Genomic DNA, 63363 nt, shown 5'->3' with positions numbered 1-63363 from the left:
CACGGAAAGAAAAGTCACAAAAACACGTCTAAAAAAAAAACCTGATGCTATCAGATGGTGTGGGTATACTTGGAAAAAGTGTTGAGTTTACCGTCTGGAATTCTCCTCAGATTATTAACGCGGCGTCAGAGAGACGTCACATGAAGAGATCTGAATGAAAATCAGGGTCTGTACGAGGAATCAGCACTCACGTACAACTTCACCTTTTTTTTTTTCTTTACAAAACCTGAACACACTTGAAGTTCACTTGGAGAAATAAGTACAATCATGCATCATGTTTTTTTTAATGATTCCTCTACATTCAAAATGAAGGTTTCATGTCCAAACAAGAGAAATTAGAGATTTCTGACGTCCGCCAAAAGTTGACCTGGACTCAGATCACCTCCAGAGTCGCTGGTTAAACTGCTCGTGACTCAGAGACGTGCTACATGCTACATGCTACATGTTAAAGAGTTTCAGGACTCACACACCAGCGACGCTACAAGCTAAACATGATTAAAGTATAACTGATCATTAACGGGCCGCTCGATCTCTCGGTCGACCGTACGCAGAGCGCAGAGCGCAGATAGACGCTGCGCACTGCGCTATGCGTACCGTCGACAGTAAGGCTGTTGGAGGCGAGCGTAGCGTCGACACGGAGGCGACGTGGAGGAAATTTACAGAAAGGCGAAGCCATTGCGTATCGTCTGCAAACGGGAGCAGAAATTAGTCTTCATGGAATTTACCGTATTTTCCAGACTATCGAGTGTATCTGAATATAAGCCGCACGCACAGAATTTACAAAGCAATTAAAAAAAAAAAAAAAACATATATAGGCTGCACTTGACTAAAAGCCGCAGGCGTCCAGGTTGTAGCGGCAGGAATTTCACTGCGGGAACAAGATGATTGCTCATAGTTTCATCAATTCCTGCAATTTTATCTCTGTTGATAAAGTATTTTATCAGTTATTTGCTGATTTGTGGCTTTACGTGATGCAGCTGAACTCACGGCCATCAGCTGCTGGAGCTCCGGACCACCAGCTGCCTAATTGTGGGAGGAGTCAAAGGGAGGGCCTACCTTGATTGGGATTGGCTAAACCCCCGATGACACTATATAGGGTTTGATTTCTGATTGGCTGGTTGGAGCAACACACTTTTTAAAACCTGAAACAAGCCAGGGAGAGAGAGGACAGACTGTCTTCACTTCTGGGACGTCATTCCAGGTGTGGGGACGATTAGTACTGTTCAAAACTTTTAGGAAGGGAATTTTGCATTAATATGACACCTTTTAAATATTTCATCGGCCGTATAAACCCTCCCGTTTACATACGCCGCTTTGTGCCCACTGGTTGTTTAGTTAACTGGATTCATCGAAATGTCGGCGCGCTACACTGCCCCCTGGTGTATGTTCACAACCCCGCCTACATTTTAACCATGTAAAAGATTTAGGTCTGGGTGCGACGTACCGTACCATACCGCAGCGTACCGTACCATACCGTGGCGTACCGTACTATACCGTGGCGTACTGTACCATACCGTGGCGTACCGTACTATACCGTGGCGTACTGTACCATACCGTGGCGTACTGTACCATACCGTGGCGTACCGTACTATACCGTGGCGTACTGTACCATACCGTGGCGTACCGTACTATACCACACCATACCGTGGCGTACTGTACCATACCGTGGCGTACCGTACTATACTTTGCAGTGGAAACAAGGCTTAAGTAACTAGTAGCTTAGAGATTCACTAGATCTCACTAACCAGCACATTACCAGACACTTGAGTATATACCAAAACTACAGGCAGAATACTTCTATTATACTTTATTATATTATTTATTTTATAAATATTTCTAAAAGCTACTTTCTTTAATAATCCTATATTACATTCAGATTTGATCAGTATCACATTATCATCTGTGACCTGAAAATACCAAAATACCAAAAATGTCCAAAGTTGTATTTACATTTTTTTTTTAACTCATCTTGGTAACTCCATTTTTCTGAGCACGGCTGCACCAACATATTTTTTTCAGATGTGTCAAACTTCTCTAACCTTTTCTTTACCCACTCACACACATGACAGCAGATCAAAAGGCAATAGAGTACAAACGAATTGAAAAAAAAAAAGCCTGGTTACTGTAAACAGACGACGGAGAGCGAGAGGAAGGTTCAAGGCTTTGAACTTATTTCATGAATGAATCCGTGGGCGGACGCAGAGCTAAGTTTAGAGGGCTTTCCCCTGCACATCGATGGGAAACCAAGACGAGAAAGAGGACAAACAGAACACGATTACTCAAACAGTCGCGCGGCTCTCACATCTAAAAGTTAGTTTTCAACCGCGTCAATACGGCTGTGTCTCCTCTTTTTGTTAGTCCCTTCATCCACCCTCTCTCTCGCTCTCTCCATCAGGGAGCTCTGCCGTTCACTATAACGGCTCAGACCAGGGCGTCTCCGCCCGCCACACGCCCTGCGGAGCTTCCTCTCCTCCCAAACAGACGATGAGCTGCAGCTCCAGAGATGAATAACTGAGCCGGCCGGTTTAACCAACCCGCACACCGGCCAACTGACTTCACACCTGCACAAGCTAAAGTCTGTCAGTTACTCAGATTTTCGATGACAGATTACAGTCACCTCTTTTTAAAAGGAAAAGTAGCAGTTATTCTAAAATAAATGTGAGTAATTACTGTGGAAAGCCACTCGTGTTCAAGTATGTAATGATGTAATAGTGTAGCTGAACAATTCAATTAGTGGGAGGAAGATGCTCTATCATCTGGATGCTATAGGAAGATGCTCTATTATCTGAATGTCAGAGGGGGAAGATGCCCTATAATCTGGATGCTATAGGAAGATTCTCTATAACCTGGACGTTGGAGGCAAAAGATGCTCTATAATCTGGATATAATCTGAAGTTACATCGGTCTGTTTTTGAAACTGCTCCTGCGTTCACATTAGTAATGCAGTCACGGAGTGATTATAAAAGGCAGTGGTGTACCAGGGGCACGTTTTCAGGTGTTTAGTTCAGAGTTCACATTTGGTACAAAGTGGTTTGTTAGCTTGTAGCGTCACTGGTGTGTGAGCCCTAAAAAAATCTTTAGCATGTAGCATGTAGCGTCACTGGTGTGTGAGCCCTAAAAAAATCTTTAGCATGTAGCATGTAGCGTCACTGGTGTGTGAGCCCTAAAAAATCTTTAGCATGTAGCACGGCTCAGAGTAGCAGTTAAGCTAATGAATTCTGCAGATTAAGTTGCTGTGTTGTTGGAGCGATCTTTCTCCTCCTCTTGATGTTTTGGTTGAACGTATTTTAAAGTGTCTTACTTTTGTCGTTCTCATGAATATTAAAGAATCTCCAAACCGCCGACATCGCTGTTCTCTCGTCTGCCTGCGGCGCGTCATGTAGTCCCGGCTGAGTCGCGTCAGGAGGTTTTCACTTGTACTCCGTGCAGTATCGGATCGGATACCCACTAGTAGAGAGAGGCACATTTTTCAGTCTGAGAACAAAAGCTACTGCTCTCTGAAGTAAACACCTGGACTTATAACGCTTACAGCTCAGCGTACCTTAGTGGATCTGCAGTTGTTTTTTTTTTGTTTTTTTTTTAACAAAATATTAAGTTGAGACAAAAACCAAAGCAAAAACACAACATCTTAATTCCAACTTTCATTTTATAGAGTACATATGGGACAATGCAAAGCATGAAAAACAACTTTTCATTTTCAGTCGTTTCTTTTTAAGATATTGTGACACTCATTTCATTCTGAGCAAACGCTCTACATCAAGTTAGGTTAATAGACCACGGTAGATTCCCTAAACAAACAGTTTGGCTATTTGCACGTCAACTATTATCTACATGAGTGGCTGAATATATAAGTAGCATAGCCAACTCAGCTGGGACTGTCCTGCAAAGTAACAATGAAATCATCTCGTGAGCGCATGCGTGAGCGATGTGAGAAGTGAGATTAGATGGACGGAGTTCATCTCTTGACGGGCTGGTAGGAGGACGGCTGGAAGCAGGCCAGCTGGAGCTGCATGCTGCTCTTAAACTTGTTCAGCAGCTCCTCCAGCAACCTGGAAGGAGACGCAACAAACGCTTTATGTCACAGTGACGCTGAGCAAGCCAGTGAAGACTTTGCCGTTTCCTAGTTTTCAGTATCATTCGGTCATGTGACCAGGCCCGTATCTTACTTACGACAACGATTTCAAGTGAAAACGCAAAACTTCCGTACTGTTTTCCGGCGTCCGTTCACACGACAACGGTGCTCGGAGACCCTGAAAACAACCTTTTTTTTTTGAAAAGGGCTCCCAAGGTGGAACCTTTTGAAAACACGCCGACTCTGTCGCCATGGAAACGGGCAAAATTTTACTCTTTCTGTAAAGGCTCGGGTTTCGTCCCGAGTAGAATAATTTTCTCCAGATTGTCATGACTCCATATTCTCCTGGGACACGGTACTTTTATTTTGACAGTCACAGAAATAACAATCCAACTTGGTTGTCTGTCCATACGAGTGTTCCCGCTAATGTTTATAGTGTATTGTTCTCAGTACGTATGTGTGTGTGTGTGCATGGGTGTGTGTGTGTGTCGCTTCATTTGCAAAAACAACCAAGAGCGTGAACTCGCCGTGAAAACGGACGTCGTTTTCAGTGTAAACGTGAAACTTTTCTGAAACGAAAACGCAAAAACGTTTTCACTTGAATGGTTGTCGTGACAACGGGCTCTTCAACATGTCTGTTAAACATTCATAGTGTGGGTGGAAAAAGCAGATCCCTTTTTAATTGATGAATTAATTTAGTTTCTTTGTCAGTTCTGTTGTGTTTTCTTGTCTTGTTCTGATTTGTGAGTTGGGTTTTGTTGTCGTTGTTGTTTTTTGGTCTCTGTCTTGTATCTTGTTTCTCATCCAGGACCCTCTGGGCTTTTTTCATTTAACTTCTCTCATTTCTGCCCTCACTGACTATTATTCTGTTCTATATTTTTTTAAGTCCATTGGGTGCTCTTGTCCTTATGCTTGTCTGTTTGGTTACAGTGAAAAATAGATCTAAATAAAACATGCGTGACAATTATGACAATGTTATAACCAGTAGTGTAAGTACAGTGGAGGGAGTATCATGGGTGTTTCTGGGCTGCTTTCCTGCAGAAGCTGATCTGTGAGGAAGAAACGTCCGAAACTCCTGGTGAAGAGCTGCAGGAGGATCAACTGGTTGTTTCTTTTTTCACCCGCACAGCGAAGGTTTATGAGACTTGTTCAATAAAAGACTGTTTGTGTTTGAACTTGTAACTTCAGGTGAAGAAGATGAACTCAGACAGGATATATATATATATATATATATATATACTTCCACTGGAGCAGCTCATCACTGCACTCACTTCTTGTCGGCTCCGCTGTGCAGCTGAGGCAGGGCGTCCACAGCCAGCTTGAAGCTGGCACTGCGGGCGAAACACTTGGTTAAGACAGTTAATGAAACACGGCGGAGGGCCCAGTTCAGGACGGGCCTTTGAGGGTGAGAACAGGCACACACACACACTCCCAACACACCACAACGCACACACACTGCCAACACACCCACACACACACACACACACGACAGAACCAGATTACTTTCATTTCCTTCCCATGAGCCACCGACCAACATAAATAGAGACTGCAGTAGGGATGTGCCACTGCTAAGATTTACGCCCGGCCATAAATCAGCGGGCACACACACGCGTGTGGGTTCCTGTCTCTGTGACCACGTGTGTGTGTGTGTGTGTGTGTGTGTGTGTGTGTGTGTGTGTGTGTGTGTGTGTGTGTGTGTGTGTGTGTGTGTGTGTGTGTGTGTGTGTGTGTGTGTGTGTGTGTGTGTGTGTGTGTGTGTGTGCGTGTGTGTGCGTGTGCGTGTGTGTTGAACTCACTTGCTGTCAGAGTTGAGGTAGGTGGATATGGCATCCCTCAGAGCGCAGAGTTCGAGGCGAGCCTGGGTGTGACGCAGGATGAGTCGGGGTGGGGTGAGGTGAGGTTGAGGTTGAGGTTGACCGGTTCAAAAAGGAGAATAAATGTTACAGATGAAATGAGCGATGGCCGCCAACTGACAGCCGTTAGTGTTAAGAAGAGAAATATGAGATAAAAGAAACAAAAGGTGGATCCCCTCATTCGAGGGTCCACTTTTGAGTCAGGCTAGTGTTATGAGTGTGAGTGTGAGTGTGTGTGTGTGTGGTGTGTGTGTGTGTGTGTGTGTGTGTGTGTGTGTGTGTGTGTGTGTGTGTGTGTGTGTGTGTGTGTGTGTACAAGTGAATGTTGCAAGGCGCCAGTATCTGCTGACACACTCGCATTCAGTTGACTGGACTGACTTGTTGGGACAAAAAAAAAAAAAAAAAAAAGTTCCCCGGTGACAGTAGATCCCCAGCAAGTGGAGACGTTAGTGAAAACAGTCAAGCTCACAAATATTCAGACGCTGACACAGTTTGTTCACGTTCAGACGGACGACGAGCCGAAGCACAAAAAGTTGTTGCGGACGGAGGAGTGAAATGTTGTGCAGTGGCCAAGTCGGAGGTGGAGGCCTGCGGATCAGCACCGGGAGTCAAACCTCAGCGTCCAGAATTAAAGGTTCCATATTATACAGTTTTTCAATGATTTTACATCACTGTGTTCAGAGCATATTTTCCCAAATTAATCTAATCCCGTCTGAAAGTCCCTCTACTGAGAACAGGCTGTTTCTGTGTCTGTGTCCACTCTGAGATCAGCGTTGCCAGATTGGCCAAGTTTCCACCTTCTTGAGGAGCCTGTTTGTGTTTCCTGTTTTTCCCCTTTGTTTATTCAGTGCAGTTGTGTGTTTGTGACGTGTTGTTAATAACACATGAGTTTCTACAGAGGTTGAGATTTGGGCTGTTTTTTTTAATTTTTGTGCTGAAAACAGTGAATCAGATCTGGCAACGCGCTAATGCGACAATGCGCTAATGTCAGCGATGGATTTATCGCCGTGGCTCGTAGAAACGCTGTCGATCAACCAGTTTGAAGCAGAACGTGAGGCTCCTGAAGACGGCGAACCAAAAATATTATTTGTCTGAATATGTTACTTCATTTGGTAACGCTAATGCTAGCTAATGCTAACTGTAACTATTACAGTTTTTCATATTATACTGAATTCATCTGGTATATCAGTAATATTTGGAAGGTTTTATCTACCGGTGGGAGGGTCAAAGTTAGTATCCACTAGCAGAGGGAGTGGCTATTTCCCTGCATGATGTCGTGAAGGGAAAATCTCTGATTCTCCTATATGAGATCAAATTAAAAAAAAAAAGTAGAGCAACTGAGGAAGATGACACAAGATACTAACATCTTACTGTTAGAAAACCATTAGAAAGTCAATTTAGCTTAACATGGGACCTTTAATGATGCAAATGACTACAAAACTTGTGATTATATTAAACCTCCTTTAAAACATTGTGTTTATGTTTAACGGTATTTGAGATCCGGTTAATATCATCAGGTTCAGTGTTACAGTGTGTGTGTGTGTGTGTGTGTGTGTGTGTGTACCTGCAGAGCACCGTTCTTGCTGAAGGACGAAACACATTGCATGAGACGACACATCTCGTCTGCAACCGACTCAACAATTTTAGACAAAACCCGCGGAACCAGATCCTTGGAGACGGTGAAAACCTGAGAGGGAAAGAATAAGAAAAGAGGAAAAAGAGAGAAAGACAGTTAATTGAGAGCTTGAGGAAAAAAGTAGAAAGGTAAACAGGAACTGCCATCGTGTACGTTTCATGTACTATTCGTATGTGTATCTTTAGGGAGTTTTCTGCAGTCACACCTTGGAATGTGTGTTAAAATCTGTGTATTGAAGTTTGCTCTGTCTAACACAATTTGAATGTGTGTATTATATTCTGGTATATTATATTCCAGCTGACTGAGACGAGCATTTTGCTCTTCTGTTGTGACGGCCTGGGATTTTACTACCTCAGTCCAGACTTGCAGGGTCAGGTCTGAGTGCCAGACTCTATCTAGTTCCTGTGATGTCATGTTAGTAGTTACACAGCTCTACCACCGGTCTACTTAGTGTTATGAAGGTGTCTCTACATAGTGTTTGGTCAGAAATCCTTTCGTTCCTGCAGTACCTTTCAGATTGTAGAAAGCTCATCCTGTCATTGTCTTAATGTGGTTGTAGATTTTCAGGTCCGCATTACACCCAGAGTTGACGCCTTGAATGACGTGGAGTCAGAATGAGCGCTGACCTTTAACCTTTCATCTATGGCGCCAAAACAAATGACTGTACCTCTGTTTTTGTTTTTTCTGGGTTGAGTTTTTAAAAGTTCTGAAACATCCTCTCATTCATTTCTTCGCGTATCAGCAGATACAAATTACTGCAGTCTTTCACACAGTGTTTTTACTGTAAAGCACTTTGTGTAACAACTGTTCTTAAAAGTGCTATATAGAGTTATTGTTGTTATTATTATTATTATAGAACTGAGGGCCGTCTTCATATTTACAGTAAGAGATGTTGTTGGCTCAGGCTTCGGTGTTACACAGCAGTTTAAACAGACCCAAACAAACACCAAAACATATTGACACACTGAGATGCAGAACGAGTCAATTCCACATGTGTGAGTTCGTACCTCAGCATGAACCGTGATGATGTTGACGAGAGCCTCTTTCAGGTAGTTCCTGACACCTGTGGGGAAGAGACCAGGGCACAGCGTGAACAATACGAGGAGGAACTGAGTCCCAAAAAAGAAAAGAGAAAAGATTTCACAACAAAAGCTTTGTGGCTGGAATGTACTTACAAGCTTGACAAGTTAACATGATTAGTTAATTGAAAAAAGATATAATAATACTGTTTTTTGATTATTTAGCCTCAATGTTAATCTATGCAAAAGGCTTTAAGAGTGTCGTTAAAATGTGCCATAAAGAAATCTGTTTATTTAACTGGTGACTCTAAATATAAGAAAGGGAGTCTCTGCTGGCCAGCGGATTCAGAACAAGAGTCTTATTGCCTCATAGACGATTCAAACCAACTCGATGTCAGCTGGTTGTTTGGAAACTGTAAAGCTTCAAAGAATCACAACGTTTTGTGGTAAATCTGCAGGTTTATTGTCTCTCTGAGCAAAGTTGCTTCATATTTGGGTCTCAAAATACTCAGAACTCTCGTCACATAGCGAGCACTGATGCCGGTAACGCATCAATCGGTAACGCGTTACTCTCATATGACCACTTTCTTTCAGTAGCGAGTAATGTGTTACTATTTCCAAACTAGTAATCAGATTAAAGTTACTTCTCCAAGTCACCGTGCATTACTATTGCAGCGTTACTATTGTAGCGGTACTATTGTAGCGGTACTATTGCAGCGTTACTATTGTAGCGGTACTATTGTAGCATTACTATTGCAGCGTTACTATTGCAGCGTTACTATTGTAGTGTTACTATTGCAGTGTTACTATTGTAGCATTACTATTGTAGCGTTACTATTGTAGCATTACTATTGCAGTGTTACTATTGTAGTGTTACTATTTTAGCGGTACTATTGTAGTGTTACTATTGTAGCGGTACTATTGTAGCATTACTATTGCAGCGTTACTATTGCAGTGTTACTATTGTAGCGTTACTATTGTAGCGTTACTATTGTAGCATTACTATTGCAGCGTTACTATTGTAGTGTTACTATTGCAGTGTTACTATTGTAGCATTACTATTGTAGCGTTACTATTGTAGCATTACTATTGCAGTGTTACTATTGTAGTGTTACTATTTTAGCGGTACTATTGTAGTGTTACTATTGTAGCGGTACTATTGTAGCATTACTATTGCAGTGTTACTATTGCAGTGTTACTATTTTAGCGGTACTATTGTAGCGGTACTATTGTAGCGTTACTATTGTAGCGTTACTATTGTAGCGTTACTACCGTAGCGTTACTACCGTAGCGTTACTACCGTAGCGTTACTACCGTAGCATTACTACCGTAGCGTTACTACCGTAGCGTTACTACCGTAGCGTTACCATTGCAATAGTAACGCTACATGATGTTACTGCATGTGATGCCACTTCAGCAGAGGAGACGGAAGGTGAAGAGGAGTCTTGTGACAAATCGAGCGACCAGTACATGACTGAGAGGACGCAGAGAACACGATGCTAAATGTTTCTTCTTTCCTTTGCGCCGGGCCGCTTCGCTGCGAGTCGCAGCCATTTTTAAAAACAAGCGCCTCGGCTCTTCTGTTGTTGACAGAAGCCTGAACCAGAAGCAACAAAAAGAAAGTAGTGAAACCAGATTGCCGGTGCCTCGCGGCAAACCCGCGAGTCGCACACCAAGAGTGCAACCAAGTGAAAGTATCAGATCCTAGCAGTGTGGTTTGGAGTCCAAAGTGTTCCTCTTTCACAATCAAACCAAAACGGTCGCTCAAGCAGCTGGATCAGGGACCAAACTTCTAAACAAGACGAGCGTTTGTTTCCGTGCTGCCCATGTGAAAAGGTGCAGCTCGTACAGTCTGACACGTTGCTTCACATCCGGCGCTACGGCAAACCACACATTCACATTCAGGTTTTCACCTGGGTTTGGAGAGACATGGCGGCGCAGGCAGACATGGCCGCACGCCCACCGCTCAACGCAAAAGGCCACGAGAGGCTCGGGGTGGGGGGGGGGGGGCGACAGTAAGACAGGTGTTTACAGTAAGCCCTCAAAGAGCCGTGCTTTACACATGACGCATGTGACCACACAGCAGAGCAGATCAGAGGCGAGGCGCAGAGTTCCCATGCTGCAGGACCGCCGGAGGCCGAGTCATGATATTTAACCAGGACTCGTCGGTGGCTGCTGGTGGTGATTCCCCCGACACACATAAAACCCCGTTTCATCAACACCAGCGGTGCCACAGTTACCTTGAAAAAGTAAACCCATTACTGATTACTAGTTACTCCTTTAAAAAGTAACTTAGTTACTTTGCTGATTACTTGCTTTTAAAAGTCACTAAGTTGGATTACAAGTAATTTTTTGAGTTACTTTCAGAACACCCCCCCCCCCCCCCGTCTCAACATAAAAATGACAACCAGTTTTTCTAAAAACTCAGTTCTGGCCTCCTGCTGATACATATTTGACCTTTGACCTTCTTTCTTCGTTGTATTTTTATCTGACTCGCACTTTTATTATCATATTTTTACTATTACTGGTATTTATTTACCTGGTGATGTAGTTCTACTCTGTTGTTGCTCTATTTATCTATTTGCACTGCCTGCTCTATGCGACCTTTTAATTGTCCCACGGGGACAAATAACGTCTTTCATCGATTGATTGATTGAAAAAAAGGGGTGGGGCTTCCTGCCAATATATCTTTTTACTCAAGAAAATTATGTGTGTGTGTGTGTGTGTGTGTGTGTGTGTGTGTGTGTGTGTGTGTGTGTGTGTGTGTGTGTGTGTGTGTGTGTGTCCGTTTGAAGGAGAACAAAGGAGCGTCCCGGCTTTACAGACAAGAAACTCGTCCTGCTGGACGCTACAATAGCAACGCTACAATAGCAACGCTACAATAGCAACGCTACAATAGCAACGCTACAATAGTAACGCTACAATAGTAACGCTACAATAGCAACGCTACAATAGCAACGCTTCAATAGCAACGCTACAATAGCAACGCTACAATAGCAACGCTACAATAGTAACGCTACAATAGCAACGCTACAATAGCAACGCTACAATAGTAACGCTACAATAGTAACGCTACAATAGTAACGCTACAATAGCAACGCTACAATAGCAACGCTTCAATAGCAACGCTACAATAGCAACGCTACAATAGTAACGCTACAATAGCAACGCTACAATAGCAACGCTACAATAGCAACGCTACAATAGCAAAGCTACAATAGCAACGCTACAATAGCAACGCTACAATAGCAACGCTACAATAGCAACGCTACAATAGCAACGCTACAATAGCATCGCTACAATAGCACCGCTACAATAGCACCGCTACAATAGTAACGCTACAATAGTAACGCTACAATAGCAACGCTACAATAGCAACGCTACAATAGTAATGCTACAATAGTAACGCTACAATAGCACCGCTACAATAGCAACGCTACAATAGTAATGCTACAATAGCAACGCTACAATAGCAACGCTACAATAGTAACGCTACAATAGTAACGCTACAATAGTAACGCTACAATAGCAACGCTACAATAGTAACGCTACAATAGCACCGCTACAATAGCAACGCTACAATAGTAATGCTACAATAGCAACGCTACAATAGCAACGCTACAATAGTAACGCTACAATAGTAACGCTACAATAGTAACGCACAGTGACTTGGAGAAGTAACTTTTATGCGATTACTGGTTTGGAAATAGTAACACGTTAGATTCCGTGTTACTGTAAAAAGTGGTCATAAGAGCGTTACTAATATCACTGCTCAAGACAAGGTAGCAGGGAACAGAGGAGACTGGACAGAGACAGAGAGAGACAGAGACAGAGACAGAGAGAGACAGAGACAGAGACAGAGACAGAGACAGAGACAGAGGATAAAAAACTAAAAACTAAAAACTAGAAGATATTGGACGTGCAACCCGTGGCTCTTTAGACCCTCCAAGAAGCTTTGACTAAATCTGAAGTAAATACACTTTGATTGTTTTTCTCCTGGTTAGAACGGGCTGAAAGAAGAAAATAAATGAAGAAAAACCAAACGGGAAAATGTTAAAACAGCAAAAAAGTTCAAATAAAAGCCATTTGAAAAGGTAAGAAGACACAAAACGTGAAGATTTACTCAAATAGGAAAGACCGGATTAGAACAGGACTGAATCAAAAAGAAAAAAACAAACTAACAGACAGAATGAATTGTCCTACAAATGGACGGACGGTGGAATAAAATGGGCTGGAGCAGAATCGAATGGTAGATTATACCAGAGGTGAGAGGACGGGGTAGAAAGGGATAGAAGACAACTGAACTGAATAGAATATGATGAAATAAGAAGAATTCAACAGAGTAACATGCAGACAGGATAGAATGAGATCTAATTGAAAGGCTAGAGTACACTGGGACAAGATAGAAAATACATAATAGATGAAAATAGAATAAAACAGGACAGTATGAAGTGGGACTGAGCAGAGCAGGACTGCTGGATTACCACGTTCTGGAAGAGAATTGTAAAAGACGCAGTTGTTTCCGGGTTGGCGAATGAAAACGAGGAGCAGCAGGTGTTTTAGCGTGTGAAGCTCTGTGCCGGCGCTACCTGAAGGCGTCTGGCAGTCCCTCCAGTCAAAGTATCCGGCGTAGATGCCGGGCTCCAGGGAGCCTGCGATGGGGTCCGCCCGTCTCTCGATGTAAGCCTCGAAGAGTTTCCGATCGAGCTCCCGGATGGCGTCCACGCTCACCTGGCGTGGCGAGGACGACAGACGTCACGGCAAAGAAAAAAAGAATAACATATACCGTATATATATATATATATATATATAGATATATAATTGTTTTTGTTTGTTTGAAGGAGCGCCCAGTGTATATTTGTGGAGCTAATATCGTCACTATTAAATCTTTTTAAAAAAGTGATATCGGTGTATTCTCACATTTAAATCTTTTCTCAGAATGGAGTCTGAGGGACCGAGTCGCAACCGTCAAATAAATATAACGTGTGATTTTGAACAGAGATTCTTGACGTTGTTCTGTGGGGTCGGATTAATTCACTTCTTACTCAATATTCTACCAAAATAATTAATTAACGTTTGTAAATCTATTGACAATAACAACTCTGATCCAACACTGAGGGAAATCTCCCTTTTTTAGTTTTGGGGTAAAACATGAGCTTCAGCAGGGGGAATCAGTGAACAGGTTTGCTGTGACCGACAGAAATCTGTCAAGCATTAATGAATTATCATATTAACGAGGAGGAGACCGAGGAGATAACGGTCGCTGCTTCTCAAGTGGAAGGGTGCAACACTGATGTCCAATCTTAACCTCATCTTTTCATTAACTTGTGATGAAACTGAGACGACGGTTTCTGAGCCGTTCACAGTTTTGTCAGCGATGAGATTAGATTAGATTGTCACCTTTCATAACCATTTCAACAATTAGAGCCTGAGATGTGCACAAACTGGTTCTAATAAACTAAAGTGTTTATGAGACATCGGAGGTAGAATGAGTGAAAAAAAACCCTCTGTGATCTGTTTTTACAGGAAAAGTAACCGAGCACTTCTTTGCTTTGTGATTCAGCCATTAGTCATCATCGCGAATATATGTGTGTCTGCGACTCTGTGTGTGTGTGTGACTGTGTGTGTGTGTGACTGTGTGTGTGTGTGTGAAGAAGAGAAAGGGGTTGAAATGGGGAAACTGAGTTTGAAAGACGATGACCTTTGATTTTCTTTAATACGAGTCATAACTCTACTCAGAAGACAGACACACACACACACGCACACACACACGCGCGCGCACACACACACACGCGCGCGCACACACACACGCACACACACACACACACACGCACACACACACACACGCACACGCACACGCACACGCACGCGCACTGACCCGGGTGATCTTCTCCGTCCCGGTGAAGCTGTGCTTCTCCAGGTGGTCGGCCAGGTTCAGGAAGGTGTGTCTCTCCAGGTACTGGCAGTTGCTGAGGATGATCAGCAGTCGCTGCTCCTACAAAATCAGGAGTTACACAATCACGCTTTAGTACGCGCGAGTACTCTCACTGACATGGTATAATCCCAGAGTTACTGCTAACCGATTAGTACCGGAATTTCTGGACTATTGAGCACCTGTATATTAGCCGCAGCCACCAAATTTAAAAAGAAAAAAGAAAAAGAAAGGTCTGGGTTACTTGATGCACCTGAACGCATCACCCATATACTGGCGGCATGAAGCTAGAAAACCATAAATTCGCCGCGTCATTGTTTAAGCCGCCGGGTTCAAAGCGTGTGAAAAAAAGTAGCAAACTTACTGTACTTCAAAATAAACAGTAACTTGGGAGACTGTCTTGTTCTTCCTCCGATCGGTCTTATTGTCGCGTAAATTCGCGTTTCCGCCGTTTACAATAAGACAGAGTTGTAGCGTTTTCGAATAGTACCACGTTGGGAGGCGTTTCTAAGAATAGCTAACAGTGGAGAGAGCCAGCAGCTCTGCACTGGATTGAAATCCACCACTGAAACAAATCAGTAGCCACTCTTCTAATAGTTTTAAGTTACAAGGTTGTTCTTGTCAGAAGTAATGCAGCTGACTTTGTAACGCCAATACTTGGTATTAACTTGTATGGCTGGTTTATTCAGTCGCTCTGTGGGAGCACCAAACAAAAACCAGCCATAGAGGCTTTGGCATAGACTCCCACCTGGTCTGTACAGGCTGTGGCCCCCTGGTGGCCTATACAGGTATTGCAGGTGAGCCACGAGAGCTCAATTAAAATGAGCATATTAGAAGTTTCTTTAAGTTAGTTTCCTGTTGGAAGATGTGCCTCCCAGTGACCTGAAACTAACCCTTGGAAAAGAGTGGAAGCACACTTCAAAAAACAAAACTGGAATAAATATACTTTTGTTTGTTTTGAGCGATCAGATTCTTCAAATATCAGCATCTCAGCTGTGATGAACAATGACGCGTGTTCATGCACTTCATTGCCCATTTGTTCATACTGAATTATTCTGAAACAAATCTTTCAGGGAAATTGATCTGAAGAAGTAAAATCGGTTTTAGAGGAATTTGAACTCTTGGTATTTTCATGTCATGAAGCAACAAAGCTACACTTCACTCTGAGCAGGTCAGTCGAGTCTATTTACCCCCCTGCTAAACCAACCCAAAGTGGGGAAACCCCCTCCTGCACCCTGCTCCATTTCCCTTTACAAGAAGCACCCTGCACCCCGCTCTTCCTCCTCCTCCTCCTCCTCCCTCGTGCTTCAGGCTCCTTCACTAACATCTCAAAAGAAGTTACAGGAAACAAGGACGTCGGTGCTTCTTGTCCACAGCCCGTAAACAGCCCGATAACATTTAGTGGTTGAGATGAGTGACAGTGTGTTTGTCTGGCTGTGGGATTTCAAGTGTAAAAACCTCAAACAGTTTATAGGAAATATATTTATATATATATGTATGTTGTTGTTTTTTTTAAGTGTACGTACAGACGTGGGACTGAAGCCGTCTTGAACACCGGTGAAGTGATCGGGAGAGGACAGGTCCACTGAGATGTTGCTGCAAAAAACAGGTGACATCTTAACACGTTTTCAGAGTCACAAACGATAGATGAAGAAAAAGAAGACCGACATGGAGGTACTCACTGGGAGGTTTCTTTGTCTCCATCGGACTTTGTGCTCAGCTGCTCCAGACAGGTTATAAACACCTGGGTAGAACACATCGACACCAAACACACAAGTCATGGATTTCTAAAGGAGACTCACAGTCAGACAGCTGGGGCAAATAAAAAAGTCAGGGGTAGTTTCTGATGGACTGACCGATTTGAGCAGTAAAATAACCAGAGAGACAGTCCAACGACTCGATATTGACGCTTTGACTTTTACTGAGTTTGCATGATTTCCCTGGATATGAATGGCTTTTCTCCAAACTTGGTTTTACCTGCTTTTGATATCTACTACAGAGTAATCGTCTCTTCCACTGAGAACGTCGGCAGTTTCTTTCTTTTTTTCTTTTTACAGGGTTTGTCACAGGAGATGATCAGGAGTCAAACTGGATTGGTTTTTATTCCAGAAGCAGATCAGAACCTGAAATCTCCAGATGAAGACTTGACGCTACCGACGCACCGATACCATTTTTTTCAAAGTACGAGTACTGACCTTCAGCTAGCTGCCGATACCGAGTACCCATACAGCCTTATTTATATGACATTAAGTAAACAAGACATGTGAATGTTATGTGATGTTGTGAATGACTTTTGTCTGAAAAGCAAATTTTTAAAAAAAAACGTGTTATTTTGTAAGATCTCACCTTCATGATGCCCACACTGAGCTCTGTAGCCTGGTCCTGCACCTGGTCCAACTGTAACACCTGAACAAGTGGAAGAAGCACCATTAAAGGTGCAACATCAATATAACGTGAGAGAACAGTCATCTCGTCACAAAACCTTTTTTGTTCCTGGTATATCTAAAAACAAATCATCAAGTTTGTCAACCTGCACCAGGCAGTTTAGTCTTGTAGCGTCACATGATGGTGAATCGAGTCGCTCAAAGAAGCAACGGGAGGAAGAGTTAAAGGGGACATATCATGCTAAATCCACTTTTTTAGCCCTTAAATGCATTTTGTTGTATATTTAGAGTGTTTAGAAGTACAGAAAAGTTCAAAGTAGTCTCTTCAGGTGCTCCGTTGATATCTTTATATTCTGTTTTGGTCATATTTTGCGATCCGTTTCAATTTTTCTATTCTCTATTACGTTTTTTGAACAATGACGTCACAGTATTCCCGGCGGAACTGCCAAATTAGGACATCGACACTCAGAGCAATCCGCCATTTTTGTTTCTCGCTGCGATTTTGTAGTCCAACCTAAGGGTGCCGAAGTTACGAGAGGATAAGTCGAAATGTTCGGTTGTTGGATGTAGTAACCCACAAGCTTCGTTACACCGTCTCCCAGCATCAGAACCTTTTCCAAGTGCCTGGTTGAGTTTTATTTTTCACAGAAATGTACCCACATCTGTGGGTAAGGTCATTTTTGTGTGCGCGAATCACTTTAAGGACGACTGCTTCAACAACCTCCGCCAGTATAAAGAAGGATTTGCCGAAAGACTTGGTCTGATTGAGCGGTCAGTTCCTTCTATCTATGGAGACGACGAACAGAGCACTTCGGTAAGCTGTATATAACGCTAAAAAGTGTGATGATAAGACGTCCCTGTCATTGTTTTGTTAGCATTAGCAGTTGCACCGTCTTCATATGTTAGCGCTGTGTGCTCGTTTTAGATTATAATGTAACTTCTGTGTTAAATAGTCGTTGTAATACAGGCAGTATTGTAGTAGTGGGCATGGATGGAGAAGTTAGTGTAAATATAGTAACACACCATTGCGTTACATCCATATGAAGACGTTGTTCTGCAGGTGCATCATCGTCATTTTCATCTCGCTCCGCCGGGTCCGACTCTGGCTCCAACATGTATGGCTGGATGGACAAATCTTCCGTTGTTGACATTTTGTAAATAATGTGTGAATATAAAGTTTCTGCGCCGCTAGATAATTGTATCTGTTCTATCAAACTACAAAGATGGCCGAACAGGGTGACGTTGAACCGAGTGTCACCTCTGCAACCTGGAGAGGAGGCGGGGTATGAAGAGACCGCCCCAAAACGAGTTGCTCTCAGAAGCACATCAGAAAAGGGGTAGAAAAGGGGCCTGTGGAGCTCTAATAATGAGGAATTCAGACCCAAGCATTGCAGTTCCGCTTTATATAGACCACAACTGTATGATTTATATGTAAAAAGGAAGGATTTAAAAGCGTGATATGTCTCCTTTAAGGCAACAAGTCAAGGTCTTGCAGTGATCAGCAGGTACTGTTATACACCAGGTCCAATCAGGCAAAAAGAGACTGGTCCTCAAGTAACTCAACACTGCCACCTAATGTACAGCAGAGGCATGACCTGAATGTGACATAGTGCCTCTTTAAAGAATTTGTTTTATTCTAACAACTGTTTTTCACTGATCATCATCGGCACACGTCTGTAACTCCAGTCACTCGCAGGTTGTCCTCTTACATTGATTTCTCCTGATTTGATTTCCAGGGGTTCTTTGAGTGACTGCAGCATCTGGACCAGGCGCTGTTCGAACTGAGACGGCTGCAGAAACAGGACCGGTATTAATCACACTCACAGATATAGTCACCTGACAACTCCACCACTAAGAACTCCATAGACGTGTTTATATGTAAACATGTGCATATACATGCATGTTGTAAATAACAGATATATATATAGGTCTATCAGTATATAATACTGACAGAGCTATATCTATATGCTGAGTGTATATCTATGGGAAAAGTATGGTGTATATATCTAATGTGCATATTGGTTTCTACATTGGGAGCAGGTTAGCCCGTGAATAACGTACGGAGAAGAGGGGTTGGAAATGAGTTTATCCTTTCACACGCTCGTCTGGATGAGTGAACAATGTTGTGTTTCTTTTGTTTTGTTTTGACTCCAGCTATTGGTGCGAGTGTGGCTCAAACGTCTTCTCGTGCTCGATTACAGACGGCGAGCCGCTTCATGCGACGCTGAGCTCACCAGACTGGTGATTCCCTCGTTGTCGACGACCCAGTCCTCCTTCTCAGCGAGCCGCTTCACGTCTGAGGGGAGCAAAAAACACAAATATCGACTAAAAGGGGAGAAAACGTCAATCTGCTTGACTGCTAAATCTTCAATTCTTCATCAACGCCAAGAGAAAATATAAACCGGTTTAAACATGTCAGATGGAAAACCACATACTACACAGGTCACCGGTTGGCGTATGTGTGAACTGGAGAGCGGAGGAGAGGAGGAGCAGTGGAGGTTTAAGTGAAAACCAGTCGCTCTTCTCAAAGCTTACCACAAGTGAAACCGAGTACGTCTGCTTTTAGTCTCGTAATACTTTCTCCATCACAACCCTGGAGGCTGTACGAGTGAAAGGTGGCAGTTGAAGGCGATGACCGCCAAAGGCAGAGACATCTTTATGCTGTCTGCAAAGTTTCATTGTAGATTCAAGTAACGTGAAAGAGGTGTAAGGGTTGTTGGATGTCACTTTCACACTCTTGTATTGACGGTTTTCAGGCTTTTTAAGAAATTCTGTGGCTCACCATCTCCAACAGCTGATTGGCAAATAATTTACAAACAACATACCAAAGGAAAAATATATAAAATCCAATTGGAAAGCCTTCATAGAAATAGACTACATACGTTTAGAAAATACCCATATATGTTTCTTGCAAAGAAACTATTAACCCAAACAGCATGAACGGTTCAGTGATGATCTGTCATCATCCAAGGAGCGACCCGTCGCAATTTGGAAGCGAACAGATCCTGGGGAAGTAAGATATTCACTCCACTGTCGACACGCCGGAGCTCGGCCGTGCGCCGCCAGTCGAGGTCGACGCTGCCGTCTGCTGGCACACTGCGAACTCCCGCCCCCCTTCTCCACTCTCAGCCAATCACAGGCCAGCTCACTCTAACAGTGTGTTCAAGTACCACAAAAGAAAAGGAATCAACAGAAAAACCTTAACACTGCAACAACATGAAGCAATTCAAACGACCATGACGAATGATGAAACGATTGGTGTGGTGGATCAAACAACCTCGTAATCCACTGGTTTCCATGGTGACAAACCTGGCGCTGGCAAAGGTATGCGCTCTACCGAGTGCCTGTTCTACTTCTCAGTGTTTTAAATGTTGCCTTGTAAATGCAAAATCTTTCTGAAACGAAAACGCAAAAAAAGACCTCAATGTGTTTTCACCTGAAACGTTGTCGAGTAGACGGGGCCTCGAAGGGTGATGAAACGATATTGACAGAAATAATGGATTTCCTTGTGTTTTCTGCGAGAGTCGGACACACCGCTCTCACCTTCTGCGGTGTGGTGCAGCGTCACCATGAGGCAGTGGACTCTCAGGTCCAGCAGCAGGTCCTGGATCACCTGCAGCATGTCGTTTGGGATCTCCAGAGCAGACAGAGCATCGTGGCAACCTCTGTGTGGGAGAAGACGAGACGGAAACTGAAGATGCGGCTGAATTCCCCGGCAGCCGATCACGGTGAGGCGGATATTCAGAGGCCGTGTGCGGACCTGACGGTGTGAATGATTTGCGTCAGCCAGGCTCCCGTCAGCTCCGTCTTGCCCTCCCAGCCAGCGTACAGACTCAGCTCGCCCTGGGGCAGCGTGGTGGGCAGGAGGGCACCGCGGATGAGCTTCACGAGCCGATTGGTCAGCTCCTCGATCATTTTCTGTAAAACACACGACACCGTGAGCAGACGGGGAGCACTCACCTTCACGGCAAAGTGTTGGTGAGATTCGTGGCATACTTTGAAGTCGTTCTGCCTCTGCCTGGCGTTCTTCTTGGATTTTTCCACCTGCCCAGACTTCTCTCCGGTCTGCAGGGAAGGATGAAGACAAAATAAATCAAGTCGCACGACACAGAGAACGAGGAGTCGCGCCTCGCCTGGGTAGAAGACATGTAACATGGATTTTAGTTATTTCAATTAAAATCTTAAAAAGAAACAAGTGCAATCAGAGATTTCTGACCTCCGCCAAGCATCGACATGGAAACAGGAAAAATTTTATTAAATTAAATTTTATGGGTTCTTCCTTTGATGAAAATGCAAATTTGTACCAATTTCTATGAAGATTCGCTCATTAGCTTTTGAGATTTCTTGTACAAAGACAAATAAACAAATGATTTTATATATTTAGAAACATAAATAAATTAGGATTTTCCAGGACGGAAATGAAGCTCAAGCATCCAATGATCGAGAACCATTTTGGTTCTACATTTTTTTCATCACAGAAAACATTTTACCATAACCTCGGTCCCAATACTATCAAAACATTCATCAATTACTGCTCGCAGGTCATGGAGGAATGAACTCATTTTAATATTTAAAAAATATCAATGCGTCCAAGGTGAGTAGATTTAAATACATACAATTGATCTTTTTCTTAAAATGTATTTATTTTTTAAAATTTTATGGGCTGCAATAATTCTCACAAGCCCTTGTGTTGGGTGTACCCTGGTTCTTCACCTCGCTAAAGAGACTCCCGTTCACGTAGGAGATCCACAGCTTCCAGAAGTTGGGCAGCTGACCGATCACCACGTCTGAAAGCTTCTCCACAAACTGCACCTGCTGTGGCGTCTCAAAGCGCCAAGCTGCAAACACAGAAACACACAATCACGTCGACGTTTTCAGTTGAAACGCGACCGGGGAAGGGAGAGCCGAGCCAGAAAACTTCCTGTTACTTCCCGGAAGTTTTGTTACCATCGTGCCTGATGGAAAGAGTTTCCCCAAAACAAACAAAAAGATTTGGCACAATCAAAGGCACATACGCAGCCCCCCCCCCCCCCGTCAGCATCTAGTGTGTGTGTGGGTGAGTTAGTGAAGAGCTGTGGTGCTCACTGCTGGGTCGAGGTGTTCGCAGGCTGCCTCCTCTCTTCAGAGACGCCGTGTGACCAAGCCTGGCGAGGGCGGAGGGCCGGGTATCCCCCTCCAGGTCCAGAGCGCCCACACCAACTGCAAGACGGAATGAAAGTCAGGGAACGTGGGGGGGTGGGGTGGGGGGGTTAGGGAGGATAAATCAACACATACTTCTAGATATCAAATAATCAAATAAGTAATTTTCATATTTCCACATTCCTCAATAATCTCAGCAGGCTTTCACACCAAACAGTCCCCCCTCGGCCCTCGCAGACTTTCTTTATTTATGTTCCGACCCGTCTCTGCCTCCTCGGCCCGCAGCGGAGAGAATGTCCCGTTGTTTTTCGGGGCTGGAGGAACAGAGCGGTGGGCTTTCAGAGGGGCCAGGGGGCGAAGCGGCTCTACGTCAACCGCCGGCGGGACAGCGCAGCGCCACCAGATGGCAACAGAGAGCCATGGAGCAGGAGGCTTAGCAACAGAGTTCGTGCAAGGCTGCATGACGCCAACATGAAGTGAGTGTCTGCACCAAGGGAGAGGGACGGCCACATTTCCAAAACTTGTGTGTGTGTCTGTGTGATTCACGGGCTGAACGCAGAGTTTAAATGAGTGTTGAGAAATCCCCAAAACAGAGAACAACATGCCCGTCCAGTCCAGAAGATGTAAGGAAATTCTCAACCGAGTCAGGCGGTATGTAAACAGACGAAGTTTCTCAGATCAGGGGTTCGCGTGCACACGCACGCACACACAGAACAGCGCAGAGCGTGTGTGTGTGTATCTGTGTTTTCCTGTCTTTTTACAGGGATGAGAGCTGCTGTTGATCCAGGTGTTGACCGAACCCCCCCCCCCCACCGTGCGACTGAGACGTTTTAGGTGCAAAAGCTGGAGCGTGTGCGGCGGTTTTGTGTGCTCAAACTACTGCCTGTGCAAATACGTCGACTCTTTGTGAAGATTTCAAATGCAGAAGCCTGCCTGCGTGTGTGTGTGTGTGTATGTGTGTGTGTGCGCAAGACACAGACAATGTGTGTCACATAAGCACACTTCCTTATTAAGACTGAGGCTCCACTGCAGGTTGGATGAGTTCCTGTTCCCTGAGAGGTCATTGACCTTGACCACCCACACCCACACCCACACCCACACCCACCCACAATCACAATCACACACACACACACACAGGATTCCACCATGTCACAGAATTTTTATGTCCCTGTCAAAATAAATTGCACTTCTCTTCAAACAGGATTTTCAAATTGCAGCATTTTATATTATATTTCTCAATTTTGACACATTTTAGGGTTTTTCTATAAGAAGTGAAGTAAAACTTCATTATGAAACATTCAGGGCAGCACAGAACTATTAGGAATCTTTAGTCTTTATCTTGTAATTTATCTTTTCTTCCTTTGTCGCCTTTTGTACATGTGCTATTGTTACTTTTACTGAATTTCAGCTTTGTATTTACTGTTTTTTTTAATGGCATTTATCAAAGAAAGAAAGAAAGAAAGAAAGAAAGAAAGAAAGAAAAAGAAAAAACTGAATATAGACAGAATATGTCTAGATCTCCTTTATAGTGGATTAATACAATAATTGACAATAATAAATGGAGTATTTAATGATAATAATAATTACTGCTCTCCTCCTGTGGTGATTATTGACAGAACCTAAAATCTTAACTACTTGTTTTAAAGTCAAATGGACACACAAATCTCTTGTTTTTCTGTTGAAAATATAAAACCTGCTAATTATATTGACATTGGCAGAAGAAGTGCTGCAGTTTAACAGTATCGGGCAGCGTTGGACTGAAACAGCCGGGCATGATAGGAGTGTTTAGACAGACGGAAGCAACTTGCTCCGCTATGCTTTCCTCAACACAACTCCCAGCCTTTTGGGTTTTTGTTCCGACAAAGACGGATGATTCGATTTCATGTCGAAGGCAATTTATGGGGACAATTAACAGAATCACAAGTACACTGGAACGGCCTCTGGCCTCATATTCCCAAGTAGGAAGAAGGGAAAAAAAAAGACACAAAATAAAAGACCTTGGTAACTGTAGATGTGGCTGATCGATCACACACAAATAATCCCTGCCGCGTGTGACGCTGACAAGAGCTGAAAAGACGCCGGAGGAGCACATCGGGCTGGAGAGCGTGGTACGAGGAGAAGCAGGAGGAGGTCGCCGGCTGAGAGGTACCAGCAAGGGGGGGTCACGGCGTGAGGGTGGGGGAGGGAGGACGATGTGGGTGAGGGTGGGGGAGGGAGGGGAGAGAAAGCACTGGGCAGGGGGGGGGGGGGGGGGGGGGGGTTGTGATGATGGCTGGTTTAGTGCTGTCGGGGGGGGTGTTTCAGGACATTTCATACTCGGGGAAGAGAGGAGAAGAGAGGGGAGAGTGAATACCAACCAGGTGTGTGTGTGTGTTGCATGTATTTAGTATTGTGTGTGTTGCATTTTTTTAACATGGTGTGTGTTGCATGTATTTAGTATGGTGTGTGTTGCATGTATTTAACATGGTGTGTGTTGCATGTATTTAACATGGTGTGTGTTGCATGTATTTAACATGGAGTGTGTTGCATGTATTCAGTATGGTGTGTGTTGCATGTACTTAACCTGGTGTGTGTGTGGGTGCGTCTGTGCGTGCGTGAGGGGAAGAGGTGTGACAGGACAAGTGACAGGAGACAGCTGTGTTGCAGAATCGGAGCAGAAATGAAAAACAGGAAGATGGGGTGAATGTGTGTTGGTGAACATGACGGCGGTCCTCACTGGGAGACTGACAGCTCGTCTCGTCTGTTTACACACTCAGAGTGCAGCCTGTGGAGTTTTTCCACCAGTAGCTCAGCTAATGACCGTCCATTTGTTTGTATCGTGTTCTTCCAGCACTCGAACAGAAAACCTCCCAAAACACGACCGGGGATTTGATTGTGTGCGTATGTTGTTGTGCATCTGTGTGTTGTGTGTGCTGAGAGCACATTGTGTGTGTGTGTGTGTGTGTGTGTGTGTGTGTGTGTGTCTCTGTAAACAGGACTGGGCTACGGGGTGTATCTTCTGCGGTGGCTCCAGTCAGATTTGCAGGTCAGAAAATGACCTCTGGCTCTACGAGACATTCTCCCAAAAATAAACAACTATTAACCTTCACAATAAATGAGCTGAAGTTGATCTATTAAGTCCAGAAACAATTACGGATCCTCCAAGTTAGCAAGTGCACTGAAAGATTTGGAAGCATATATCAGGAGAATGAATACCCCCCCCCCCCCCCCCCCCCCCCTCAACATAACTTCAGATCAAACATCAACTGCTCTCAATGAATACCATCCAACAGGAGTTCATGAAAAAGCTCCAGTTCATTTTGAAATTTCTTATCTTCTTATAAAACACACCAGCTTGGTTCTCCAGGCTTGAGATGAATGTTGTGTTTTAATGTCACATTGAGGAAGTTACACACAGTAACCGATTACCGTACTTTACAGGCTATTGAGCAGCCAAACCCTCCCATATTTAAAAAAAAAAAGAAGAAAGGCCGGAGTTACGTGATGCGCCTCAACGCATCACCCGTGTATTGGTGGCATGAAGCTCGTTAACCCGTAAAAAATATATATATCAATTAGGCACAATGTTGAAAATGTGTGAAAAAAGTAGCGGCTTATAGTCCAGAAGTTACAGTACTATAAATCCCTCAAACACTGATGTTCCCATCAGCTTGTTACTCAGTCTTGAATTAAAAACAAAACAACAAAATAAACCAAAACTTATGGATCTGTTGTTGCTGTTTGTTAGATTTATCTATGGTTGTCATGGTTACAATTTCACCAAACTCCTGTTTCCTCATCAATCCTGAAACAGCTTCACAGTGGATGTGTGTGTCCCTCGTGTGATTCGCATCATTAAAATGTGACTTCCTGTGTTCTGCAGTTATACGGAATCGTACAGACACATTAGAAGTGCATTTCTGTACTTGTGTTTTTTTTGCAAACCAGCGGACTCTTGACGTTTTGATGTAATTTCTCATTTCAGAATTTTGTGTTTTTTTCCTTTGACACATTTCGCCTGCAATGTGTGAAGTGAGAAGGAGGCCATCCCACCCCTGACATGATAATCAGGATGGGATTTAACTGTGGGGAGGCGGGGAACACGCGGACCCCTCATTTCCATCCAGGCCCGCCCCCGGAAACCGCTGTTACCCTTCGCATTAGACATGTTTATGTTCCAGCTGCACTACGTGAAGCAGCCACCCACTCACCATGCATTTGTGTGGTATGAGCGCGAGCGCGAGCTTGTGATGTATGCACGTGTGCGTTTCAGCCCACGCCGGCGAATTCGAGGGTCTTCCTGAGTGGACGGTTTCACATGCACATTTTTCGGCCGGCTGATTTAACAGAGGAAAAGCTTAATTGGGGTTAATTGTTCCAATCCATCTGCGAAGCCGTGTGCGAGTGAGAAAGAGAGTTTCTGTGCCGCCGTAACATGTCGAGCCTTGAAACTAAAAGCCGCCTCGCTTTCATCTTATTCATACATTCGCGTAAAAATAAACACGTGGGCCCGGGGGGGGGTGGGGGGGGGGGGGGGGGGGGGGCGAGGGCAGTGATGGAGGGGAGGAATGTAGGCACCGGGGCCGTGTGACGAGGAGGCAGCTGGCTTTTTCCTCGGCTACCTTCAAAGCTCACATGACATCCACTAACCCGCCTGATTGTGGAAAACGTGAAACGTGGGGGGGGCGAGTCAGCTGGAATGATTGTGCTCAAGCTATTCACCTCTCTGGCCGCTGATGAACTCGTCCCGGCAGCTCTGCATCAGCTGCAGGATCCACTTGTGCTGAGCGTAGATGCACAGCCACGCCGGGTCGCCCGCAGCGTGAAGGTCCGACAGGTACCTGGGCAGGTGAAGAACACAGACAGAAATCGTGCAACACGGAGTCAGTTTGAGCCGAACATTTGCAAACATTCAACATTTGCAAAAGCAAAAAACTTCCGAATAAAAGCAATAGATGGTTTCACAGGCCTGCTTTAGATTCTATAGAGTCTAAGAGGCCTCTCACATTGGATATTCCGGGACTCGGTTCACTGGGGAGGGAGGGGAGCAGAGAATTTCCACACCTTCATTTGGTTCGGTGGCGTTCACATTCACTTTAGAGACCGGATCAAACCGATTGGAAAAAGTAATTGACACCAGCTGCTGGTTTGGGGGCGCTGTCGCCTGAAACAAACACTGACCAGAGAGGAAGTAAAGCAGAAACCCGGCTCATTGATTGGTCCCGACTGAAAGCAGAAGTCCCGCCGCTTTAGCCCGTGGTGGCTAGGCTAGTTAGCTCGTGGCTAAAGGGTAGCCACAAACAACCGTGATATAGTCTTCACACCAGATATCAATGAGAGTCTTCCTCACTATTTCTTCCTCACGACTCCACGTCTGGCCGCCAGATATTTTCCAACTTTTTCTTTCTGCTTCTGCTGATTCGTGCAGTGAGCTTTGTTTGTTTGCTATCCAGGATGCATTGCGCTCTACGTCACGTCCTCTCACCCCGCCCACGAGAAAGATCGTTGGTAAACGAACGCAGACGGAGGTTTTCAAGGCGACCAGAGATCTTGCTGGCTCCGGTTCAGAGCTGGTGGTCGTGGTCAAGTCACCCAAATGAAGTGGTTTTTCTTCCGTCCGGATCAAACAGGGGAATGTGAACACGTCCTAATTCTCTCTTTTAAAGGGGTTGCCACGGTAGGTCATAGACTTGCTGAGTTTTTAAACGCACTCAAGGTCCCGTCTAAATGTGATCGTTGGCGCCCTCTACAGAGACGCCCCGACGCCGGTTTGGAACCGCTGATCTAAAGATTCATATAAATAAAGAAAAACCTGTTCTTGTTGAAATGTGTGATCTCCCATTGGAATGCATGGCCACTGTAGCTGAATGACAAAAACAGGCCAGATGTTATCTCAAATATTATTTTGTGATGTGCTGGATTTATATGTATTTAATCATATGTCTTGTAAAATAAGATCTGTACATGTAGAACACAATTTGAATGACTTGTTGGTTTTATTTGGTGGAGTAGACTTGGTACTTCTCTGCCATGACAGAGAGGTAATAGAGTTTATTTTCCCTTGGTGTAGACTAGCAGGCTCAAGCTTATTAGCCCTTTTGGGCTGCATTGTGTCGCCTTTATAACACTGCAATGGAGGGTAGTGATTATCAGCGCAACATTAATGGAGCTGAAAAGGACCTGGGTTACAAAAGTGAGCCTGCGAGTCGAAACTGAGGACAAAAATACCCCAAAACTGTGAATGCAGAGACAAAATGAAATTGTGACTGCAGGTTTCACCAGTAAAATAATAGTGTTTGTTGCATTTAGTGGCTATATTATACATTTTGCAAGTATTTTACATGCACTCTGCATTATTATGTCCGTGTACGAATTTGGGATCTATTCTGAAATGTAATCACTTCATGAAACTAACAAAGCGGAGATGATTGGTGATTTAAAACTCGTGAGGATATCCTGTTCAGATCCTTAGTGAACAGCTAGTATGTACATAAATAATCTGCTGAAATATAAACAAATTCTTCTTTTTGGGTCACATCAAGAGATGTAAATATTCAGATAAAGTCACAGCAAAATAAAAGGAATGAAAGAAAATAAATGCGTCCAAGAAAATAAGGTGGCAAAATGTCAGACGTATTAGTTGCATCTGTTGCATGCAAGTCGTTCGTAAACATCTAAACCCCCGCAAACAATTAAGGCTAATCCACCCGTAATCCATCTCCCAGGAGTTTATGTCAGCAGCGTTTGAGACGTCAGATGATTCAACCCCCCCGGACCTCCTCGGCTGTCATCCTGAGATGCAGCCTCTCGTTTGTTTCTCATTAGGTGGCATCTTTGAAAAGTTGAAACAAGACCTGCATGAACAAAACACACACACACACACACACACACACACACACAATTGCCCACGAGCCACGTGAAGTGTAAACAGGAGCAGAGTGGGCGTTCGGGGTTGAGCCTAATGCGCCGGGATGAAAGACATTGCCGTGTGGTGGAGAGCTGGTCTCTGTGATCCTGACAGGTTGGGCTGAACAATAATAAATCGGCAGAGACCACAAGCAGGAATAGACGGATGGATGGGTGGGGGGGGGGGAGAGGACAGAGAGAGAGAGAGAGAGAGAGAGAGCGCAGCAGAAAGAAAGAAAGAAAGGTTCTGGTAAACGATGACACAGGCAGACATTAAAGTGACCAAAGGGGAATTTGGTTAAAGCAACAATAATTCGACGAGTTAGAACCCGACTAGTCGGGAAATTCAATTAGCATGAGTTTTCTAAAATACGAATTCAAGTAACTAACAGAAACACTCGTCTCCTAACTATTCGGCTGTCGTATGAAACACTGCAACCAAAAGATCACGTCTGGATCCAGACCAACGTGTTTCTACACAGTTACCAAAAAACACAGACGGGGTAGACGTGTACAGAGCGTTACACCGAGGATAGAGAACCACCAAGCAGGAACCAGGACAGTCCAACCGCCCCAGCGTGGCCTCCACTGAAGAAGGGTCTTGAACAAATGTCCAGTCGTGTCCGTTGTTGAGCTTCACTGCTCAGATTTGAACTTTTGTTTGTTACTGTAAGAATGATTTGCCCACTAATGGTGCCCAACTAGTCGACTAATGAGTTTCACTAGTCGTACAAAACCGAGATAAAATAAAGACTTGAGACAAACCGCGGCATCGTAACAAGACGAGCACACGTACAGAAATCTATACGGGAATATAAGGACACCTGATGTATCGTTTCTGGTCGTGAAGCGTTGACGGCGTCTGCAGCAGTTTCTCCAACAGGAGGCTCCTCAGAGCTCCAATCCTGGTCTCCACCTCCTCGTATACTGGAACACGTAGAGGGGGAAAAAAAGTGTTTTTATCCAAAGCTGTACATAATCCTCTTATGAGAAAGACAATATGGATCTAAATCTAAACAAAAGTAAAGCACTGTGAGGCTCACGTTACACGTCTAGTGAATCTAGCCTGTGATTGAATAAGTTGGACCGTAGAAGTCCTGGAGGACATTGTAGTGACACAAACCACGATTTCCCTGCTTTCTGGAAGTTTTCAAATTGTGTAAATATCAAAAACCATCGAGGAGTTATGGTTATGAGAAGCAGGCGAGCCGAATCCTGTCAACGGCGATTGAAGAGTAAATTAAGTTTTATAAAAAAAAAATAATAAGAAAAAAAAAAGAAAAGTGTTTACCTTTCTTGAAAACAGCGACTTCAGTGTTCCCAAAGAGAGATTTAGCTTTTTCGTAGTCGTTGATCACCACATCATAATCTCCCTGCAAAGAAAAGTCAATGGTGACACACAAACTGTGTATTTAAGCCTCTGCGGGTCGACCTTCTCATCATCAGTCGTCTCCACGATGGCTCAAAATAAACACGCAGTACAAACCCTCTCAAACAAGCTGAAGTCCTAATGTGAAAACGAATAACTGCAGATCACAGCGTGTGACAGGACGGCAGTCCAGACTGAGACACCAGGACGTGGTGGCTGCTTGTGCACTTTTTAACCTTTGCTCTAAAAAACAACACCGACCCAATGCAAAGCACCAAAATCTACACGGCAGTAGTTTGGTGGCTTTAAAGTGTAAAACCAAGAGTCTGGAGGAGAAGACCGGTGTCGTTCAATAAACTGCTGTTGCTGGTTTATTTACTTCAGACTGCACTGCGTTAGTATGAGAAGCAGTACTGAGAGCAGAGCGGAGAGATCACTTTTCTTTTGTTTCATTTCAGACAAGCTCAAACCAAAGATATTTCACCACACAAAGGGTGAATCCTGTAAATACAGCAGAAGAAGATCATTAGGTTGCACGTCCAAGGAGGAGTGGGAGGAAGTATTACTTATTAAAACTCCATAAATAATGGAAATGTGAAGTAGCATTGGCATTAAGGCCATCCAAGTTAATATGTTTAATTTCTCAACTAGTACTCCCTTGGATAAAATAAATATATATATATATATTTTTTATATATTTATTTAGTTTATTTTTCATAGACCATGTACAAAAACATTAATCTTAAAGAAAAGATGCTTTGTACGAGATTTTAGCCGGAGCTAGTTTCCATCTGCAGTCCCCGGGAGGCAAACAACATAATAATACATATTTACAAATATAATATACAGTAAAAATGTATAACATGAGCAGTAACCATTCATATGCATCACCTGCTTTCATAAAAATTCCTACAGATATTGTAAATCTTATGGAACACATTATATAGAAAACATAAGAGTCTCACCCTATCGTATATAATAATAATAATAATAATAATAATAATAATAATAATAATAATAACTTTTTTAATATAGCACTTTTAAGAACACTCGTTGCTCGAAGGGCTTTACCGTAAAAACACACAAACAAAAATGTTAATTATTTGCATTTGGGAGAACCATGCATGTCTCCAGTCAAACTGCAAGTCTGAAAATAGAAATATAAACCCAAAGATTAGAAGAAAAAAAAGACAGTTGCAGCTCATCCAGGCGTTGCCAACACAAAGAGGGAGGAGCTTATTTCACCTGAGCTTCAATCTCTGCACCGGCAGCCTGAGAGTCAAAGGACTGACGTCACAATGTGACTTCTGGTGGTTTAAGCTTTGGATGGTTTCTGGCCTGAACACATCTCAGATTAACTCTTAGAACACGAACCATCCAGACCTGAAGGCCTCAGGAGGGGGCTCAGTGTTTCAGTCGGAAGAAACAAGGTGAAGCAGCTTTTAGTTCCTACACTCCTCCTACTGACACTGACAATTTAGTATGTGCTCAGGCTTTTCCTATTTACAATAGATTATTTATTATCATTAACAAAAAGCTAAATATGCTCCTAAATTTCTAAAAAAGTGAAAAAACTAAGAAATAACTTTTACTTTATTTCTTTATTTCTCCTTTTCATGCTGTTTTTAATTTCCTTTCCTTTGTCCCGCACTGTGTGATTGGTGCTATATGAAGCATTAGAAAGTTGGTGTGGAAGAAAAGGCAACGCCATCTTTGGCGCTCGTCGTTATTTTGTCGCGGCGTTCGCACGAGGTACCTTCTGGATGTTGCGTTCGATGTTGAGTGGCAAGTTGAAGAGGAACTTGAAGCGTTGCAGGACATTGAGTGCATTGCGTGTGGAGTCAGCTTTGTCTTTCCTCCCCAGGACCTCCTGGAAGAGAGTATCTGCGGTATCGCTCGCTCCTACGAGAGAGAGAGCGAGAGAGAGAGAGAGAGAGAGAGAGAGAGAGAGAGAGAGAGAGAGAGAGAGAGAGAGAGCGCAAAGGAGAAAATGAGAAACCGGGATACTATGTAAATAAATGTCGATACCACATTTCCCTCTTATTGTCGGTCTCTGGTTTTCTTCCTGCTCTACGTGTTATTTGACACAGAGAGGAGCTGCTAAGGAGAAAGTGACGGCTATCTCTCGGACCGGCTGCCCTCGCTGTAGTCTTTGCGCGACTCGCCGGCTTCGTGGGTGGCCTTGGATGTGCCGTCGAGTAGAAGAAAAAGAAAAAGAAAAAGAAAAAAAAAAAAAAACTTGAGCTCCTCTAATCAAAACAAAACCCCACCCCCAAAACAAAATCCCACAAGGAAAAACAGAGATCACGAGACCGAACAGAGGAATACTTCACATTTTTCACTCACCGATTGGAGTTATCGTGACGTTTCACCAGGCATTTATGCGATTGGCTGACGGGGGATTTGTGTTTGATGCATTGGTTTTTTTGGGGGGGGGGGTGAAAAGCGGCCGGGGCCCACTGGGCCATGGGCCCTCCACTCTGGGTTAGTAGGGATGAAAGCTATGTCCGGCTCAGAGGTTTATTTACTCTAGACTGCGGGAAAAGAACCGGCTTATTGACCCTAAATTAAAGCAGTCTTATTATCATGTATGACATGAAAGCACTTCTTAAAGAAGCAAAAAATACATTTCCTCACGTTGTATCTTGCATCTGTGGAATAATTATACTGTTTTATTCCCTGGTCTGTGTAAAATTAAACAACGCATAAGCCTTGGCTTCAGCCTATACCCATTTCAGCTACACACATTGTAGGATAACAAACAAAAAAAAGAAGTGAACTTCAAAGCACTGTAAACTGAATGTACAACACTCAACTTTTGCACTGAAACTGTAACTGAAATAAACCATTCATTCATTTTCACATTGAAATTCCCTTTCTTCAATCACTTATTTTTAGCCGCACTGTTTGGAGGCTCTCCTGCTTTGGCCTGCTGTAAGGCTTCCTGATATGACGTTTCAGTTGCTTCTGCAGCTTCATTCATGAAGACTGTATAAGCTCGGATAAATAATCAGCAAAAAGCTTTATTTGCACTCGTTCAATGACAAACAAAAGTGCATTCAGTCCAAATCCTAGCGAACCATGTCTTCAATTCTCTGGAGCTTCCAGGGAGGCACACCCCGCTGGTTTGGGGAATAGATAATAAAGTAGGAAACATAATTTCTCCTGTAGATAAGAAGGCAGAAATCTTACTGTTGAGGATGTTTTCGAGGCGCTGGGTCATGGATCCCTCCACTTTCTCTGTGCCGTCAGACTCCAGCCTCTGGTGGATCGCTGGAACAAAAAGTCAACATTATTTAACGCGGCCCCGAATAAAACGCTGTCAAAAACCTCAAAATCGATCCAGAAGAAATGAAACGAAAAGTGGAAAGTACACGCTAACAATGATTTTTTTTTCAGGTTCTCCACACTCGCAGAGAAACCCAATTCCCAAAGACTGGAACATTTTCAATTTCAGGAACCGAAGATAAAACAATAAACAGGCCCTATCCGAGTGGTAGATTGAAGATAACCTCAATGCTTCTCCACCCACAGATGCTGCTATTGAACTAAACACCCCCCCCCACCCCCCCGTTCCCACGCAACAAGGGTCTGGCCTTGTCCCAGTGGCGACTGTACCGGATCAATTCACCTCAACAAAGCCATTAAATTGCACAGCTTGGTGGTCCCGGGGCACATGGAGCCCTTTGACCTGCAGATAATGCAAATCTGAAATGTTTCAATTGTCTGAAAAATAACATCAGGGAGAGCAGAGCTGGAGGTCTCCATGCCAAAAATGACTGGGGTGGGGGGGTGGGGGGTGGGGGGTGGGGGGGGGGGGGGGGGGGGGGTTGGGTATCCATCACTTAACATGGAGAGCCTGACGCGGGATAGGGAGTTTGAAAAAGAAAGAGCGAGGGGAGGAAAACAGACGGCGAGAAAGAGGGAGAGAGTGGTGGGACTGGCCCAGTGAATAAATAAATGGTGTGCAGTAGTGGGCAGCTGGGCGCTGAGAGCTGCAGTGTGGGTTTATTGACAGAGTCAGAGAGAGGCGGAGTGGCTCCAGGAGAACCTCTCCTGCATACTCGCGAAGCCGCTCAGATGTGCAACAAGCAGGCGTCTAGAAAAATTACATTTCGGTAGAAAAAGACAGATACGGTGATGAAAACTGATTGACCCTTTAACGCTCCACCAAAGAGGAAATCAATGGGAAAATGATTTCCCAAAACACACCCGAAGTTTTTTAATGAAACTTTGACTCTCTAAACTAGATCCAGACTCCTTGAGCCAGTTTGAACATCTTACATCGAAATACAAATGTGGACCCTAACATGTGGCCTGGCCTTTCAAACCACACCGGGACTCTTTAAAAGACTGGATCGTAATCTTTAAAAACCCCCTGGACCACAGATATTCCTCACATAGACCCACACTCTTTCACCAAGACTGGACTTCTGCAAGTTGGCTTTTACCTGGATTCATAAAACTACACCTAGAATCTTTAAGAGAGTCAACCGCTTACCAACGGACTTAAAATCTTTAGATGACGCCTGGATTTTATTTTATTTTTTTGGACCTGTCTTTGAAAACTTAATCCAGACATGAAGTTCTAAACTTCTAAAAAAAAAAAAACAGCCACATCGAGACTCAGACTCGTTCACTGAGACTAAACCTCTGAAAGTAGGATTTTTACTTGAAAAAATACACCTCGATACAAAAAACCAACACATCTAATATTTAAAAGTCTGTCAGACTCTTTCAAATGGACTTTAAACGACGCTTGAATTTTTTAAAATACTCTTTAAAACAGTATTCTCCAAATAGCAGACACGGATCATTTAAACACTTATGAGGGGCTGGAAGCTACTGTCCTGTTTACATGTTGTTGTTTTTGCCATTTTGCTTATCTTTTATAAAAAAATGTTTTTATTATTATTATTATTGTTGTAGAACCCTGTTGCAAACGAGATGTTACATCTCAAGGGGTTATCCTGAAATTAAATATATAAATAAATAAATACTATATCATTATTAAATAAACTGCAAAAACATTATCACCAGAAACTGGTACAAACCTGAACCTCCAAGACCCAAACAATGAATGGACGTTGTCAAAAGTCTCTACACTGGAAAAAATTACTTTCTCTATAAGAAATAGAACTGATTTTATTTTATTTTTTTAAATATGAGAAGTGGATTCAGTTTTCTTGAAAGGAAGAGGATCCTGCCTCCTTCAGACTGCACAATTGTTGACTTCCTACTTAAATTCAATTTAATTTAATATGAATACACGTGTATCCCTACTATCTTCTGTTTGTTCTGTTCTTTTTGTATCGTTTTGTTTTTGTTGTATATCAAGTAAAAATATTAAACATAAAATAAAGTTATTAAAAAAAAAAAAAAAAAACTAGACTTGGCACTGGTCCCGTCATACTGTATGTCTTTGTAGTGACCACACTGAAACTGCACTTGGTTTAATCCAAGCCCAGCCTCTTTATTAAATATGTTTTTATTCTTTGCACTAGGATCTGGCCCAGTAGAACTAACCAGAATATTTGAGGCAGACATGGACTCTTTACCATGACGTCTTATGATTTAAAATCAACCTGAATTTTCTGAACTAAAAGTCAATTCTGCACAGTTTGTGACGTAAAAACCAAATTTATTCTACAAAATGGATAATGTCTTTGTCTCCACTTCCCTGCCTTACTCTACCAGGAAGTACCAGCAGAGGTTGACAGCAGAAGTAGTGGGAGACTAAATTAAGTTGGGGGGGGGGGGGTTGTTCTGTAAATAAATATGTGGGTCCATTCTGACAGACAGAAGCCTCAAGGCAGCGGCCGAGGTATTCCTAAAAAACACACTGTTCAAACACGCCTAATCAGCGGGGGACGTCACCGGTGACTCGCTCTTGACCAGCAGAAAAACACGCGGTCAGACGCAGGTTAGGCCAGAAACGGCACCGACCCGGGAGCTATAGGGGGGGGGCGAAGGAAGACGCGTGCGCCCGGAGGCCTGCTTCATGTCTCCACACTCCCCCGCAGCCCGCCGCCAGCTGCGTGTCCTCCAGCTCCTGTCACACGCCGGAGGGCCGGTGACGTCACGGTTAACCTAAACATCAGGTCAGGGTCCGGATAACACGCTTTCAGCCAGGACCTGAGGAAGAGCTGCAGCTCCCCGCTCCACTTCCTGGAACCATTGACTTGTTCAAAAAAAAAAAAAAAAAGAATAAGAATAAAAATACAGTGTCCCTGGTTGCTAAAAGTGGGAGATGTTTTGACTCCTGCCAGGGCTGGGGACTCGGGGAATGGGTCCTGGGAATCTCGCATTTTTGGAACACGGTAGCCGTTCCGCTTCCTGCATCACTGGGAGACTTCCTTTTCACACAACAATGAAAAACCTCAAATTTCAACATTTTTAGAAGCAACAAACCCTCCAGCCCCCGACGGGCTGTCAGTCAGTCAATCAGCTGGAGCGTCTCCCGTCTCCCCAAATATGCCTTGGCCCTGTCACGACGGCTCCAGAGCCGGGACCAAACGCCCAGCGCAGCCAAAACCCTTCCATCTCTTTCACCAGTTCTGCAGCGGTTCACATGAAGTGTTTACAGAACCACTTTCCTCGCTGGAAAAAAAACAACAAAAAAAACATTCCCTTTGACACGTGAACAAAATATTTTGTAAGTAAGACAAATTTGTGTCTAAAAAAGTTACTGAACACAACACGATAGCATAAAAATAACACCAGCTGATACCGAAATATTCAATCCAAAATAAAAAACAGCAGATACATGCCCCAAAAGAAATAAATCGAAGGTTTGTAACAATGCTTCTTAAAAAACTTAATCATGCGTCTTCCTCAAACTTTGCTGTCTTGTTAAGTCCGTCTGGCCTCCAGCACCTCCAGCCTCTTTCTAACTGGGTCATTTGAAAAAGGAAGCTTCTGTTTGGACCATTTCACTGTCCGATGTCCTGAATACAAAACGTCTCTGGATCACAGCTAAAACTGTTTAGCCCAAAGCTTTAAATCTGAAAGGAAAACATTTTAAAATGCAGACAACATTTGTTTTTAAACAGTTTCATATAAGATAAAAATATTTATTTGTTAATTGACCAAGACTTTCCAAAGGAAGAATTGTAGGTAAATAAAACTGGTAAAAACCAGATATGGAGACTAACATGGCCTCTAATTTTAAAATTTGGCTTAAAACAATTAAATGTACAGCTCAGACTGCCTCAGGTCCCTGGACCAGTTTCTTAGTGATGCTGTTATAGGTTTCTCCTGCTAAGAGAGCTTCATTAATGATCCTAGCGTCTCTGCTTTCTTCACATTTCTAGGTCACGATTTCATGGCACTAGCGTTGGGTTTCTCTCCTGCAGTCTGCGCTCTTTGTCTTCTCTACATTTGGGTTTGTGGTTTTTTGCTCCCATCAATCTGCAGCATGTAGTTTTTTTGTTGTTGTTCTGTCTTGTTCTTTTCTCTCTTCACTGCCCCCCCCCCCCCCCAATCCAAAACAAGCCAGTCAGATGTTTTCCACCTCTGAATCTGGTTCTACTGGAGATTTATTACTGTAAAAAAAAAAAAAAAAGAGTTTTTAATTGTCTGTATTACTCTATTGCTGTATTGTTGTTGGGGCTATGTGAATGAGCCTGAACTGATTAATCACGGTTTCAATTGAATTTGGATAAACCTTGTTCTTTTTGTACTTGACAAACACTCACACATGTTATTGATATTTTGAACATGAACAGAAAATCTTTTGAAGAGCTGGCAACAGCAAATTTTCCCCCAAAAGTCAGAATTAGCAACCAAACCCAAGCAAAGTTAAAGTTACAAATATATGTGGTTAACTGCCATCCTCAATGTGGAATCCATTAATGGGAGACGCAGGATTTTACTTTGCAGTTTCTGCTCTAGAGGGTTGGTTACGAGACCATCAGCGGGGACAAGAAAATGAATTTCTATCCCCTTCAGTTCTTCTCCCACATTTTGTTTCTCCCCACTGCTTCTACCAACAGCCTCACACTCGCATTAAAAATGATTTCAGACCATTACTGAGGCCATCAAGGTGAATCTGTCACGTGAAACTAAACAGAGGAGATGGGACTGTCGCACAGCACAGCACAGCACCTTCGGATGAAGATTTAAAAAAAAAAATAAAAAAGGAGCTCTTAACAGCCACTTCGCAGGTGAGGTTATTTGGACTCACTCAGAACAACGGAGACCTGCCAAATGCTCTAAAGCAACAAAGAAAGGATTCACAGCAGCAGCTCGAATAGCTGCTGCGTTAACAGGGTCTGGCAGTGGCAGAGCGGTCTGGAGTTTGGCGGGCTCTCCAGCAGCGTGCCGGCTGGTATGTCGGTTTGGCTGACCAGACGTATAGCGTACAGAATATCTCCACTTGAGCAATCCATCCTGGCCTCTGCTCATTTCATGTGATGAGGAGTCAAAGACTGCCCTGAAAAAAGGACACTGTGAAGCTGTAATGAGGCAGGAGTACGATTCAGTAATGCCGTTATTCAAAACAGGAGCGTCTTTCCGTGTATGGATTACAATTAAAAAGCAGAAGTATAATGTTTTGATTAATGGACTCGTATCTCCTCCTCCGAGCTTGTTACGACACCCCTATTACTTCTGAAATCAAATGTAGAAACAGGATAGGAAACCCCAGCAGAACCGATCATTTGAAGGTTAATAATGACATTTGTTGACAGATGGGAGCCGGTGGAATTACAAGCTGTAAGACGTCTCGCAAGCAGGCAGAGTTATTGTATTCCTATTCGACTTCTGATCAGTTCCCCTCACGATTCTTCTTATCCGGGTGTTTTAGAGCGTCACGCAGCCTGACGCCACATTCTACAACCCCGACCTTACTGCAGCTGGAAGCATCGAGGAGCAGAGGACAAAATGGTAAAAGCACGTTCACTTTCTAAAACAAAGCTGATGGTTGTGCAACTTATCATCAGTGTAAAGAAATGATCAGTCGCTAAGGGAGATAACACAAGCAATGTGCTTCGACATTTTGGCAGCCAACAGCATTATCTAAATCTTTGAATGGCTGATATGTGGATAAGAAGTGTATTGATTTGTCACTTCCATCATAAAATTATTCCCTCAGGAAGGAATTAGACAGATAAGGACACGCAATACTGGCATCGATGAATATTTGATCATTGATTACCATCTCCAGTAGTCTCTTACTTTAGTTGTTTGTTAAAAAATAAATAAATAAACCCACACACACACAGCTGACTTTGTTCTCCTTCACTGATATCTGCTCTGCTGAGAAGTTAATATTACCGTAATTTCTGGACTGTCCGCTGCTGAAGTTAGACTGGACCACATAAAGCAGCGCATGATGAGGTCAGGAAGACAGAAATATCACTTTTAGAGACGATTTTGGAGAAGCAGAGACGCTCAAAACAGCTCTGATAGAGGCGGAAGTGGATTCTGAGGGCATGAAGCTCGATATCCCCTAAAAAGCCATTAATTAGCCGCGTCATTGTTCAAGCCGCAGAGTCCAAATCGTGTGAGCAAAGTAGCGGCTTATAGTCCAGCTCCTGCACACAGGAGCAGACTGGACACTCAATATTGATGCAACACTAATTATAACCGTCATGAAGCTGCAGCCACGAAGCAGGCATTCATATTCGGGGCCGCCGCTCGGTGCCAAAGGCTCACCAAGCGGGAGAGTGATCTGTCCTCCGGGGTCACGGGTCACTCGAGTCCATCCACGGTGCAACGCTTCCTCCGTCCCTGGAAACTGTACATTTCCAATCGGCGGCAGCGGGCACACAGTAGGCACGCTCAGTCCGAACGTGAGAATGACTCTGCATTGTTCCCATTGGTCATATTGGGCCCGTTATCAGCCCTATCGCTCCTAATACTCGGACTCGCATTGTGTTGGGCTGCTCCGTTTATTTGGATTCAGCCGCCAACAATGAAAACATCGCCTCTCTTCCAAGCGGGGCACAAACACACGGAAAGCAATAATAATAATGATGGGGGCAGAAAAAGTGTACGTATAAATAGTAAGGGGAAGTAACTGAGTGGCTACGGCGGGAGCGGAGAGTAAACAGACAAAAGTATGAATGATGAAGTGAACAATTGAGTCGAGGTACCTGGCAGAGCGACAGCAGTCAGTCTCGGCTACCTTGAAATCTATTTGGCAGCTGAAGGTTTGTGAATGTGTGTGTGTGTGTTTATAGGAGTGAAGTGTGTGTGTGTGTGACAGGTGAGAGGTGATCTCATTTTGATGGAGGTGAATCAACCGTGTTGTGGTTGGCCGGTTTAACTGCAGTACAAAGCGGAGGCTTTTCACAGCCGAACAAATGAGCCTCTTTAATCAGCCGCTTCAAAAACCACATGTGTGCAAAGGGGAAAAAAAAAAAAACTCAGAAAGACACATTTACACAGAAAATGAAAAGCTTTTTTTCTGAGCAGCAATGAGGAGTGTAGATGTGAAGTCGGGGGGTGAATTAATTGTGGGGAAACTCCACAGCACAGCTCAATGTGGTAATGCTTCTCACCTGACAAAGCATCCTGAGCCTCAAAGAAGGTACTGAGGCCTCCTTTCACCGAGGACAGGCTGCCCTCGTTTTTCTTGGTGGAGTGTTTCTTCAGGTTAACCGCCGCGACCTTCAGCTGCTCGAAACTGTGGAAGAGAGCGCGTGACATTGTGTCTGTGGCGAATATTGGCACGCCGATGTTTTGGAAAAGTGTGTGTGTGTCTGTATGTGCAGGAAAAGACGACTTCGAGATGCACATCTGTGCCTACAGTCAGTGTGTGTGTGTGTGTGTGTGTGTGTGTGTGTGTGTGTGTGTGTGTGTGTGTGTGTGTGTGTGTATGCGTGTATGCGTGTGGGAGGGAGGTTTCCTCCGTAGGAAGAAACAGTCACCCGGTGAGATCCAAACAGAGGCCCCTGGTCATGGTGGATCCTGGGGTCTAGGTTACTGGAAGGCTAAGCGGGGTGGGGGGGGGGGCGACGGGGAGGAAGCCAGGAGAGTCCAAAATAACTCTGCTCTGCCCTCACATGACATGACAGTCTGGTGGGTCAGCAGGTTGCCTTGGCCACATTCCTCGCTGTTTCATCGAGAACCAGATCATCATTTAGTTATTTTCCCTCTACAATTTCTTCTTACAGTGAGTGTATCGGAATCTAAGGTCGGCTGCAGGTACTGCTGCTGTGAATTCATCCTTTATATTTCACGTGCATGCCAGACAGTCAAGTGGTTAAGCACCGACGGCTCACAGCAAATCTCATTTGAGTCTGAACAGAGGAGTTTCTCCAAGTGGAGAGTTCATGTTTCATGTTCTACTTGTCCAGGTCAAGACACTGAGGATTCCTCCCAAAGACGAGCACATGACATTAGTCTTATTTAATGTAGTTGTCTGTCTCTAGTTGGATCCATCAAGTGTGGAAGACAGAAGAAAGTATGGATGCTTAGTTATTAGAATATCAGAAAATAATCAGCTTTCATCATTGTCTAATGCGACACACTCTGCAATTTCAACAATCCTATAAGTTTGCAGCTCGCCACACTGCACGGCATGAATCTAATCAACTTTGGGCGCGACATGAAGTTTGCCCGATGAAAGCTCAAGCAGAATCACAGCCTACGATGTACGTGAGTCGCTTTCATTGTACAATAAGGTGCGATTGTGCGACAAGAAACACTCGGAAACGTGCGCCATCCGTTCACAAAAGAGAAACTCGGGAAACATGACGGAAGCCCTCGTCCTTGTGGCATTTATGTGTTTGAAGAGAAAAAAAAACAAAAGTGATCAGTATTTCACGCTTCATCTGTATTGGTCAGTTAAGCTGACGGAGGTCGGAGCAGCAGCCACCATCACTCCAAATATATGACACCGTCAGAATCTTATCGCAGGTTTGTTTTTGGTCGCAAGACCAAGACAACAGTCGTCCTGGAAGCGGTCTCGCAGAGATCTGGAGCCAAGACCAAAGATATCGCCACCATTATCTCACGATTGTTTTCTTTCGTCTGGTGTGTCGCAGGCATTAGTCGATGGGTTGAGAACTCAGTCTGACCCTCTGAGGTCAAGTCTCCTAGAAACCTTGTCTCACTGAGAGAAAATGCAATGCTTTGGTTCCCCTTTGTTTTTATGTAAATCCTCAAAACAGTTAGAATCAGATTGTGTCTCCCTGTATTAGCCCTGTTGTCAATGTGCCCACACTCCCGCTCCAGCAAACCAACAGAGCAGGTATAGAAGACAGATCAATGGATGGAAGTCTGAGGAAAGGACCTACCTGGAGCCAGCATGGTTATCAATGAGGTACAAGGTGGCGGAGAAGTTCTCACTGGTGAAGTCTCCACTCATCCCTGGAAACGTGAGCTCCATGTCTTTCGGTGGGATTTTGCCCCTGAAGGAAAAGCAGTGAGATTTTGTACAGTAAGTAATCATTAAAGAATACAGTGAGCGGCAGATAAGAAATAACCACATGGATAAAACCGATTATTTATATGTAGTCATGTGAACATAAGAAGTCAATGTAATTTTTTAATTGTGCCGCAGGAGGTTGAGTTTATCCAGCAGGGGGCAGTATGTAGCCAGGATGTGGCCCAGGCTGGGAGCTCCATGGCGTGGGAAGTGCAGTGTGTGACGCCTGGGTGCCCCTGGAGGACCAAGTACTCATTAGGGAAGCTTGATCTCTGCTAATGACCTGTGGCCTACACAAACCAAACCCCCGCCTCCTCCTCTTCCTCCTCCTCCACCACCACCATCACCACCACCCACTCTGCAGCTACACACACACACATATATACAGTAGGTGGAAACCCAAGACAAAAACCGGCACAATGAATAGACTTAACACACAATAAGAATCCACTACAAGAACAACGTTTCTGATGCAAATACACACCGATGCACTAAAAACAAAATGGCTAATTTAGAACACAACAATACTGTTTGTTAAAATATTGGAGAGAGGCATAACACTGAAAAGTGCAAAGTAGAAATGGGATTAATTTATTTTAAATATGATTATTTTCTTATCCTCTTGTGTGTACAGGAACTAAATAGCAAATGATACTCATAAAGAAGTTAAAAACATAATAACACTTCTACTGTACAACCTTCCAAACTACGTCTGGTGGCCAAACTTGGGGAGCTTTGCAACAGAAGACGGTTAATTAAAGAATAATGTTGCTGTTGTTGGCGGTATAATAATCTGAGTGGGCATGCGAGTCACCAGTCCTAATCCAACCTGTGGCTCTGGAAGCACATGTGGCAGAAAACAAGCAAAACTGCTTAGAAAAGAGATCAAATGGCTAAAATGTCCTTCCTTCCTTCCTTCCTGTGGCCATAAGACTCTATAACTCCTCCCTGTGAATAGTGTTTACTGGGTTTTGGTTAATTTCATTGTTTCTGTGCTTACATTAGTCACCGTTAAGCCGTGTACATACTAATGATAAAGAATTACTCATTTAATTATTTTATCCGGTCTTGTTTGATCTTCAAGCTTCTTTTCTATATATTCTGTGTGGAGCTATGCTAAAAGGAATTTTGCTCTGGAATTAATACAGTATTTCTATTCTATTCTATTCTATTCTATAAATGACTAAACTGTCTGAAAAATGCTGGAAAAGAAAGATGAAACCACTAAAATCCGGAGCATAAATGCGACGTAAGATCCAGTTTTTGTTTCATGCCTCATTGTAAAGGTTAAAGACGTTACTTTTGATTTGGTGGGAAATCACAAACGTGGCTCTTTTGGTCATAAAGGTTGCAGAACTGTGATCCACCAGATGAAACAGAACAAGAAAGGCTCTGGATGAGAAGACGGGACCAGATTAATAGGAAATAAAGGCCTTGTGGCAAACTGCAGGAGGCGGCGGGGACACCGAGGGTCCGTCGCTCATTAACGGAGCCAAACATGAAGGTGACCGGTGGGCCTGCAGCTCCCCACGATGGCACCGCCGGTGACACGACAATGCTGAGCGGGCCAGTCACTGACCTCGCGCCACCTCGGCATTTCAGCTGAACAGAGATCACAGCGTGGGAACCGAGCGCCTTCGATTCAACAAGTGCAGCTAATCAATGACTAACCCATCCTAACATAACACGAAGATTACGACGAGGCCGAGCGCTGGGCCGGATAAGTCACCACACAGTGTACACAACCACACAGAGCAGGCGGCCATCTTTTATAATCCACAAACGATCAGCTGGACGGATGTGAATACACTGCTGTCAGCTGGGTCAATAAAAGAAAATTTTAAAAAGTGGCACGTTGTAAATCTTTTGTGTGGAGTTGACTTCTCAACACAAATGAGGTATAAATATTTAAGGGAAAGAAAAAAATCTTGAGCGGAACAAAATAAACACAACATAGACCGAATTGGGTTGAAGAATATCTGCAACTGATTAAAATACACGTTAAAACACTTAGTTTGAAAATTTGTTAAGATCATATTAGAGAAAATGGAAAAAGTAAACTTCCAAAAAAAAATTACTGAAATAGATGTAGGATGACAAAACGGTTGATAATAGAAGATAAAAAAAAAAAACCTTCTTGTGTTTAAGCTTTGTTTAAAGTAAGCCCATTGCTATTTGCTGAAAGCCGGGATTTCCCACTACGTTTTCGTTGTGTGCACAGCAGCATACGCATGAGGACAATCCAAAGATCCTCCTTCTGAATCTAAACACAAATGGAATTAGGGAGTGATAATAATTTAAAAAAAAAATTGAAATAAGTTTCAGAAAAAAAGTTGTGCACAGCAAAATAAATCAGAAAAAAAAAGAAAAAAACTAAAAAAAAAACTGCAAATGATAGAAACAAATCTGAATAAAACAGGAAATTAATATGACGACGACATCAGGAAACAAAAGAAAGTCTTATGTAATATTAGGCAGGTGGAACGTCGCTTCACTTATTATTTCGCCAACAGGAAGGAAGAACAAACTCCCGTCTGAGAGACATGAGGGACTGATGGTTCTCTGGGACCGGGCGCGCGGTCCAGGCTGTTTATGGGGGTCTGGTCTCTGGCCACGAGCGGTCACTTGCCCCCGGCCCCTCAAAGCCAAACAAATACCACTGCAGAAATGCCAGAACACAAACTCCCCCGTCCCACTTGGTGGGATCCCCGGTGGGGCGCGTGGGAGGCGGCACCACGCCGTCTGCTCCCTGCGCTTCAGACACCGCCATCGTGTTTCCACTCCCTGCGCGGAGCGGTTGGCGGCCGCTCAGCCATCGCCATGTTGGCGGAGTATTTCAAACGCAGGCATATGGGGCGAGTTTGTCTCTGTTTGGGGATGTAAACCATGACTCAGCGGACGAGAGCGGTTGTGTTTACGGGGCGGCTCTCTGCGTTGCGGGTGTTCCCGGCGCGTACTTGTCTACGTCGATGCCGAGCGGGTTGGCGGGACGCAGGGAGAGCGGCGAGATGCCTTTGTTGCGGTCCGTCCTCAAGTCGTAGTAATTCATCTCGTCCACCCACACGGCAGACTGGTCCAGGATACCTGCGGGACAGAGACGAGACGAGACGCTCAGCTCTGACGACACATCCCAGATGTGCTCACACACACACACACACACACACACACACACACACACACACACACACACACACACACACACACACACACACACACACACACACACACACACACACACACACACACACACACACACACACACACACACACACACACACACACACACACACACACACACACACACACACACACGTAAACAAGCCCACGCATGTACAAAAGCATTTATACTCTGTCACGTAGAGGCATATTTAAAAATTACAATATCATTGAAAAGCCATTTATTTCCTCTCTTCAGTTAATTATTTAGTGATTTATCTTTTCACTTACCTACATATTTACTTCCATACTTATTTACATGCTTAAGTAGCATTTATTACTACTGAAATAATAAATGGTACTTTAAATCTTCCCTTGCTTACTTAAAAACACATCTACTTATTGAGTTACTCACCTGTTGACTTCTTTATATTTTCACTTTTTTATTATTTACTTCAGACTTCTTTGTTACTTATTAACTTCTTTAAACCTTTACCTGCTCATTTAATCACTTATTTAAATCTTCTCTTGTACACTTACTGGTTTGTATTGTATGATCACATATTACTTATTACTTGAATGATTCATACTTATTTACATGCTTTATTATAGTTTTCATACTTCATTCGCTTGCCTGTTTACTTATTTATTGACTTACCTATTTGTTTGTGATTCCCTTACTTATTATTAAGTTGATATGTTATTACATAACATATCAACTTAATTACTTCCATTTATATTTACTTGATTGAAAAGGGTATTTCATGACAGGTGGGCATGAATGAGATTATTTAAAGCAACAACAATAAATTAAACAAAAACACACAAAGTAAACATAACAGAGCAAAGCCAAACCAAACATTTATTAAATAATTACTTCTTAAATAAAAAATACTTTAAATCTTCTCTTGCTTATTTACATAATTTATTTCTCAATTGTCTGCTTACTTAAAAACACATCGACTTATTTAGTTGCTCACCTGTTGACTTACCGTTTCTTTACATTTTTATTTGCTTTTTACCGAATTACTGATTTAGTACCTCATCTCTTTATATACGTGTACTTCAGACTTCTTCGTATTGTTACTCATTAACTTCTTTAAATCTCTACCTGCTGATTTAATCACTTATCTATATCTTTTCTTGCACACTTACTGTAATTGCATGATCACATTTTACTTATTTGATTGATTCTTTCCACCTCGAGGTGGAAAAACAAATAAATGTGGAATTTAATGTGTAAGTACGTCAATATTTTTGTTGAACTTTATTCAAGATTTCATTTATTTCAGCATCTATTAACCAGTTATGTCTGATGTTATCCTTGATCCATGATCAGTAATTGCTGACGTGAAACAAAGAACGAGGAGGCGGAGGTCAGAGCTGTGACTTCAGCCACGTCCAGGTCCAGGCTGTTCCTTACCGATCCTCTCCGGCCGGATCAGCTTGAAGGAGACGGTGGAGGTGCCGAGGCCTCCGGATTTGGTGGTGACGTTGATCTCGCCCTTGTCGTCTTTGGCAGGACCGACGCGGCACACGATCTTGCTGGCGGACATCCACTCGGCTGTCAGCAGGCAGTTATGGCCGCAGATCGACAGACCTGAGACGGAAGGAGAGAAGGAGGGGAGAGGAGGTGAAAAGGCTGCGAGACGCAGACACACAGTGACAGAACAAATAAACAGGCACGCACACACACACACACACACACACACACACACACACACACACACGCACGCGCACACACACGCGCACACACACATACACACACACACACACACACACACACACACACACGCACGCACTCCTATAACGGGAGAAGACCCTTGCAAATCATTCACTTATTTATTGTAGAATTACTTTACACCTTATTCAAATCATTATTCACATATACTATTAATTTATTTACTTACTGATTTAAAAACATTTTCACTTGCCAACCCATTTATTTGGGAATCTCTTATTTATTTACATATTTTTTCAGCTTATTTATCTACTTATTTAGATAGAATTACCAAAAAATATCATTGAAAAGTAAATGTTTATGTCATTTTAACCCAGTCGCTGACATATTTACTTCAACATTTCTTTTACTTGCTTTCATATTCACTTATTGGCATACTTTCTTTTTTATTTTATTTTTTGTTTTACTTGTGTTGTTCCATATTAATTATTTTGCCACATTATTTTTTTCGTATTTCTTTTCTTATTTATTTCCAAAATACTAGTAAAAGGTTATTATTATTTAATTTATTTGTTTAGTTGCCAGTTTGTTTAGTTTACTTATTTACCTGTTTGCATATTTACTTACTACTTGACTTACTTGCTTACTCATTTAATTACTTAAACATCTCTTTAAACGTGTACTTGCTGGCTGGTTTACTGAATTATATATTTACATATTTATTCACTTTCATCCAACTGTCAGGCGGGGGGGGGGGGGGGGGGGGGGGGGGGGGGGGGGGTCAAAGTTCAAGTTGGGGTCATGGCGGGTGTGGGTGGCCTTGATCTTCCTCCCTTTTCGCTGAGCAGCTCTCAGCTAATGTGTGTCACTTCAGTGCTAAGTGGCTCATTACAGGAACGACGTGCTCTCTGCCCTTACATCTGTCAACCTCCTACAAAACACTCCCAAATCCCACTCAGGCACCAGAGAGGAGGGGGGGGGGGGGGGGGGGGGGGGGTTGTCACTCGTGGTTTCCAGCTGAGGGCATTCAGACATTTTCACGCGTGTGTTTGTGTGTGAGATCAAACGTCATAGAAGCCTGCGAGAGCTGATCAACAAATAGCCCATAAAACCGTGAATAATACGGCCATTAGAGAGACATTTCCTGCCTCTGTTCTCCCGCTTTGTTTTGAATACAAAAGCAGTCACACACACTTCTGCATATCTAATTGGTAATTCTAGACCCTGGGGGTGTTCATGGGCAATTCTAGACCCCCCCCCCCCTACACACACACACACACACACACACACACACACACACACACACACTACTACTACCTCCAAGAGATGAGGAACTGGCAAATATGAGGGAAAATATCAGCACAGGAAAAGAGTGAAGCTCAAACGTAATGAGAACAAGATGGTGGGAGGCCATCTGTGTGCCTCCACCAAATTCAACAGGAAAAACATTTTGAGCAGAGTAAGTAAGTGGTTAACTGTAAATTAACTTACGATTTTGGAACTTTTATGTTGGCAAAATTTGTATTAAGATACTTATATATATATATATATTAATATAAATATAAATAAATTTAGCAGTAAAATTTTAATAAATGCTGAAATATATTGACTATGCCTGAATAATAAACAAACAAATTCCTTGGCGTGTGGATAAATTGTAAAATGTTTTCAAAAGTTTTTTTTGTTTTGTTTACAAAAACACTTGAAGTTGTTTTATTTAATGATTTTCCAACTAAGATTGCTAAACTGCTAATTTATAACACAAAAAAATAACACAACACATATAATAGAAATTTCTAAATTAAAATTTGAACTGAATTTATTGACTGATTTAGAAATGATTTTGTGGAAAAAGGAATAATGAATAAATGTTTCTTTTCCCTAAAAATTCTAAGATATATTTGTTTCTCCCCCAAAAAAGTAAATCCTGTAGCGAGTCACCTGTATATCCATGTTCATATCTTTCTGTATAAACTGCCAAAGGTGGCAATTTTAGTAATGGAGAAGAATCAAAATGACGTCTTGTGAAACAAAATGGAGGAATGTTTGCGTACGTCACTCCACATGAAAGCCTCCCTCATGTACCAGACGTGTATGTCGGAGAACCAAACGGTCGTAGAGCCTCCGACACGTCAGTGAGTCAGCGCAGTCTGTGTGGTGAGCCGTGTCTGTAGCTGTGACGGTATTACCGATGAGGTCAGCTGGTCCGGTGCCCAGGTTCTCCCCTCGGATGGTGACTTTGGTCCAGGCTGCGCCCTCCTTGGGCGAGATGCCGGTGACCAGCGGGGGCTGTCGGGCGCGGGACATGGTGGCCTGGCGTGGACGGGTCACTGATCACACCTGAGAGGAAGACACAAACAGAGTTAGTTAGAGAGAGACATGTTTGAGCCGAGTTCTCCCACTGAATCACAAGTTCCGACAACCTTTAATCAGACTGGAAAAAAAAACTCCTGAGTGAAAACATCATGTATCGTCACTCGTATCCGTCCGGCCCGGTTCACCTAAATAAAACCAACACACCGAGGAATGTTTCGCTTTTTTGTCATGGCGGTGAATTCAGGCTGAACGCATTTCATTACTTCCCCGAAGCCTTCGGGTGGATGTCAGAGAAGTGCTGATCCGCGTTATCTTCTCAGACCAGGTGGAATCGCTGCATCTCCACATAAACAATGTTAACCTGACGTGAGTGAGGCTGTCACACCGTGAGACAATATCTAAATGCATCAGGAGAGTGTGTGGTTGTCCATTGCTCCAGTGGAGTGATTATATGCCCTGTTTTTTTGTTCTCCTGTCACTGCCTACACGCTACCTTGTTCTCATTTTCTACAGGAAAGTACTGACAAATAGTTACGGAGGTACATCTACCCACCGCAGGTTATTAAAGCAGTACTGCGGGGATTGTTGTCTCTGTCGCTGAGGCCAGTGGCGAGTGGCCGTATGACGGATACGCATAGGCGCCGCTGGAGCTGCCCCCGAGATAGATCTTTATTTATATTTATTTTTAAAGTGGTTTATTTAGATATTTTTGATGTGTGAATATAATAATTTGTTGTCTGGTTACTTAAAATATATTTATTTATCTATTTATTTATTTTCACTAAAACACCAGTGTGGTCTGATTCAGCCAATAGGTGCCGCCGCAGGCATTAACCTTCGACCTTACCACTTCCTGTTAACGAGAGCGTTATTATTTTATTTTTCCGGTGACTTTGCGTTCACAGTAAAACGAGGAGCACTTTTGGTATCTAAAATGTCTGCATGTTGGAAACGGGTGCCTAACGTCTTACATATTGTGCAGCTTAATAACCTTCTGTATGGCAGGGTTAGTTTTACCGTTCTGGTCACGGTATGGTGCGTGCGTCTGAGAGTCGATATTGCAGTAGAAACTAAATTAGAGGTCCCTAAAGTCCAGAGCATAATCACTGGGGTTTCATGTGGTTTTAAACAGTGAGAGGGCAAAAAACTACTTCATCCAATCAATCTTTATTAATAAAGCACCTGTCACACAACACATTTAGCACAAAGTGCTTTAGAAGATTTAAAAATCATTTAGATTTCAGCGAATCAATTAAGCGGATAATTGTCCCAAAGATTCAACTCAACAATCTGGATATTAATCTGCACGCAACAACAGCTGCTGCTGCTGCTGCTGCTGCTGCCGCTGGCCGTGCAAACCACACCGAGGCCAATTTGATATAATCCATCTTATATTTTAATTAATTCAGTCGGAGATGATTACCTCACGAGATCTGCTAAACCTCGTTGAAGGTTTCATGAATGTATGAAAAGAGGAAAAACGTAACTGTAACCCTAAGTCCACCCTCAATCTTTTTTTCATATCTTTCATATTCAGGATTATATTTAATGTTATTGATAAATTCTAAGAGTTTTTACACGTTAGCCTAAATTTAGAAAACATCCTCTTGTGTAACACTCAATTTGTGTTGCTGTATATTTTACTGATCACATTGTTGAGCTGTGACTGTGACTTCTTTGTAAACTAAAACTATTAGATAATCTCAAGAAATTATAAAATAAATAAATAAAAGACTTTAAAAATTGTTGACTTGTGCAAAACTTGCATGAAACCTCCAGGAGCTGGCTCCAGTGTCGCACAGTGACTGAGGACGGCAGGACACAAGCTGGATAACAAGCTGGCAGAGTCCGTTCATTTCCCAGCCCGTCTTCAGACAACGTAATGCACCGCACAGCAGTTATCTCCCAGATAATAGGAAAAATAAGAGTAGGGAGCCAAGAATGAAAGAGCAGACGGAGAGCAGGGAGGAAAGGGAGAATGTAAACCTCACAGCGCAGGATAAATAAACCTGGCCTCCCCAATCATTCCACGTAAGCCCACACAATACTGTACAGATCATGGTGCCAAAGAAGGAGCACCCATGCAAATAAGTTCAAGTCGGGGCTGAGGAAAGGAAGAGAGAAAGCGAGATTTGAAATTCAAAATCCCCCCCCCCCAAAAAAAAGAAAGGATGTATTTCAGCAGCACAGATGCTTGCTAATAAACTCCTGCCCGCTGTTGGAGAGGCCGACCGACCGAGGACTATTTGAGGCAGGAGCGAGCGACGCTTCCACCCCTCTTCTTCGCTCACGCGGGCCGGACCTCACGGGGGTAAATCACTGCACAGAGACGTAATAAAACTCAGGAGCGCCAACGCGGACTCTACAGTCACAGGAAATGCAAACTGACAGAGCGAAACACTGATTAGTGAACTTGTTAAAGTCTTTTTCCTGTAACAACAGAGTTCAGGTTTAACTGCCAACAGCAGCTGAATCGTCTATCAAGACCCATTAACCAAGTTCCCTGCTCAATCATGTTAATATAAATATATATATAATAATAATAAAGTTATATATATATATATATATATATATATATATATATATATATGTATATATACACACACACACACACACTCACTGGTCACTTTATTAGGTACACCATGCTAATAGCAGGTTGGACACAGCTCTGCCTGAAGAACCGCTTTATTTCTTGGGAGGCAGAGATTCAAAAAGGTTCTGGAAGCAGTACTCAGGATTGTTGGTCCAGTTTAACATGAGAGCGTCACGCACTTGTTTCAGATCGTTCAGCTGCACAGCCGTGATCAGTGTCCCATTCCACTAGATTCCCCCCCAAACTCCGTCGGAGTTCAGTGAACCCAAGAGTCATTTGGAAATAAAGTGGTTAGAGATGATTAGAGCACGGTGTGTTCTCCTGCTGGGAGTCACCATCAGAAGACGGTATAACTTCTCTGTACTCGGGGCGGCGGCGGTTGTTTCTCAGTTCATACTCGGGGGCCCAAAAGTGCAAGGAAAACATTCTCCACACCTTCAGCGGCCCACAGTGTCGATACCAGGCAGGCTGGATCCAAACTTCATCTGCTGCGACTAAAAATAATAAAATAAACCCAAAGAAATAAAAAAAATATGTGTTTGGTAGATTATTTAATTGTTTTAACAATTCTTGCTGAAAGCTTATAGCTTTTTTTTTTTACCTTCAATATGCATTTGTGGGATGAGCAACAGAGCCATGGATGTGGGCTGCACTCCTGTTTCTTTCCTACATTTCTTTTTACTAAACAAATGGTGATATAGTTATACACTGTGCACTGAGTTGATTGTAATGCCATTAAATGGGGTTGTAAAGTGACTATTATTTCTACTGACCAGTGTATTTATTTAACGACAGTATTTCACCTTGCAACTGAAAACAATTTAAAAAATCGTCTTTTTTTTTATTTAACTTTGCTGCAAATTTTCCCCACCGTCTACTTCTGGATATCACTCTTATAACAAAGTGGTGCAGGACATATTAAGTGCACAGAAGCATGAATGAGTATCAGCAGGACAGCAGCACATGTATTGACCCCCCCCCCCCCCCCCCCCCCCAAACATCCCGTTAGCTAACAAGAAGCCTCCGAATGGATTTACCTCGTGTTGTTGCTGCTGCCCTGTGCTTGTCAGAAGGAAATGGAGGGGCTATGCGTCTGACATGCAGAAGATAAGAGGTTAACAGGCCCAACACAAGAGCTGCGTACATCCTTCATCAATCCCACATGTTTAGAGGGGGAGCGGCCCGGGCCAGAGGACAGAGCCATAGATTCTGCCTCAGTCTCATTCTGCTTCCAGGAGTGTTTTCTATCCTCTCCCTTCCAATCTGGGAAATACACGTGCACAAACATCCACATAGCCTGCACACACACACACACACACACACACACACACACACACACACACACACACACACACACACACACACACACACACACACACACACACACACACACACACACACACACACACACACACACACACACACACACACACACACACACACACACACACACACACACACACACACACACACACAGGGCAGAATGACAGCTCGGCGAGGTTGCGTGCGAGGAGTATGAGCTGGTGTTGTGTGGTCTGTGCGTATGCGAGTGTGTCGAAGGATCTGCAAAGAGGTCTGGGCAGTGCGTGTGCGTGTGCGGGTGTGTGTGTGTGTGTGTGTGTGTGTGTGTGTGTGGTCTGGGTGTGTGGTCTCTGGCGCGGGCCTGGGGAGAGCCTGCTGACGGCTGGGATGAGAAAAGAGCCGCTGTGTTTACTTTACTCTGGGGGCTGTGCATGGACACGGGAACACTGCCCAGATCCCCCCCCCACCCCCTCCTCTCTCTCTCTCTCTCTCTCTAACACCAGCGTGCTCGCACGCCCGTGCACATCCACATGTATGGCATCGCACAGAAACAAGAGGGAGACTCTCGCGCAGGTCCCATGTCACGCACCATCACAAATACCCTGCAAACAGAGTAATACTATAACTTCATGCAGGCCGGGGCTGAAATGTGAGTTTTTTCCTTGAATTAGCATTAAGAGGAAAACAAAAGCAAAGGTCTCTGAGTCTCCAGCTGGAAACTGAGGGGGACGGGGAGGATTTTCCTCAAGAGGGAGGTTCTGTATTCACCTCTAGGGGGCATGAGAGGATCCCCTTATGATTATACCCCACTTTGTTCCAACATGTGAGGGTAAATTGAATCAATGACAACACAGATTGAGCCTCTGGATTCTCTCTTTCCCCCTCGTCTGTGGTAAAAAGGGCAGGTTTGTTTTTCCTAAAGGCACACTAACAAACAGCAGGGTTGGCTCTAATCTCACTGCTAACGGGTCAGGGTCTTGCTCAGGGAGCCCTAGTGGTGACCTGTTGGCAGTAAGACTGAATTATACTGGCAAGAATACCACAGTCATGTCAAGAAATAACATGTTATACTACATTTCACTGTCAAAAACACCTCAGTCATGACACAAATAATGTAGTCATGTCAAAAAAAAAACCATAGTCGGTGGCCGTGGCTTGGCTGGCTAGAGCGGTTGCAGGTTCGATTCCCTACCTTCACCTGTCCACATGTCGGAGTGTCCTTGAGCAAGACAGTGAACCCCGAACCGCTCCGAGAATCGAAGGACTGAGGACCTTGTATGGCAGCGGTGTCCATTGGCGTGTGAATGTGATTAGTGGTGTAAAGTGCATTGGGACTGCTCTCAGCTGAAAAGAACTCCATAAGTGAAATTAATTTACCATAGTCATGCCGCAGACACCACGTTATACTACATTGTACTGTCAAACACCCCACTGTCATGTCAAAAATTTGCACAATATTCAAAATGACCATAGTGGAGTCAAACGCTCCACAGTCGTATCAGAAATACTCTAGTTGTGTGAAAATCAATTTGTCATTGTAGCGTCTTAAAAGGTTCCAGGGACGGATGAGAGCAGCGACAATAGCAGGTCGATATACCGTTCTATGTTGATGGTTATTGATTATTATCACAACACGTGCATATGATACAGGTAGCTCACGGTTCGGTTTTAGAGCAACGATTTCGGTTTAGTTTCAGTACCTATTTTGTTGTGGCACTAAAGACCAGTTGAAAAGCCTTCTGGATAGTTGTTTAGAGTGACTTACTCGAGTCCTGGTACGTGTGAGACGCGTTTCAAGCAACATTTGCAGACAGTTTTCACTCCCTTGTCGTTGTATTCAACAGCAAAACCGAAATGATCCTTCAGGAGCCTTCGAGTACCAAAACAGAACAAAGCTTGCACAGCGACGAAGACGTATTTTCCTTTAAATGGTGCCACATTTGCAAGGAACAAGCATTTGTGGGATGAGCAGCTGAGACGAGTATGTCGGTTGAAATGCATTGAAACCTTTGAATTTTGAATGTTTTGGATCTTTTTTTAACTGTAAAAGAGTTAATGCCATAATGACGATACTACAATTCTCCCAAATATTACAACGTTTATGTGACGGGGCAACAGGCATAAAACTAATCATCACTAAAAAGGCAGAAAGGTTTTTTTCATCTGATTCATGCCACATTTGGGTGGATAGTGGATTTTATGGGGAAATTTACACATTTGATTATTGAATCAATAAAAGTCGTTGAAACTTCCTTAAATTTAGTATCAGTTGTCAAGAAAAAAATATATCCTGAGAGGTGTCTAAGGATCTTCCCCCGCTACAGTACATATTTACAAACTATACATCTTTGATGATGAGCAACTAAATCCCCTTTGACTGTACACAAGTCGACTTTAAATGTCAATGTGTGGTTTTATTGACAAACTTCCTTCCTCAGCCGACGTGGGAGCCCATCTACCGGACCTATCAACACACAGCTCATTGACAGTCTCGTGAATAAGACGTTCATACCTTCGATCCAGACAGAGGTGACTCACATATGGCAGTGATTGGCGTGTGCGATGGGTTTCGTGGCCACAAAGGGACCCATTTAGACAGCTCATCACCCTCGGCCCCCGCCGTCGTCCATCAGAGAATCGAACTCTCCGCGCTGGAGGCTCACACTAACACCATTTCTCTCCCCAACATTACACAAACACCAGATTTCACCAAAGATACCCCACCCCACCCACCCCGGCCCCACCAACCCCGATTCCTCTGAATGCACAGAGCAAGCCAAACATCACCCGGCCTGAGATGAGTGGCCTGATCACACAGGCTGGGTGGAGCGAGAAACAATCCTCCTCAGTGTTCGCTCACACCCAGGCCACCGCATTGCCTCTCAGATGTGGGGAGGCCGACATCGCCGAAGGCCAAGAACTTGACCATAATATGTGTCAGCTGGATTGGATTTCAAATACATGCATCGGGAGAGGGTCGTGTTTGAAAACAGAGGGAGTTCTTCCACCGTGACTCAGCAGAACCTCCGTGACCGGCCGCTTCATGGAGACTGTTTCGTGACAGAGCGGGGAGTACGGGGTGGTCACTATCCTACCGTCGTTATGTTTGCCCGCAGGGTTTGTTATCCTTCGGGCTGTCTGCTTGTTTGTTTGTCAGTCTCAAGTGCTTTTGCGGAGCTGTGCCTAATGAACCCAAGTCCCCAATTTCCCATATAAAAATCCCGAACCAATAAACAGAAAAATGAAGTATCGGCCGGCAAAAGCAGGGGAAATGTTTTGGGAGGATTAGGAAGCTGGAGACAGGCGGTTCGGCCCAATGACATGGCCACATTGAGCATTCTGAACTTTCAGGAGCGAGATTATACACTCATACTGCTGCCCTGGTTGCTTTACATCACACACACACACGCACACGCACACGCACACGCACACGCACACGCACACGCACACACAACCAGCGTGAGAAAGATCCCAGCACATAAACAACGCTGCTTCCACCACCAACTCCCAAACTCTGTTTTAATTCATCTGTTGACATCTGCCTACAATAAATGTTTTTTTGTGCTACAGCTAATTGCTAACTATTTTCTTGATTTCACATAATTTTGTCAACTCACGTGGGTCTTCAACCCGCTTGTTGTGACTGACCGACAGCCCAAATGTTTATCCCGCTACCACACGAGTTTGAAACAGGAATAGAAATAAATAAATAAATTTTAAAAAATAGCAATGGTGCAGATTCTCTGAACACAAAGCAGGACAGTGTGCACGGCTTTCTGTTAACAGCTCGTAGAAATATCTGTCATGATATAATTTGCCAATACTTACATGGCTTTAGCATCTGCATGGAGAGTCAATTACATGTCAGGGGAACAACCATAATTTTATAATTTAATAATTCTCCCATGGTTGTTTTGTTTAACACGCATATACACAAAATTAGAAGTAACTGGGAAATACTATACTTTTATAGTACAACAATTCTCTCACAGTTTAATTTTATTGTTGTTGTCTCATTCCCACAATCTAAATTATGTAATTATCAGCCATCAAACTTGTTTCGCTGACTCTGATAATAGTCAATTTCTAGTGTGAAATAATCCAGAAAAATCTGGTCCTTGTGATTAAAATAAAATAAAATATTTGTGGAAAAAAGAAGCAGAAATACATTTTTAAATTGTGTCCTGATGGACCAGAGAGCCTAAACCAGCCTGCAACAAGCTCCAATCCAGTCTCAGGCGACGACGTTTCCAAGTGTAAAATATAAACAATGCCCCGAGCTGAAGGATGAGGCGCAAGGCAACGAGAACCGGGGAAAGAACGGCAAAGTTACAAGCACAAGAAATAGAACCTGAATGATTTATGGAGCTTGTAAATTAATATCGAATTTCTAGTAGATTTTTTGACGAGACATTTTACAGCTTAATGGAAACTAATGATGGCAGCAAGAAAAACTGTGAAAGAGTCAACAAAAGGTTGGAAAATGAATCCAAACACAAATTTAAAAGATATTAGCCTTGAATAATCAATACATTGATTGGCAACATGTCAGTAACATTACTGGGTATAAAGTGATATTTTAAAGAGGCTGTCCAATGTAAAGATGGGAAGATGTTCACCAATCTGGTGCAAGATGCATCTGAAGAATGTTGAACAACCCCCCCCCCCCCCCCCCCCAAAAAAAAATGTAATTTAGAAAATTATGAAGACTTTGGAGATTCAACCATCTACTAGGCCTGTCACAATAAAACATTTTGCTGGATGATAAATTGTCCTAGAAATGATTGTGATAAACGATAATATTGACATTTTCATACCATTTTTCCACTAATATATTAATAATGGTATAATAATGCAAGTATACCCTTTTAAAGATAAATAAACTTTTATTACTTAAGAATATTTAAAATTAGAATTGTATTATGAAAAAAAGAGATTGTAAACATCCAAAATAAAGAATCAAAACAACCTCATCTCTCCCTCTCCTCCTCACGGGGTCTCATGCTGCCCTCAGGTGTGCCAGCTCATTTTTAATTATCGTGCAATTAATTGATTTATTGATTATGGCGACAGGCCTACCATGTACAGATCAACACAGTGGAATGACTTCTAAAGAGCTCAGTGAGGTTTTAGAAGAACATCGGGGGAAACAATGCTAAACTAGATACTAGAAACATCACAACCAGAATGGCTCCGCAGTAGAAGAGTCCTGGTTGTGAAGAGGCCTGCCTGCCGTCCTGACGATTCACCAAGAGAAAATATCTGATGCATCACGAAACAAAGAATTCTGGCAACAAGGGGCAGGCACTGTTGAGCAACTCCAATCCTGCATCAGACAGGAACGGTCCAAAAAAACTGACTTCTCACTTAGCAGATGTTTACACACATTTGTTAAAAGAAGAGGGGAGATGACACGCCATGGTAAACAAGGTTTGACTGGGTCACACGAACCAGAGCCCCCCCGCCCCCCCATCACTCGATTCACCCTGAGGGTCCACAGAGCAGCGGTGCTGAGGGGAAAGCCTCAAGAAAGGCACAACCCTCCACATTCCATCAAAACAAACAAGCAGGGCCACCCAAATTTTTCAATTAGAGCCCCGGGGGGGGGGGGGGGGGGGGGGGGGGCAGGAAATGGATCGGGGTAGTCTTGCCCCCACCAAGAGCTGACTGAGCGTTAGTTACTGTGAGGAGGAGAAGAAGAAGAAGAGGTGATCTTCGGAGACCGGTGAGGTCAGCTTGGGCGTCAATGCTGATGATGGACAACGTATTTCTGAGGCTTGGCGCCAGTGTGCTGTGTGCTATCTACTTGTCGATCAATGACTCTCACTCACTCGGCTCCGGCAAACAATCAGTCAAACAAACACACAAGGTAACACACCGGTTCCCTTTGACAACCCTACTGAAAGAGAGTGTTTAAGGATTTTCACGGGTTGACGAGCATTAATGGGGCCAGTACATGGGTGATGCGTTCAGGTGCATCACGTAACTCTGACAGCTCCTTTTTCCTTTTTAAATTATATTCAGGTGCGGAAATTCCGGTAAGTTATGTCAGAGCCACGCTACATGCTAAAGAGTTTCACAGTTCACACACCAGCAATGCTACATGCTAAACCTGATAATAGTATGACTGATACAGTCTTTAACAGCGAGCTGGAGTGTGTGGTGGCACACAGCGAGCATATGGCAGTGCGTTTATAAACACTTCTCACTGTACTATATATACTGTGGGCTATAAGGCTGTAAGAGGTGTAGGTTCCTAATATTGACACAAACACTGTTGTTTTGAAAAAGTGTTTCTTACTTTCAGTGGACCTCATTTATGCTTCTCATCTCAAAAAATATAAACAAAAATCCAGAATAAAATCCTTGCCATGTACAGAAATGTTCAACCACAAGTTATGACACTGTGATTTTGCATTTACAATGTCCTTCAACAACACCTCAGCATAGACTCTTTTAATTTCTCTGAGTGCTCTTTATAGAGTTAAATCTATATATGCGTCATTGTATTTGATCATCCTGATGTTTTTCCAATTATTTCCAGCCGATTCTCCAGAGTTAGACGGGGTCAGTTCTGTGTGTTTATCTATTACTTTGTCTTGATTTCCATTTCTACTTTTTTCAGGGGAGAAAAGATGTTCATTCAAATCTATTTAATTTGTTCTTGTTTTTTTACTTTCTGACAAACTGTAGCAAAGTGGGTTCCGCTCTTGCCTCATAGCAAAAAGGTCCAGGTTCCGTCCATCACGCCTCATCCTGTTCAGGGTCACGAGGTACTCGGGCAGGTCCCAGCTAACTGGGCGAGGGAAGGGTTCAACCTGGAATTTGGTGTCACCATTTAACCTCGTGCATGTTTCGGGACCGGGTTATGAAACCAGAGTACAGGACTGAGCGAACATGCAAACTCCACACAGAAACGACCAGCCCGTATTTGATGGAAGGATGGATGATGTATTTTATGTGCAGCTGTTGGGCCAAGCCATTTCCTACGCTGAGGGATGCACGTCATATTTACTCTCACTTGAATATCTTGATAAAGGGCCTGATGTCCATTGAAGGCAGCAGAACTTATACGACCCGAACGACCCTGGGGTTTGAATCCCCCACTGCAATCTGTCTGTTCAAGCTTTTCACCCACCTCTCTCCCCCTTTGAACCTGGTTCTGCAGAATATCTCATCCCTGATTCTGCAGATAGTTTCCACCTCTGGATCTGGTTCTACAGAAGATCTCCATTTCTGAGTGTGTTTATGCAGAAAGTCTGCATCTCTAATTCAGGTTCTGCAGAAAGTTTCTACCTCTCGGTCTGGTTCTGCAGAATATCTCCGTTCTTGAGTCTGGTTCTGCAGAAAGTCTTCACTATCTAGACAACAGTTCACTCACGAATCACCTCTCATATAAGCTCCTCTGGACGAGCGGTGCAGGTAAAGGTTCGTTATAACAGACAAACAACGCAGGAAGACAAAACACACTCATTTGACTCCGCTGGTACTTCACTGATGAGAAACACGTTACTCGCTCCAAATACAGGATAAAGCACAGCAGGCCCGCCATCAGTGACTTTAGAGAAAGAGAAGTCTCTGTGTTGTTGACACTGTGTGACAGTGGGCTAGCTGGAGTTAGCTTCCGCTAACGCTGAAGAGCTGCAATAAAAGACCGGAAGCTTCCGTTTGTCTTCGACGAAACCTTTGGGAAAGCGACGGTGTGAGTCAATGCCGCTGAACCACAAAACTGCCCGGATGAGTCCTGGTTGGATCACGGGAAGAGAAAATATCGGAAGAAAAGTGGAACTCACAGTTAGCAGGCGGCTCCTCTGCAGAGAGCGTTTCCGGTGTCACGTGACACCGGTGACGTCAACGTCTGACGCGACAACGAGATTTAAAGAAGTAGGAAGGAATCTGAGTTTTGTTTCGCGCATGAAGGATTTTTTAAAATATATATATAATGTCTGTATCTCCTGGAGAGAGTGCTGGAGTGTTTGGAGCCATCCACTCTGGTGTATGTTTGATTTTAAAGGACAAAAAGTGACTCGGTGTCCAAAAACTAAACCGCAGAAACAGAAACAGAAACATCTGCCCATCCAAACATTCCTCAAATAAAAATAAATCTATCAGAACCACAGCTTTACTCTGTGTTATTTCATATTGGAATTGATTTGTGCATAATATACAATGGGAAAAGGTTTGGCTCCTCTCAAATAGATATTTAATTAAAGTTAAGGAAACATTTATTTACCCACAAAATCCATCCTGCTAAAACCTATTTAACAGACAGATTTTAGAAATACGTTGATGTATTTGTAATAAATTCTCTGAAACAAGGATTTGATGTGGCTTTGGCAGAAAATGTGTGATTACATTCATGTTAATATTTAAAAATCATTTGACCTTTTTTTTGCATGAGAATGTAATGTTTAATAGTTTTTCATGACAAGTTCACACTTTTACCGTGATTCCATTATTACAATATTTAAAGTATTTCCAAGTACTACATATTAGTTACCAGTAAAGTAACTGTGTTTTCACAGTATTTAAAGCAGTAACTAAAGTAGCAAATATGAATAAATGATTGATTTCAATTACTAGCAATCTCATGAGTATCAGTTGTAGTACTTCTGCACCAGTGACAACTACTGTAATCCAGTAGTAATTATTTAGTTACTCATAATTCAACTCCACTACTACAGTATTCAAACTGCCAATTAATACTTTTTGAAGAGGTGACTAGTAACTATGATAGCTGAAGTAACTCCCAATAATAATAATGACATAATATATTAATATACTGAAATATTATAACACACACACACACACACACACACACACACACACACACACACACACACACACACACACACACACACACACACACACACACACACACACACACACACACACCATTTTGTTTTTACTCATCTTACTCACTGTTTGTGGTGATAAAAGACACAAATCTTTTTTTTCCAGGTCGTTGCTTCATACCTTCAGTTCTACTCGTCTCTCCTAAATTATATATATCGTAATAAATCTATATCATTAATTATAGGTGAATAGACCCAAAGTAAACTTTGGAAAAGTTCCCGATATTCATGAAACTTGAACGACAGATAAAGGCAGTACTGTACTGTCTAATCATCGTTTTTTTCTAAAGCTGTTTTCTATTTTTTTATTCCAATGAAACTCGTGTATGAGAATCAGGAGGGAACTTCTCGGACCCGATATCAAAGTGACAAAGTTCAGATTTCTTTGCAGCACTGCTCGTCCTTTGCGAGGGACCTTCTCAGCCCGGTGGGAGCTTCGCCTCTTTCCCCATCTCTCCTTTCACGGTGCATCACTGAGGTATTTCCACTTGTTCTGGGAAAGGCGCAGCATCATTAGAAATGCAACAGAGACCACCCAGGCACACAGTAGAACACCGATACCATTACATTTATCTCACCAAATTGTGCAGGGCAGAGAGAATTTCTGCGATAAGGCAAGGCCCAGTCCCCGGGGGGACCACATTGTCCAATTAGACGGGGGGCAATCGGGTAATTGAGGGATCAAAACTGTGACTTGGGAGTTTGCACAGATGCTGATGTAACACAGAGGCTGTTTATCTACACAAACATGGACTTACAGCAATGACGCTGGGAGATTCTGATCTCAGTCTCAGC

The 63363-nt window shown here is 43.3% G+C and overlaps 1 protein-coding gene across 2 annotated transcripts; it reads right to left on the bottom strand.

Moving 5' to 3' along the window:
- Positions 1 to 3581: 3581 nt before the first annotated feature.
- Positions 3582 to 61554, bottom strand: exoc2 (exocyst complex component 2). Of its 2 annotated transcripts, none has more exons than XM_080473666.1 (28): positions 61507 to 61554; positions 49692 to 49842; positions 47245 to 47421; positions 45623 to 45749; positions 42535 to 42648; positions 40795 to 40919; positions 33482 to 33562; positions 32046 to 32191; positions 30212 to 30293; positions 29745 to 29847; positions 26737 to 26855; positions 21982 to 22095; positions 21610 to 21734; positions 20893 to 20961; positions 20657 to 20814; positions 20440 to 20561; positions 19131 to 19192; positions 18606 to 18686; positions 16859 to 16918; positions 16195 to 16256; positions 16039 to 16108; positions 14459 to 14575; positions 13170 to 13311; positions 8569 to 8624; positions 7490 to 7612; positions 5869 to 5930; positions 5344 to 5403; positions 3582 to 4049 (listed from the first exon to the last, which is right to left on the bottom strand). In XM_080473666.1, exons 2-28 carry the CDS (start codon positions 49807 to 49809, stop codon positions 3956 to 3958), a joined length of 2769 nt encoding a protein of 922 aa, XP_080329792.1. In that variant the 5' UTR covers positions 49810 to 49842; positions 61507 to 61554; the 3' UTR covers positions 3582 to 3955. The 2 variants fall into 2 exon arrangements, with proteins under 2 accessions (XP_080329792.1, XP_080329793.1); XM_080473667.1 differs by lacking the exon at positions 61507 to 61554 and adding an exon at positions 53449 to 53676 and having other exon boundaries at positions 3631 to 4049.
- Positions 61555 to 63363: the final 1809 nt, after the last annotated feature.

Source organism: Lipophrys pholis, assembly GCF_963383615.2.
Source record: "Lipophrys pholis genome assembly, chromosome: 10".
NCBI lineage: Eukaryota > Metazoa > Chordata > Actinopteri > Blenniiformes > Blenniidae > Lipophrys > Lipophrys pholis.
Note: the sequence above shows the minus strand (reverse complement) of the source record. Positions and strands in the feature narration are given on the sequence as shown.

Coding starts and splice junctions, on each gene's coding strand:
- exoc2 (XM_080473666.1), bottom strand. CDS start 49,809: ATGTCCCGCGCCCGACAGCCCCCGCTGGTCACCGGCATCTCGCCCAAG. Junction 26,856..29,744: donor GACCAGAAACGATACATCAG/GTGTCCTTATAT, acceptor TCACCTGCCCAG/GTACCTGTCGGACCTTCACG. Junction 18,687..19,130: donor ACGAGGGAATCACCAGTCTG/GTGAGCTCAGCG, acceptor CTGTTTCTGCAG/CCGTCTCAGTTCGAACAGCG.